The sequence below is a fragment of the Nuphar pumila genome, chromosome 11 (assembly GCF_984573655.1).
Source record: "Nuphar pumila chromosome 11, dmNupPumi1.hap1.1, whole genome shotgun sequence".
Taxonomy (NCBI): Eukaryota; Viridiplantae; Streptophyta; class Magnoliopsida; order Nymphaeales; family Nymphaeaceae; genus Nuphar; species Nuphar pumila.
This window is the reverse complement of record NC_143259.1, coordinates 105,169,118-105,220,945: the sequence shown is the minus strand read 5'-3', so window position 1 is coordinate 105,220,945 and position 51,828 is coordinate 105,169,118. Positions and strand designations below refer to the sequence as shown.

General features: G+C 38.3%; 1 protein-coding gene across 2 annotated transcripts; it reads left to right on the top strand.

The window, feature by feature from the left end:
• The first annotated feature begins 3,935 nt into the window (after nt 1–3,935).
• On the top strand, nt 3,936–28,176 carry LOC149822682 (uncharacterized). 2 transcript variants are annotated; one of them, XM_089979986.1, is made up of 6 exons: nt 3,936–4,022; nt 15,703–15,878; nt 15,987–16,121; nt 18,269–18,376; nt 25,093–25,164; nt 27,728–28,176. In XM_089979986.1, exons 2-6 carry the CDS (start codon nt 15,735–15,737, stop codon nt 27,890–27,892), a joined length of 624 nt encoding a protein of 207 aa, XP_089836112.1. In that variant the 5' UTR covers nt 3,936–4,022; nt 15,703–15,734; the 3' UTR covers nt 27,893–28,176. The 2 variants fall into 2 exon arrangements, with proteins under 2 accessions (XP_089836112.1, XP_089836111.1); XM_089979985.1 differs by lacking the exon at nt 3,936–4,022 and having other exon boundaries at nt 14,832–15,878.
• The last annotated feature ends 23,652 nt before the right edge of the window (nt 28,177–51,828 follow it).

The following is a 51,828-nucleotide window of genomic DNA, read 5'->3' as shown; positions in this document are numbered from 1 at the left end:
GATAATTTTGAAACAAGAAAATATTGGTTAATCAATTATATGATGCATTCCAATAGAAACCATATGTTTTTTTCCACAATTTCTTATTTTTTTTTAGATTAAGACCATAGGCATGGTATACATATTTTTTTTTGGACAAAAACATGTTTTGAATTGTCTAACTGTTGTATAAGCAGGTTTTCTTAACAGCTTAAAAAATCAATGGCCTATAATGCCTAAAATTTTATAATTAAAATAAATTATGTTTTTTATATTATAACCAGGCCACGTTGAATGTATTTATGCAGTCAGATTTGTCATGTGAAAGTCACACTTGTGAGTCTCTGCTAGAGTACGAAGCGGTCAAGCAAAGCCAGTATTTTTCTTTGCTAAATATTACATATTTTGGATATATTTGCAATTTCATTGTGCTATTAATGTGATACAAGCACTTTTTTATTTTATATATATATATATATATATATATTTAGCATATTTCTAAATTTTACGTGTGCTAATATTTTTGGAGTTTTTTCAAAAGCAAATTTTTTTATTTAACGTAAAATTTTTGCTTGCCAAGAAAATCTCGAAACTGAGGTTTGCAACATTGATTTAAGCAAGTCTGAGTTCATAACCTAGATTTATTTTGGAAAAAACACACACACACATTAGACCTTAATTGGATATCGAGTTGGATCTGGCTCGAGCAAGGTAAATCCAGGTCTGACTAATGTTTGGATACTCTAACCCCGACCCGATTTGCTTATCTCATTCGCACCTGCTTTCTGAGTACAAGCCCCCACCCCCACTAATACTGGGTAAAGCCCGACCCATTGACCGCCCTTGTTTGGTTCAGATATGGGATGCATGACTCCATGGGACTTGGACCGTGCTTGAGACCAATGGGTCTACGGATTTGGTTGATCCGAGAAAGACTAAATGGGGATATTTGCTCTCAAATTGGATCCTTGATAGGTGGCAGGCCGGGCTAGAGTAGGGCCAGTTAAGGGAGAATTGAGTGTCACTACTCTATGGGTTTGGGTCAAACCAAAATCTGTTTGGTCGGATTTGCTATGTCCATCTTGACAGGTTACCGGTTTGATCTGCTAAGTGATTCTCAAATCCATATCCAATTAAAATCCAAAACAGATCCTATTCCATTGGAGCAGCATGACTCTTGATTATCAGATCTAGTTTAGATTAGTATCTGAAAATTATATATAGTCAATTGTAGCTAATCGACCTAGGATCTCATAGGTGCAAGTTTTCTTGACTCACCGTAAATATGTTCAGAATGGTCGATTTGCTAGGCATCCACCTAGGGCTGCAAACTGATTGGATATTGTCAGATATCTGATCCGAGTCTGACATGTTAATTCTAGATTTGGGTCCTTTAAGTAAAGTCCAAATGTGCATTTGGATTGAATTCAAATTTGTTTAATCTGATTGATTTTGGATTTGGGTCAGATTCAGATCGGTATTTTAATTCGGATCTGATTGATCTGATACAGAATCCAATTTAGATGCATTTTTTTACATGTAAATAGCTTGTTTTGTTCTATTTTTCCCGAATCCAGTATTACCACATGCATTTTGGATTCATATTCAACCTTACAATATCATATCTAATTTGGATCCAGGTCCATATTCAGATCTACCATTTGCATTTTGGATTCAGATTTGGATCTGGAAAGATCCAGCCCAAATCTGACCTGTTTTCGCACCTACATCCACCCCTGGATTTTGAGTTGTCAGAAAAACTTGCTCACACGTTGAATTCTGATAATCCAGAGGCTGATTCCCACTAAGTAGATGATATAGAACACATTAGGGTTAATTTATCAAAGAAATAAAAAACAAAAAAATATAAATTGTACTTACAATCAATCATAGTGTGTGTGTGGGCATTATGTGAGGAACAAAATAGAACTTGGGACTAAGCACATAAAGGTCATGGCTAGGGGTGGGCATCCTTATAAAGCTCGGCCATTCAGGCTTTATGCGGCCTGGCCCAGCCGGCCCATTTACTACCGGGCTGGACTTTGGTTCGGTTCTTAACAGGCTCGGGTTTGAAGAGCAGCCCATGACCTGGCTCATTAGCCCAATGAGCTAATGTGAAGCGGGTCGGGTTGGGATCAAACCCAACTAATTAGTGCAACTAATTAGGTAATTAATAGATAATTAACAAGTTCCCATGTACCAAACTAATTATCTTTCTAGTTTTCATAAAATTAATGCAACAAGTTAGGTAAATACTAATAGTTACCAAGTTATTATGTAATTAATTAATTAAATAAATAAATTATTAAAAATTAATAAATAGAAAGTCATATTTATTAAAAATTAATAAATATGACTTTCTATTCTTTATAGAATATTAACGTCATATTCGTGTGTACCTTTATTTTAAGATTGAAGGTTTTGCTGGTATGGTCTCCTAGCTAAAAAAAATCCAAAAGGTGAATAAAAATTTAATTCAGCGTCAACCGTTCCTTATTTTTTTTTTACATAGATTTATTTCACATTTTTCTCCCTAAATGGTCTCTTTTGATCCTGCTTTTTATTCTATCATACTTTCTTTTTTATAGAGTTATAAAAAGAAAGCCTTGATTTGCCAATAAGGGGCCTGTTCATTTGGTAGGGGAGACTTGTGAATGTTACCAAGTTGACGAAACATCACAAGGTCGAAACCTACTGGTGGTGTCCCTTGCTGCAAGGTCAAAGCTGGGTGTACTCCTCAGTGGGCAGGGGGACCTCAAGAGTTTTACCAACAAGAGGTCATCCAATGTGTGGGTGATGGGGTTTTTCTTTGGACTATCCAAAAAAAGAAAAACCCGGTTCAAATGGTAGAACTTAAGAGAGATTGGTGTTTTGTCATATGACACACCTCAAAGTGATTAAAAGCCCTTGGGTTGCTCCCTTGCCCATTAGAGAGCCTGGTGCCTGCTGCTTAGGCATTAAGGCCAGAGACATGCACCCTAAGCATCGAACTCTTGACATCCTTCAACTTGAACGCCTTAAGTCAACCCACCTACTTAGGTGTACAAAAAGCCCTTGTGGGCCCCCCATAAACATATTGTGTTTGATGTTTTCAAAATAAAATTCAACCGCTTGCAGCTCAATGTTAAGAGTTTTGTCACTTGTTGGTATGGATGGCAGTGGGGCGGGGGACAAGGTTTCCACCCCCGCCCCGCCTCAAAATTTTATCCTCCACCCCCGCCCCGCCTCCGCGGCGGGGATGGATTTTATCCTCCACCCCCGCCTCCATCCCCGTTTCATACCCTTCATCCCCGGTCCAAACGGGGATGAGGCGGGGCAGGGCGGGGATATTGCGGGGAAAAGTGGTCGGGGCGGGGCGGGGAAAAGTGCACATCCACCCCCGCCCCGCCTCCGCCGCGGGGATGGATTTTATCCTCCACCCCCGCCTCCATCGCCGTTTCATACCCTTCATCCCCGGTCCAAACGGGGCGAGGCGGGGCGGGACCCCGCTTTCCCCCGGTCCACTGCCATCCCTACTTGTTGGTTTGATCAAATATACACCACTTCAATTCATGAGTTATTTAAGGTGATAATCACCTCCATCTTTTTTGTTATCATGTAGGGTTAGATTCAAACATGGTGGGCCAGGGATTTGTATTGGTTTGGGAATTTAGAAACTGGGCCTGCCTAGGAGAACAGAACGGGCTACTCGGGTCAATGACTCAATGGATACAGGTGATGGTCGGGATACGGGTCCAGCTGGGGTTAGGGATAAGCGGGTTGGGTCGGTTCATTGGATTGGGTTCAATCATTAGTGGACTAATCTGTAGTTACGCATAGTGACAAATATCGCGATAATATTGAGAGAAATTGCCTGAAAGTTTAAAACGGAAATTTCTCGCAAATTGCTTGAAAGTTTAAAACGGCACTGCGGGTTTCATGTAAAGACGACGCACGGGCGCAACCCCCCTCCAGCCCTCCTTCCGTCTACATCTTCCTCCGGCCACCGGTGGCCTCTTCCGGCATCCTCCGAGCGACGACGACATTTTCCGGCAGCCGTTCAGGTCTCTCTCTCTCTCTCTCTCTGGCCGGAAAAGGGCCTCATGCTGGCAATCTCTCCATCTTCTCTATGCCTCTACTGGGAGAGGGGAAAGCTTTTCGGTTGGCTGTCTCTGGGTATTTTGTTGGCTTGAGTGAAGCAATCAGAATGGAGCCCTTGCTAAGCATTGAGGATAAGAAATGGTTGATTTTGCATACCAACTGCTTGATGAAATGACGGCTCTTCAACAGTTTGTGTTGCTTGGCCTAGAGTTTTGAGTTGGAACGTGCTCACCAACTGTTCAAGAGCTTTTTTGGACTGTTTATACAAGATATGAAGTCTTATGCTTGAGCTGTGTATTTTTTTTGTTGAGATCATTGTTGTGTTCGTTCTTTGGGTATTTTGAAGATTGGTTGGTTGTGGAGATTATTTTGGTGTGGGAACATAATTAAGAACGTGATGTGTGGATTCTACTCTTGTTTATTACTTTAAATATAACGTCGCTTTTATGATCAGCTGATTCACACCTATGACATTTTTTGGGTGTTTTTTTTTTGGCGTTTGAACATGGTTTTTGTTTATTTTTCACATTTTGTAGTTGTAATTAACCAAGTTCCATATTTTGTTTTATTGTAATAGTATGTTGCTACATATCTACTTGTTTCTAATAGATTCATTTTCTCATGCCACGTGTTCCTTTTTTATTTTTCCAGTTTCGTAGTTTTTAACCTCTGAATTTATAAATTTTTCCATATGCATCTTTGATTTATGTTGTTATTTAGAATCTTCATTTATATTTTGTTAATGTCTTCTAGTATTCCGAAGGAATTGTCTTGTTCATTGGAATGTTGATTGTTGTTTCTTATGGTGATTTACGTTTTGAGCAAATGTGTGATGGTGAACTTATGGTCGATCTTTTGTTAAATTTTTATTGCTTGACTACTTTTGTGAGGTACAATTCTGCCATTTCAAAATGCTTTCCAATGTAGGGCATGTGTTTGCATAACTTTGCTCACATTCCCAACCGCAAGGGCAGGAGAAATCCATCATTTTCACCTGCATATTCCATAAACCATCACTTCTCATTAGCAAATCAAAACTGCGAATCATTGTATGTGTGTGTGGAGAGAGAGAGATGCACATGCATTGATCTACATATCTATGTATATTGCGCTACTACTTTCAATTACTTAACTTTATAACATCGAAGACTTAACTTTGTAGCATTGGATCCAAAATTCCTAGGTGCTATGTGCTTGATTTCTAAATTCCAACTGGTTCTTGACCTTAACTAGGCCAACAGTGAAGTAGGGTCCGATGTCTATCAAGCAATCACATTATGGAAACCAAGGTTGTAAGTACCATATCATTACCCGCATTGGTCAAGCTCAAAATAAGACATGTATCTTATCGTAAAAATCATAATTTTAATAAAAAATTTAAAAAAAACATGAACAATCAGAAAAAATAGCAAAAATTCTAAAAAAATCATAACACATGAAATAATGATGAATTATGTAAAATACAACCATAAAATCACATATTAGGCATTTATATCTCTATGAGCTACATAAGACATTATCAAACATCAACTATCTCACAAAAATAATGCAAAATATTAAATATCTTGCAATTAAAAACATGCCACAATGCTCATACTTTCATATTACATAAACAAAAATATTATGGCAATAGTTACACTTGATTTTCAATCAGTTTTCCCTTATTACTTGAGTGCCCCATTGCCATGCCCGATCATCTAATGCCATATTTGTTGAAGAAGTGTAGAGTCTGATTTCTATCTTGATATTAATCTCTAATTTTCACGGTAAGTTGGCAGGGGTTGTAGGTAGGGTAGCGCCCTCTGAGGCAGAAATTTTTTGGAGGGTAGCTTTATAACTTTACTTATAATAAAGATTTTTTACCTTAACCCACTTTCTTAAGTGAAAAATGGTGGAAATACACTTTTACTTTAGCAAATCGCAAAAACCCTCTCTCTTGCGCATGGTTCGCCCCCCAAATTTCTCTCACAAGTCTTAGAGTTCGTTGATACTTCTCTAATAACTTCTATACAAAAGAAGGAGCCGGCTCTGAAGAGGTCTTTAAAATCCAAAACTGAAAAATTACGATTCAGCCATTTTTTAAGTGTGTCCATCCTGTATCATACTATACGCACTCGTATCGCGATACGAGTGTGTATCGTATCGATATTCCTCGTAGTAACCATGTGTATCGTACGATACATACAACATTGATGGAAATACAAGATGCTCGTTAAATCCATAAGGATATGGCTAGACGTCACTCATATATCGTATCAATATTCCTCATAGTAATGACATGTATCTACTGTGTTGTACGATACATACAACATTCATGGAAATACAAGATGCTCGCTAAGTCCATAGGGATATGGCTAGACGTCATGCCAAAATGTGACCAAGTTCATGAACTATAGGGCTGTGCCACATGACCAAGTTTATGTGTAGTTTCTCGGCAGTAAATTGAATTATTGAACTGTTCTTGCTACATGTTTGTAGGTGCTCATAGTAGTAGCTAGCAAAGTGGAAGGCATCATGACCAAACTACAAGAAAAACTAGATCTCAAGAACTCAATTATGTGTTGTGTGACGATTCTTAATGTATCTCATAGTTCATTCAGTTTCCAATCTAGCAAATTATTAGAAATCTCTAGCTTTGCATAGAGTTCCATTCCACTCATCCCAAAAGTCAGCTCTTTTCTCATACCCCTACGTGGGATCTCATTTTTGAAAACTAATTGCTTAGTGAATGACATGATAAACAAATTGCTTGACAAATCTTGTTCTTCTCTAGAATCATGGTGAGACCTTTTAGCATCAAGTTTTTTCTTTCTTTCTTTTTAAATAATTCTAAATTAGTGCAGATGTGCAATACATGGCTAATTGATTTTCTGATATGTAATTTCATTGTGTTGTTTTAACTTATTGCAATTTTGGTATTGAAGTCAATATTCTAATTATAAGAGGTGTCATTTTCTGTGTGTGATAAAACTTCTATTTTAAAAACCAATTGGATACATGTTCAACAGTTCAGTAGCAGTGCATATGTTCAGGTGAGAGTAGGCATAGGCTATATAGGTTTTGGTTGTGTTCTGTGAGGTTCACAGGGAATTGGGATTCAATATGGGGGTAGATGGAAGTTGGTATGCTTGGCTGGGCAGGCCTCTATTTTGCTAAAAGAGTAAGGGGCAGCATTGGGGATGGAGGTCTGCTTCACATGTGGGCTTCACTAGCTGTTCAAGGGACATTCAAACTTGCAAGAAACGACTTAAGTGATGGGGTGTTGGTTTGGTCACACCTCTGCTTTCATCACAACTTCAAGTTCTGCAAGGGAACATATCAGTCCTCGTCTTCGTCATTTGCTGCGGAGGACCTAAATTTTGGTGTTCAATCACCTTTAAATCGAATAATGGACATGGAGGGAGCGCAACGGCTGCTTTTGCTACTTGCTCTTCAGTATCCATACTTCATGAGTTTACTATGTCTAGATCAGTCACTTGTATCGTTAAAGTTAATTTCTCGTGAGGGTATTTCTCAGAGAGATTTTCAGAAGTTGATAAATCTCAGGTATATCTCTGCAATATATAAAAAATGAATAAAAAGTTTAAAAAATATGTAAAACTATAGAAAATAGAAAAATGAAAGAAATTGTCCCTTCTTCCCTTCCTTCCCTTTCTTCTTTTCTTTTCCTTTCCTTCTTTCCTTTCCTTTCCTTTCCTTTCCTTTCCGTTCTTCCTTCCCTTCTTCTCTTCCTTCCTTTCCTTTCCTTTCTTCTTCCCCTCTCTTCCTTCCTTTCTTCTCTTCCTTCTTTCCTTTCCTTCCTTTCTTTCTTCTTTTTCTTTCTTTCTTTCCTTTCCTTCCTTCCCTCATGCATTCCCTTTATGTAATGATATTTATTACGCTAAATATAATTTGCGGATATATTGAAAATATTGCAATAAATTTCTGATACTATCAGCTATCTTAAAATAGCTAATAATATCGCGATATTTTCAATATATCGGTGACTCTAGTCTAGAGTCACATCAACATTGGGGATGTGACTCCAGACATACTACAATATATTGTTGTTTAACAGTCAAAACCATAGTTTCAACATAGTTTCCTATTTTTTTCATTCATCCATTTGTTAATTTTATATGCAAATTAAAGTTTCGATATGGGTAGATGTTCCCTGATATTGGGTTCTTAAGGATTAAAGTATTAGGTTATGCTTTTGGGTTCATTTAGCATAGAGCAGGTTCATTTTTTCCCCTTTTTATGCATTCATTTGTTAATTTTGTTGCAGCTGTGATTGAAGTGTTGATATGAGCAGATGATCCTTTGTTTTTTGTTCTTAAGGATTGGTGTGTATAATAGTATAGTCCATTTGGGTTGAAATCTTATTGACTTGTGATATGGATCCAACTTTTGTGGTTATGGATCTGTACCCAAATACCCAAAAGAATGAGCTAGTGGGGCCCACTCATGGGATGTCCCCTCCTAATTTTGGAGCCCAAGGCTTAGTGGGACCCATCCAATTGGCGCTCCACCTAAAAATGGAGCTCAAGGAAGGTCATGTTGGGTGGTTTATGACCCCCTAAAGATGGAAGATGGTATACCCAAGGGTTGGTCTATTTCTAAAATGTAAGACTTCATAAATAGATTGGTCCAAGAAGCGCTTAACTAAGAATAGTCCAACTTTTTCTAGATTTGCTTTTAAGACTTGTATAGGCTTAATGAGCCCTCCTTAGCCTATATACAAGCCTTGTATCCCCTCTTGCAAAACATGAAATGAAAATTTAGAATCTCTCTCTCTCTCTCTCTAGCTCTAGCTCATGCCCCTCTCTCTCTAAGGACTTCTCTCTCTTGGGATCGCTCTGCCCCGCTTCTCTCTCTTTCTCTCTCAAGGGCTCGTGTCTCTCTTACCTTGGTGTGCTAACCTCTAGTAGGTCTAGTTCACTAGGTGGACCAAGGTTGCTGCCAAGGCCTACTCAACCAATGTGGTCAAAACTGAGTCCTCGTTGGTCTACCTTCCCCAAGCCAATCTCGTGGTGCATCTGACCTCCACCAACTGACCCAACTACTGCAGAAGACCCCACCCGTGTCAGCCTAATCCCAGTAAGTCCACCAAGCCTTTCCCTTAACCCAAACCTAGGTTAGAACTTACCCAACCCAAGTCAGCCCAACCTAAATTTTGATGAACCCAAAAAGTTGTCAGACTTCTAAAATTCACCCAGCCCAAACTGTCAGGAATATGAGTCTGCAATTTGGACTTAGTATTCTTTAGGGTATCTAGTTTTAACCCTCTGAATTTCATGATTCGTAGAGCTCTTTGTACATTGAACTCTATTTTTCAATTCAGGTCTGTCAGTCCCCAAATCCAGTCTACCCTGCAGAACCCTAAAAAATCCACCACATCCTAAAATCATATCTTATTGTTCCTGTATCGTCGACTTCTAAAATTTGAACCGAACCTAGTTCAAGGTGTCTAGAATAATCCCTCCAAATTTGGGATTTTTCTGTAGCACAGTTTGGGAGTACTTAATTTTCTCCCTGAACTTGTCAGTAACCCAGACCTTGTCTACCTGAGATAGCCTAATTAACCTAACCGAGCCTACCCCTTCCCAAAAATTTGTACCCCAGGCCCAGGCATTCATCAACTTGTGGTTAGAGTATTAGCCCAGGGTTAATGTTCTGAGATTGAATGGGTGATTGTGATAACAGTTTGGGACTTATCTGTGTTCTATGCATGGTTATGGACATCCCTTTTGAAGATGGACAGTTTTTTGTTGTGTTGATGTGCAGTCTTTGTGAGCGTTGGAGAAGATTTCACATGAACATCCAATGACCTGTTACTAAAAAATATTTGTTATGTGAAAACCAAGTTTATTGTCATCCAAACAATGCTTTCCGATAACTAGATTTAAAACCAAGTTAGCTGTTGTCATCCAAACACAAAACCAGGATTTCAAGGGTGATTTACAACCTAGGTTTTAAACCATGTTTTAAAAAAAACAGGTTTTCAATAAACCTGGTCTTCTCAGCCTGTCATCCAAACAAGGCCTTACTCATCTTCATTCAATCACTTATTAATGATGATAGTCGTCCAGGGGTATTTATGTCACTTTACTGTTGTATTTCTGTATTATGCTTGTATCTCTGTGTTATATTATTGGGTCGGGTGTTTGAGTCTGGAGCAGACCCGATATCTATCGTTATGTTGGACCCGAACAAACAGAGTAATATAAAGATGGATTAGGGCACATTCTCACAATGAGAATGAAGTGAGCCCATCTTTGCTGCAGACGTCTCCAAAACCTCTCTCTCTCTCTTGTGCCACTGCGTGAACGCAACCTCGGTGATAAAAACTTTCATGGTATCAGAGCAGGTTTGCCTGTGACTTCCATACAAAGTATGCAGGACGAATTCCAGCGAGAGTGCCCTGCGAGATTCAGATTTTCTGTCATAAACAGGTTAGGTGATTCATCTCTTCTTCTATTAACCTTCATCCTTCTTTTCTTCCTCTCTATTCCTTCTTATTCGTCATCTGTGTCGTCAGACTTGGTTGTCGTTAGATCTAGTATCGAGTTCTTCAACCCTAGGTCTGATCGACAAACCCAAATTTGGTTGTCGTCAGATCTGCCACCTCTTCTCTCTCTTTGTTTCTGTTTTTCAATCCTTTAAAGGAATCCTATCTTGATAAGTCCGTCTATTTTCAATACCCTGTGGCATATCTAAACTATTTCATATTCACCCCAAACTGCATCAGATTTGGAATTTGCGTCAGATTTGAATTCTGTGTTAAATATGAATTGTTTTGATTTTTTGATTTTAATCTTGCCTCTGCGTCAGATCAGATTATAACAAATCAGATTTTATATCTGACTGTTTAGTGTGCTTGTCGTTATCTAAAAAAAAAGGAATAGAGAACAACAAGCATGTTTCCTGCATTTTTGGACAGTTTTCACACATCTATTCACAACTTTTCAGTCTTATCTTCACCCATTGTCCTCTCTTCTTTCATCATTATGGATTCCGCCTCTTTGTCGCCTAGTTTTCTCGGACAACTCATTTCTGAAAGGCCCAACAATTCAAATTACTTGACCTGGAAAAGACAGATCTTGGCATTTATCAGGAGTCTAGATCTCTCTGGGCACCTTGATGGGACAGTCCGCGCTTCGTCACGTAGGAACAACAAGGTGACAAAGGAGATGCCTCCAACATGATAATTCGCAATCCAGATTTCACATCATGAAGGAAGAGAGACCAAGCAGTCGTAACATACATTACCTCTACTCTCTCTCAAGAGGTATTGGTGAGTATTCCAGATGACTGCTCTGCTATGGAGCTGTGGCAGAAGTTAGCTAAGACATATTCATAGATTTCGGAGGCCAGAATTCTTCATTTGAAAAGAGAGTTTCAATTGTTAAAGAAGGAAAGTCTGACTGTGACAGAGTACATGAATCGAGTTAAGACTATCACAAACCAGTTAGCTATGGTGGGCGGTGAGATCCCTGACAGAGAAAAGGTGCAACAAGCGTTGAATGGTCTTGGGCCCGAATATCACATGTTGGTTACATCGTTGCTATGTCTGCCATCACTACCAAACCTTGAAGATCTTTGTGCAAAGCTGCTACAGTATGAAGTCACCATTAAAGGGGAGACCTTTTCAAATCAGAGCAGTCACGAGGTAATGATCACAGGGATGGGATCAAAAAGGGGGCGCAACTCCTTCCGTGGAGGACGTGGGCAAGGAAAAGCTAATTTTGGAGGACGTGGATTGTTGCCTACTCCAAATAATCAGTTCAACTCATTTTCCAACAATCAAAACTCCAGAAATGTACCAACATGCTATTTATGTAATAAGAGAGGACACATTAAGGCAAATTGCTGGCATAATCCTCAAAACAAAGGAAAAACGAATGGGGCAACACTTTCCAGCAAAGGAAAAGAAATGGGGGGACCTAAGGATGAGGATACGGATAACGTGAAGAATCTCTTGATTTCTGCACTTTCAGGGCTGAGTTTCAAACATAATGAGCAAGGAACATGGTATATTGACTCTGGGGCGACAACACATGTTACAGGTGATGTTGGTAAGATCTTAAAACCGATTCCTTATTTTGAAAAATTCAGCATTAAGACTGGCGATGGTACTCTTCACCCTATATCACATGTTGGAACCGTTGACCTTCATCTTTCTAATTTTTCCCTAACTTTGTCTAATGTTTATCATTCCCCAGGCATAGTTAAGAATATTGTTTTTGTGTCTAAACTTGTTGACGATACTAACTCTTCTGTTGAATTTACTCCTTCTGTATGGGTTAAGGATCTTCTTACGAAGAAGACGCTAGTTGAAGGAGAGCGACAAGGGAATATGTATGTCCTTAAGGAGTCTCTCTCTTCAGTTCATGTTGCTTCACCAATCTCGTCAATTATTCAGTCAAAGTTGTCTCAAGATTGTTTTAGTTTGTCTAAATGTAATAAGCCAAAAGTTTTGCATCGTCGATTGGGTCATTGTGGTCGTTCGTTTATTGAAAAGCTTGTGTCAAATGGGCTTGTTCTAGAGTCTAGTTTTAATAAAAGGTCAGAAGAACCTCTTTGTTCCAATTGTCAGTTATGTAAGAGTCATGTACTCTCCTTTCATTCAATAAATCAAAGAGCTTCAATTTCTTTTGAAATCATATACTCCGATGTTTGGGGTCCTGCTCCCCAAACCTCTTTATCTGGCAACCACTATTATGTCATCTTCATTGATAGTTATTCTAGATTCATTTGGATATATTTTATGAAACATAAATCTGAAGTGTTCAAAATCTTTTGTTCGTTCCATGCCCTTGTTTGTAATCAATTTTCATCCAAAATCCAACATTTCTAATGTGATGGAGGAGGAGAGTACTTATCACATGAATTTACTGAATTTCTTCAAAAGAATGGCATCAATCATCATATATCTTGCCCACATACACCACAACAAAATGGTCTTGCAGAAAGAAAACACAGGCACATCGTGGAAAGTGCCTTAAGTATGCTCCACGACTTCTGTGTTTCCTTGAGCTTATGGACCGAAGCTTTCCACACAACGACATATGTCATAAATCGTCTGTCTATGAAATTGCTCGAAGATAGATCTCCATATTTTACTCTTTTTCAAAGACATCCTGATTATAACAAAATGCGAGCATTTGGTTGTGTCTACTATGTTCACATTGACAGTTCTCAACGTGACAAGTTTCAAGACAAGGCGTGCAGATGCTACTTTGTTGGATATGCTGACCACTACAAAGGGTATCAGTGTTTTGATTCAATCTCTCGTCGGATTAAAGTCTCGCAGAATGTTGTGTTTGATGAAATCATTGCTGGAGAATCAGAAAGAGCAGCAAAGCAGAGTCAAGGAGAGAAGCAAGCAGAGCAGAACAAAAGGGATGAAGTGTATGAACAGTGGATGGCTTCAGAATTTTTTGATCAGATAGAAACACAGGATGACGGTTCGTGTAAGTCATCAACTATTGCGCAAGAAGAGGCCGACAGAAATTCTCAGATGGAGGGAGTCACAGATTCCCAGCCGAGTGTACCATCTACATATGATGATGATATAAGATTTCAGGGACTTGTCTATACAAGAAGAAATGGCTATAATAATGACTCATGCCCTGACGTTCAGCCTTGGAGGTCTGGAAGAGCCCATCATCCCATTGAAAGATGGGTAAGTTATGATAACTTCTCCATGGATTTACAATTGTTTATTTCTCAGGTTGAAAAACAGGAGGAACCGAACAACTTTGTAGATGCATCTAGATTAAAGAGGTGGATAGAGGCCATGAACGAAGAAATGAAAGCGTTGCACAAATGTGGAACTTGGGAAATTGTTTCACGACCCTCGCACAGAAATGTAGTAGGATCCAAGTGGGTCTACAAAATCAAATACAAGCCTGATGGATCTATTGAACACTATAAAGCACGTCTTGTGGCTAAGGGTTTCACTCAAGAATATGGACAAGACTATGATGAGACGTTCAGTCCAGTTATTAAAATGGGTACTATCCGACTAGTTATATGTTTGTCAGTACAGTATGGATGGACTCTTTGTCAGCTTGATGTCAAGAATGCCTTCTTGCATGGCGACCTAAAGGAAGAAGTGTACATGAAACAACCACTCGGATATGCAGAACATGGTCCCAGTTCACATGTCTGCAAATTACGAAGGGCTATTTATGGTTTGAAACAAGCGTCTTGTTCATGGTTTGATAGTTTTTCGCTTGAAATTCAGCGACATGGGTTTCTCAGATCTCAACTTGATCACTCCTTGTTTATCTATCGGCATCAGAAGGTCAACACTCTACTTCTTATCTATGTAGATGATATTATTCTCACCAGCAATTCGGATGAGCATATAGAGATCATCAAGGACTTACTGGGAAGAAAATTTAAAATGAAAGATTTAGGCATGTTGCGCTATTTCTTGGGAGTAGAAGTGGATCAACAAAGTAAAACCTTATCCCTGACTCAACATAAATACACTATGGATTTATTGGATAAAGCAGGGATGAGATATTGTAAGCCGTTGTCTACTCCTAGTGTGTTGAATCATAAGCTTAGTGCCCAAGATGGAGAATCCTATCGTGATCCCAAGCAATGTCGTAGCCTTGTGGGAATGCTTCAGTACCTTACTTTTACTAGGCCTGATATTGTTTATGCAGTGAATTAGGTGTCACAGTTTATGCATGATCCTCGTACCGAACACATGAATTCTGTTAAAAGGATTCTTCGATATTTAAAAGGCACGATTGGAGATGGTTTACTTTATCATCAGTCTCAGGTTGAGGGGGGCAAACATCAAATCATCGTATATTCAGATGCGGATTGGGCTGGAGATCCAGACGACAAAAAATCAGTTTCGGGATATTGTGTGTTTATCGATGGAAATTTGGTGGGGTGGAGTAGCAAGAAGCAACAAGCCGTTGCCCGATCCAGTACAGAGGTAGAGTATCGGTCTATGGCTGCAACCACTGCAGAAATCACTTGGATGAGGCATATCCTGGACGAGATAGGAGAAAAGTTTTTGCCTGCCACACTCCACTGTGATAATCAAAGTGCCATTCAAATTGCTTTTAACCCTATTCATCACGGCCGTACTAAACATATAGAAATTGATCTGCACTTCATTCGACAGAAAGTTGAAAATGGAGAAATCGACCCAGTGTACATCTCCACTAAAGATCAAGTTGCAGATTTGTTTACCAAGGGTCTCACTAGCATACGTTTTTGGTACTTAAAAGTCAAGTTGTCTATGGTTCAAAACCGTGCACAACTTGAGGGCGGGTATTAAGGATGATAGTCGTTCAGGGGTATTTATGTCACTTTACTGTTGTATTTCTATATTATGCTTGTATCTCTGTGTTATATTATTGGGTCGGGTGTTTGGGTCTGGAGCAGACCCGATATCTATTGTTATGTTGGACCCGAACAGACAGAGTAATATAAAGATGGATTAGGGCACGTTCTCACGATGAGAATGAAGTGAGCCCATCTTTGCTGCAGACGTCTCCAAAACCTCTCTCTCTCTCTTGTGCCACTACGTGAACACAACCTCGGTGATAAAAACTTTCTTCACTCATTATCTTTCAAGTGCTTTTGGTTGATCCAGTGAGTTTCACTGATAATGGTAGTTTTTTCCTGCAGAGTTGTAGCCCCCCACTTAGAGGAGTTCCACAATGGGTCATATGCAATGTGGCAGGAATCTCCTCACCCACCTCACCAAATGCTCAGATTTGCACGATTTGGGTCACAGGATCCTCCCATCTTTCTTTGTTGGCCATGGCATCAGATACAGAAAGTTGGAGGTCATTCTCACATCGGTGTGTACTCTCTCTCTCTCTCTCTCTCTATATATATATATATATATATATATATATACATTTTGCAGGATTATTACAGTTTATTCAATGTTTGTTTTGTGAGTTTAGACAATTGACAAGCTTGGGAAAGCAGGGGAGACAGTGAAGGTTGCACCCGGGTTCTTCCGCAACCATTTGATGCCCAAGTTACTTGCTGTTCCCAACATCGAGAAATACGCTTATCTGATTAGGGAACAACGCAAGGTATGCTCCTTTTCCTTCTCTATTGCATTCTGTGGTTCTTGTTGTTAATAATGTGTTTAAGAACAGGTTACCCATTTTGCTTAATTCACTCACTTTGATTGCACGTTCATTGCAATCCTTCTACATACAATCTTAGTTGTCAAAGCAGTGAGTCTAAGTGGTAGGGCCATGTTTTCCTGCCTAGGCACTGCCTAACCCTTTTTTCTTTTTCTTTTTCTTTCTTTTTCTTCTTCTTCCTCCTCTCGCCCCAACCCATTTCTTTTTTCTTTTCTTTTTTTTCTTCTTTTCCTTTTTTTTTCCTCGTTTTCTTCTTCCTCCTCCTCTCACCCCTCCACCTTTTCTTCTTCTTCTTCTTCTTTCTTTTTTCCTTTTTCCTTCTTCCCTTTTCTTTTTTTCCTTGTTTTTTTCTTATTTTTTCTCCTTTTATTCTTTATCCTCCTCTTGCTCTGCAACCTTCCTCTTTTTCTTTTTCCTTCTTACATTTTGTTCTTTCTTTTTTCCTTTTTTTCCTTTTATTTTATTTTTGTTCTTCGCATGTATATCTATGTTTTTCACACACACACACACACATTATATAGGGGTAACATTTGGTAATGCATTATGTACTAACGCCGCTGGATCTCCATGGTGTGGGTTTGTTTTGATCCAATCCGACATCATGAATGAATTCAGCATGTTCAAAATAGTGGGAACTGGCTTTTGGATCATGTTTTTTCAATGAAAAACACGATGTTACAACCCAGGATCCGTTGATTTTTGAAGCCTTATAAAAACCTACCTATGCTACATAATCGGGTGATCTAAGAGCTGATTCCCATTAAGAAAAATGTGTAGATCATATCTGTAAGGTTATTTTCATTAAAAAATGGAAAAATTGGAAAAAAAGAGGCATTTATACCTCATAACACACATATAGATAGACATATAGTTAAAGTTTGCTACAATCATTTGCAAAACTTTTTTATTTTTTATTTCTTGTTTTGTGGTCAAATGACCCCATGGATGTGATCTACATGTTTTTAGTGGGCACCGGCTTTTGAATAGTTGGAATCTGACTTGTGTAAAGGGTTTCCCGGCGATGCAAAAATCAATGGTTGTAAATGCACCAACTTTTTTGGCTCAAAGAAGCATGTTTTTTCATCGAAAAAACATGATCCAATGGTCTTCGCCCACTAAATCAATCTATGAGGTTAAATTGAGTCAAAACAACTTGTATCATGAGATTCCAACTAGATTGTACCTACAATCGACTGTATTAAATATACACCATATATATAAGCCTTTCTAACCTTTTTTTTTCTTGTTAATAATGTGTTTTCACATGTAAATTTAAATAAAATAACAAACAAAATACATTAAAGATGGGTAAACCTGCTTTTAAGGGGTGTTTGTTACACCACCACCAAAGAGAAGCCACTTTCCCTTGAAAGGAATGCCCAAGAGGGAAGGTGCTTTCTCATGGGGGAAGGTGTGAATCTATTTTCATGGGAAAAATGCTTTTTTACATTTATTATATGGGTCTCAATACATATTTCTCATGTAGATTTTTGCTTCACCTCTCTTAGGAAAGAGGCTTTCTTTTATATTGAGGAGGGCCTCTTTCATAGGAGAGGACATGAAAGTATGAAACATATGCCCCCTTAGTGATGGTGACACGTTAATAACGCATTCATTTCCCAAATAAAATTGCTTCTGCAGTCTGCATCATTCTGAGTCTGTTTTTTGGTGTTTCTGCAGAAAGGATGTGACTTGGTTAATTCCTCACTTGCAGTTTTAGCTTTACCATGCATGCTTTGTTTTAGTTTTAGTAAATGCAGGTTGTAGATAAAGTTTTATTTATATACCTACTTGATGTATGGGTTTCTCGTTGCAGTCCTTTTTCTGTGCTCTATACAATAAAATGCATGTGATCTATTGCTTGTCTATCTTTAGTTGTCTACACATTCAATTATGGGTTGAGAAGTTACTTGTGCCTGCCTCTACTTCCAAGTGCAGTTAGCAATATGAAAAGTCTACCATCTGGAATTTTTTGTTTTAATGTTGGCTCTCTGCTTCAGTTTTCATGTCCTTCCCTTTATTCACTGAATCAATACTTGTTAACTTTGCCAATAATTGCATAATAAGGTCTGGTTACATGTTTGAATCAGCTTTATCAACGTGAAGAAGCAGAGACAGTGACAGTTGTTCCACAGACTAAGGAGGATAAAAGGAAGGAGTACCAAGCTGCAGCAAAGCGTTTAGATAATGCTCGCCTGGTGGGTTGCCACTAGCATAAGTTGTGCTATTTAGTATGATTCAAGCAATGAAAGATTTCATGTGTATCAAAATCATTTAAAAAGATTGCATTAGCCTGTAAAAACAGATATAGGATGTCATTCTCATTTTATGTCCTCTGCTCCATTCTTGTTTACACAGATTGATATATTTTATGCAAGTATCTTTGGCTTGCAAAGTGCTTGTGTAAACTTTGTCTCTTAGTTAACCTCAACATCTTTTTTTGTGGAGTACACTTTATACCCATTTCTGTTGTTCATGAGTGATAAGTTTGACCGAGCATTCTTCCTGGAGACTGCTTGTCACCACTCATTTTGTTATACCTTCTTGTTTTGATTATTGATAATTATTTTTTAAATTTTAGAAAACAGAAAAAGACTGATTATTAGTTCATTAGGACAGGAGATAAATAAAAAAATGAGCAACTGTCTGATTTCATTTGTCTCAAATGAAACAATATAGAGTTCAAGTACAACACAGTATAATGAGGACTAAGCAGATGCTAATTCTAGGACCAGAAGACAAGAAAGGGTTTGTATTGCCAAAAGGATACATTGACAAACAAAAGAATACACCAAAAGTATGACGAACTTATGACATGTCAAGAGGGGTCAATTGTATATCTAACAAATCAAACATGGCACTCAAACTCATCTAAGTGATGTGTTATTATGAAGATATCACCTTATTACCGAGTTTGTTAAATGCAGAACTCGAGCAAGTCTTAAAGGCTTTATAAAGAACTCACTGGCTGAATGTCTGTAGGAACACAAGGCAATAAAGCAATCTAGATCCAGAAACTACTCACATGTATAGTACTAGTCCATTTTATATTCGGTGTGCTAGAAGACACACTTTCTGAAAATATAAATAACAGTCAGATGTAAATAAGTGGTCGAAGTACAGCTATATCAATTTGTAGATGTTAAAGACCAACATTTCCATTGTTTTGAAAACCGATATTTTACTTTATTTTAGTGGATGAAAAAAAAAAAAATTGTCTTCAAGGGATTAGAGGCTTTGAAATATACAAGGAATGGCAGTGAAAGCATATCAGTCACATCATCACCCCAACTTGCAATGGAGTAGGAAAACACATGCAAAGGAGGATGACAATAGTAATACTATGAAATAGTGTGTCCAATACATATGAAAATATTCATGTGAGTCGATGTTGGAGCATGTTGAAACTGTGAAAAGGTTGTGGAATTGATTGGGCTACTCCCTGGTTTCTCTTTCCCTAGTGCTGGTGGAAAACCTAAGTTGAACCTATTGCTGGTGATGGATCAGGTCATGATAGAAGTGGATCCATTTGGCTCAGATCTGGATCAGGCTACAACTGGATTAAGTCAATCAAATCCTATGTCACATAGGTGCGGGTATGGGTGCGGATGCGGCACTTTAAAAAAACTTGGGTGTGGGGGTGGAGGGAGGATATATATATATATATATATATATATATATATATATATATATATATATATATATATATATATATATATAATTTTTAACAGTTTTAAGTTAACACTATGTGTATTTGTGTGCATTTATGTATATATATGTATAAATATAATATAGATAAAAATGGACTCAATTAGGGTTAACTGAATCTACTTTTGGATAGAAATTGACCTCTGTGTGGTTGACTTCACCTAACGCAAAGGAAACTGTGTCCAAGTGTTGCACCCGCCTGGGTGCGGGTGTGACGCGGGTGCAGTGCCCTGTTAGAAGAGTCCGTGTGACATAGATCAAATCCAAATCCGAATACGACACTGGGTAGATTCCACCAATCACTGTACATTTCTGTGTTCTAGTCTGGATCTTATCTATGCTGTCTGTATTGGTGCTTTAGCAGCCTCTAAAATAATGGAAATTGATATGCTAAAAGTTATTAAAGGAGCAAACAAAATGGATACCTTAAATGGAAGTTTAAGTGCAAATAGCCTACAGCTTACAGTCAACTAATTTGAAATGCCAATCTCTCCTGAGTGATGCATGATAGATTAATTTAACCAAGGTTTATTTGTTTGATGCAAGCATCCGGTTGAACCTCTGATGACATGAAGGAAATACTCAAGCAATAGTGAATAGTGGCACAAGCAAGCATGCACTTTGTCCACATAAGAAAGATATTTTATGTCATTCCCACCTAATTCCTTATTTACTGTCAAGCTTCGCTATTAATTCTGAGCACATGAATAGTTTCTCCTATCAATAAGATATTCTTTATTTAATTTGGTTTTTGTGTTCCTAATGTTGTTTACCAGCTACACCACACGGATACTCCATTTTGGCTCCCATATCATGTCCACTTGTATACAAATCATATAAAAAACTTCATAAAAATGGCAGTGTCCCCGTATGCAAATCTGTATCCATGTGACATAGTTTTACCAGGTTGGTTTGTTGTTCTTGAATAGGATAAGGTTTCCAAACTCGTCTTTTGGGAAATCTGTTAAGTGTATAATCCCAACACCTTTTGTACTTTCTAACACATCATTGTGAAACTACACAATTTTGAATCTAGCCTCTATCTAATAATATCATTTCTCAAGTTGCATATGAATTTACAAATTTTAAAGGTCGCACTCTAACTTCTTCATGCTTGTTGGCCATGTCAGATTCTCATGTTTGTGTCATGTTTGAGGTTTGGGAAAAGGCATTATCCACCTAAATTCTCTGTTTAGAGTTCCCACCTCCTTCCATGGGAACTATAATTCCCGTTCAAGCCCATGATATAGAACAACCCTCAAATTCTTTGGCGCATGACTCGCCTCTGCATCGCCGCAATTGGCTGAAGCCAATTACCCATCTGCCTCTCCTTCTTCATCTGGGTTATCTCTGATCTCTCTTTATGTAGTTTTGATTGAATCCCTCTTTTTGCCTCTCTCCCTCCTTCCGGTTATCTCTATGCTGACCATGACCTCTCTCCCTCTCTGTGTATTTTTTATTGAACCCCTCCTTTTTGCCTAAAAAACCGGAGACTCTCTCTCTCCATGGGTTTTGCAATGTTTTACCATGTGTCCACAAGCAGTTTTACATGAAGACATGTTTCATGTCTATGGTAACATGGAGAATGACGAAATTGGAAATCACGTTCGGACCTGAAACTGGATCCAAGTTTGGTCCAATATGAACACTCTATTATTGATCCAATTGAAGATCCATTTTGAGTCAATAATGCAATTTCATGGGCATTGTGCATTCATCAAGACACGAAATCCAATCAAACGACATGCAAATCCTGTCTAGATCTAGATGTAGAACCAAATTCTGATCTGAATTCAATCTAATGTGAATGCTCTGAACCATGCACGTCTCGTTAAATTGGGTCCATAATATTCAAACCCAACTATAGATTGTTCAACCAAAATTCAAATCCAACTCTCAGTCTGGATTTTATCTTATATATACACTCCATCTCATGTCTCATTATATTTAGGTCCATTATATTTTGATCCAATTAAGGATCCGCATAACATACTCATGTAGGATTCTTAAATGGTACACAAGACTACACAAGCCTAAGAACAAGAACTCTCACCCAAATCCTATGTTGTAGCCGAAGTTAAACATGAGAATTCTCAAGAAAATCAATGAACACAAAAGTTACCAAACAAGGGAAATTTAGAGATTGAGAACTCATTTTCTTGACATTTCGTGGGATTGACAATTCATCTTTCCATGAGAATTCTCCTCCAAGGTATTCAAATCAAACACACCCTTAATTTCACAATCAATTCCAATTGGGTAAGTTTTCTTCCTTGATGATTGCTTCCAAAGGTTCAAGGAGAATTAAGAGATTATAACTATTTGTTGTTTTTTATGAATCATTTAAACATTTGAAACGTACTACCAGTACTTCAGAATGAAAACCAGACCTAATCCAATTTGTCCAGGATCCACATTTTTTATGTTCACACCCCCCATCAAACTGGTGACAATTAAAGAACAAGTGCTCACTACGAAACCAAAAAAACTGATGACACACGAACAAGCAGGAGCACCTTGTCAAATCACCTGCAGAAGTATACAATATTTGTGCTTACTTCTAGAACAAGCAGGATCTGGTCCTCAAAGATCTACAATGAATAATTTCATATGAAATAAATGCAGCTATGTCACTTTCTGCGAAGACAATCTATTTTGTTTTCCATTTGACAACTAGACATAATTCTTGAATTCATTGAACTATCAAACATATTCTCATGCCAATAGTTTAAATGAGATAAAGTATGAAAAGCGTTGAGGCGTAGCGAGGCACTCCACCAAAACCTGAGGCGTGGCGTAAAGCGTAAGCCTAAAAAAAAATTGAAAACTTTAAAAAAAATTATAAAAAATACCTAAAAATACAAATAAATAAAGAAATGCTTTATTGATGAACTAACAACAAATAAGAAATAGAAAATCTCAAATAAGTACTAAAAAATATCAGATTAACATATAAAAGTAACTAAGAAACTGATTACATAACTAGAGAACTAATTATATAATTGAAAAATATAATGTCCTCAATAAAAAATCTCAAATAAGTACTAAAAATATGAGATTAACCTATAAAAAGTAAAGAAACTAATAAAAGGTAAATAAATAAAGAAACTAATAAATATAACATATAAAAGTAACTAAGAAACTGAAACTGATTAATAAAAGTTAAACATATAAAAGATTAAAACATATAAAACTAAGAAACTGAAACTGATTAATAAAAGTTTAAAACAAATAAAAGATCTTCTTCTTCTTTTTCTTCTTAACATATAAAAGTAGCTAAGAAACTGAAACTGATTAATAAAAGTTAAAACATATAAAAGATCTTCTTTTTCTTCTCAAGGCACGTTTTTGATAACACTGGATAAAGTTTTTAGTCCAATAATTTAAATGAGATAAAGTTTTTAATCCACACTGAAGCTGAAGCCTTTGTTCCTAGCATATCCAACTTTATTTGAAACAGGATAGAGATTTTCCTTACTCTTTCTAGACTTCCCTTGACCCTGTACTTCAAATCCTTGATTTTAGATCCCTATGGAAAAAGTTCAAAGAAATAACCATTATCCTTAATGAACTTGGCCAGATTTAAATTATTTTTAATTTTAGGAGCAATTCATTTTACCCTTGAATTATATTTTGCCTGTAGAAAAAGAGATATACTTCTTATGAGCTAGTGGATACTCTTACCATTGTTGATCGCCACTGCATCTTTACCTTCACAAGCCATGGGAGACTGCATCTTGTTTAGAGTGTTTTCCTCATGTGGTTTGCCCCAGCAGCTGGGTACCAGTCCTCATCAAAACCTGGATCCAAAAGAGTGCAACAAAACTCTGGGAACATTTCTGGCTGAAAGGGATGTTTAAATTGTTTAAAGCAATTAGTAGCGGTGTTGCCTGTCTGTCCACATAACTGACAAATCATGAGCGTTGCTCAATTTTGGCCTCCTCTATCCAATTCACTTCTATAGAATGAACCCAATCCTTTGCAATTAGAGCGACCTTGTCCTCCTTGAACATTGGTAAAAAATGCTGAAGTGCTACTCGAATCACCATGTAGCTGCTCTAAGCAATTTTCAGGATTTAGTAGCAAAGCTCTCATTTCGTCAAAGTCAGGATAACTTCACCAATCGTAAGGCAAATGATAAAAGATTCATACTCATATCCAGGTCCACTAAAAATACGCAAAACCAGAGCATCTATGAGAATCAGATTTGAATCTAGCCAAGATCATCAGCAACACATTTGAATCTCTGAAAATATTCAGCTACAGGGATGCTACCTTTCTTAACTGACTGCAGTTGAAATCTTAATCATGTCGTTCTTTCTTGTGGATATTTGCAAACATCTTCTCCTGAGAAGCCAGATATCTAGATTAAAGTCCAATTACTTGAGCCAAATAGTTTCAGAGAGAGAGTGGCATTTAACCAACATAGCAGCAGATTGTCCTATTTTTTCCATTTAACAAATTCTGGGTTGATAACAGTTGACTGATGGTTATTAAGAGGAATGGAGACGTCAAAATTTTTTTGGTGGTTCACAAGTTCTCATAACAGGAAGAAACTAATTTTTCCACAGAATAGTTGGTTCTGTCAAGCTTAACTGAGATCAGGTATTCAAGTTTGCAATATTGAAAGTTCGCAGGTTTGGAAGACAAAAGCCATGGTTGGTTTCGAATCTTTCGATACAATCTGAGGAACTGGCGAGAGAGCAAGAGTCTAGGAATATTGGGAATGGGAATGACTAGTTCTGTTGACTGCTATGATATATATAATACATGTGGCCTATTTTGGATAATGGCACAGCTCATGTTATAACCGAATTACAAATTTGAAAGCTAAAACTGAAGCTTCCTTCGAGCTCACCCTCTGTTCTAAATTGGGCAAGTTTTCTTTCTTGAGGATAGCCTTCCAAGATTCCAAGAGAATAAAGAGGTTATGCTATTGGGACTTTTTTTATGAATCATGTGAACATTGGAAATATGCTGCCAATTCTTCAGAATGAAAACCAAATCTGATTCAATTTGCTGTGATCCAATTGCTTATGTTAACACTTTTATCAGTGTATTTTTCCCATGATGCTTAGCAACTACTATTCTAGGCTGTGAATACTGTTGACCTCAGAATTCTTTTTGTACTTGGCATTTTTATTAATCCTAGGACAGAATGAAAGTGTGCAGATCTTGTAATTCGTGTAGTACTGATTGCATGCAGGTGTTAAGAAGGCTTATCAGCAAAGACAATGACCTGCGGACTCCTATTGCGAAGGATGAGATTGTGGCTGAGGTGTGTTGCAAATTTCTTGTCAATCTTCACGTTCAGCTTTGTTAAAATATGCTTTTGTTTGTAATGAATACCTATTAGCACTTGATTTGGGGATTCTTATGATGAAAATCAGAATATTGAAAGCCACTGCCTCAAGCAGCAAGACATGCCTTTAAGCCTCTAAGAGGCTAACTGCCTCAAGAATGAATTGCTCAAACGCACATGAGAGATGCACGTCTCATATATTGAGAAGTCCATGTCCATTGATGTGGCTTGCACCTCTTGGTGACCTGTCATATCAGTGAGTTGCTTGCTTTGTTCCTTTTTATCACACGTGTGTGTGTACACAGTACACACACATGAAATGATGATGTGGACGCATAAAGGAATTCTATGCTTTTAATGTGGAAGGGACGAAACATTATACATCACTTGACATTTGAGAAATATATTATTGCATTTTCAGATTTTTTTTCCTCAGGGTTATTCAAGACATGATTAGTAAGGGTTAATAGGGATGAGAACAAAGCCAAAAAGGTTAATCCCTCACTTCACAGATCTAGACTTAAAACAATCTACAGAAAATAGTGGTGCGCAGTAGATACTATTGATCAAGATCATGGATATGAGAGAAAAAGGACTTGGTATGATTGGAGAATTTTTTTTTCCCGTCTAGAAAGGTAACCAGAAAAAAAAAAGAACAGAAGAAAATAGTTTTGTTAAGCTATGTTTGACCTTGCTCTTGTCATAGTTTCATGAAATCTTTCTCATGTATCTGGGCATTATCTGCTAGATGAAGGAAAGCAGGTCCCACGCATGATGCTGGGGCATCGTCATGAAAAGTGAGGAGGATGAGCAGTTTTGGCAACCGATGCTGGTTATGTCATGCTGTCTGCTTCTATAGTTGAGGCATTCTTTTGTGAATGATCTGATCTGGGTCCTAAACAACTTTGGTTCGAACCCTCATTCCTTCTAGATCTCTGTCCTGCCATACCTTCTGCAATATGTCCTTAACGTTTTTCTGAGTGGAAGTGTCAAGGTTCCGTGGATAGTCACACTCTACAACCAACCCTTCCGGGTGAAGCATTTTTCTGACCTTTGTGAACTGTGATAGTTCTTTGATATTTCCAGTTGCATACTGGGACTTCCCACCCCCGTTTAATTAGATCCAGGCTTTGCTAATTGTTGTTTTATTACAGAAAAACCACTAATTGGTTAAGCTCATCCCCATTCTTTGCAGGCAGCTTTACTGCTGTGTCCTCTGTATGACCTCACTAATTTGTCGAGGAATTATCATGTACCGTGAGCACACACCACCACCTGAATCCTTCCTAGCTGGTATTTACTCCTCTAAAGATCATCTAACCGATTCAGCATCTCTATGAATCATTCTAAGTCCATCAGTACATTCAATACAGAGACAAATTCCCATAAACGAGTGATGATAGACAATTTTGGAAGTTATTTTTAAAGGGAAATGAGATTTGGATTGCTCATGCATGGCAAGATATGGAAGTCCAGCTCCACCCACATGCCTGTACTGGAGGAACATTTGCAAACCAGAGGATAGCTGGTATTAATATATGGTTACTTCCACTGAATTTATGAACCTAAGTGGTGGCATTGGGTTCACTTGGTGTTTATGTTCCATTCACAAGCATGAGGTTATATGCACCTCTTTCCCACAGGTTCTGTACCACAGCCCACCCCAGGTTGCTCATGTGGTTAGGGCGGTTCTTGAGCAGGTGGCGGAACCCTCCAGTGGCTTACCTGGTGGGGTGTTCTTTGCAGGATAGATCCCTCATCTGGGTTTTACTATCTAGGAGGGGAGGCCCATTATGTGACCTCTGTTCCTAAACAGGTTCCTCGTCATCAGAAAAAATAAAAAAAAAGGGGTTCTGTACTACTCCCCATATGTTTTCGCAAGTGGTATTAAGAGTCTCATCAAATTGTCCTCTTAGGTGAGCTTACCTTAGCTCTTTCTAAGAGTTTGGATTGAATGAGATTGTATGCTTGAAGACATAATTAAAGGTAACTGCCATTTTCCATGCAGAGTAAACTGCAAACTGGAATATGTGAACATTTGTTTGAACCAAGATTTTCATGTTTTTTTTTTATTTGGCCTGATTTACATTCTTAGTTTCATAGGAACCAGCTCTGGGATTGTCTAATTATGACAAGCAGGACTTTTTAAGGCTTGAAAACCAATGGCCCAAAATTTTTTGTATATATTCAAGCATCAAAAAGTCGTATTTTCACGTTCCTAACAAATGGACCATGCTGAACGCATATAGAGGGTTGGATTCGTGAAAGAAGCCTTGGAAATGCTCAGTTCACCCTGAGTTTACACCGTTTGTAGTTCACATAGTGACAGTTTTCCTTTCTTTGTAAGCTTACTCTTATGGTTTGACAACGTAAATATCTGCTTGCTGGTTTGCAGACGCCCACTCTTGTTTGTTCCCTTTGCAAACGCCAGATTTAAATAATTATTTTATTATTTGTTTGTATGTTGTGTTTTACTTTGCAGATCCGTATTTCCTGATTGTTGTGTCTAATTATTGAGGCTCATGCTGATTGATAACAGGCAGCAAGGCAGCTGTGTGTGAACATTCAGCCTGAGAACCTTCACCTGCCATCCGACATCACGACGTTGGGGGAGTTTGAGATACCTCTCCGGTTGCCCAAATCCATCCCATTGCCGGAGGGCAAACTGCAGTGGTCCCTCAAGCTCAAAATCCGAAGAAAGTGATGAGACATAAAATATGGTCTCTCATATCTTGACAATCAAGCACATCGTGGTTCAATTCCTGGGGCCGCTCAGCATAGATCTTGGGGTGAGGGTTTTAGCCATAGTGACAATTATGGGCGATATTTTGAAAATATCGCGAAAAAAACATGATATGTTATCTTTATGGTTTGAAACTTTAAAATCTCACGATATTTTCTACAAAACCTAAATATTGTGTTTTTATCGCGATATTTACGTTTTTATCTCAAGATTTAAAAAAAAAAGAGACCCTTGCTTGCTTTAAATTCATTTAAAATACATTGAACAACATTATTTTCAAGTGAATAAATTCTCATTGAACTTTTTTTAATTCATCCATTTAATTGTAATAAAACTTCCTGTCATCCACCAAAAACTTTAAACTAGTTTCTCAACAAGGCAGCTTTGCAAATGTCTACAATAGAAAACGGTTTCTTAAAATCTACCTTGAAAATTAAAAGCTTTAAATGTGTTATGAATAAGAAAGAGCTCCTGAAGTCCAACGTGTAAATTAAACCTATATTTTGAAGTTTTAAATGATTTATTTAGAAGTTTCAGTTTTGGACAAGACCTTAAACACATACCAGCGGTGGTCCTGCTTGTCTGGTAGGGTCAGCTAGTGCACGTCACCTTGTGTTGGGACGCTGCAGGTTCAAAACCCAATGGTATAGTTGTATAATTGGTAGGGGCCTGCCTAACCCCAGCTTGCCTTTCAAAAACAAGTCCTTGAACCCATATAATTTAAAAGAAAATTTATTTTGCCTTATGTTTATTAAATATTAATTAATTTATTTTTAGCTGATATTTTCTTGAAAACACTCACGATAAATAAAAAATTTCAAATTCTCACGAGAAAAATCCTGTCTATAACTTGCTGCTTTAAATGGTTCTAGCCTCAGTTTTATTCAACTGGGGCAATTTTGAGCCAGCGCGATCAGGTCTTTGATCCTAGGTGCAGTTTTTTTTAGTAATAAATCAAAAAAGAAAAAAGTGCATTCATTTCTTGTTAAACACTAACCAAACCAAAATGTTGTATGCATCTCCAATCATAATGTTGGCCTTTGAGAGAACATTCACCATTCAACATTACTAAAATACATCCAACAGAATATTGGATAAGAGAGGAACATAAGAGTAAGACAGTCACAATCTAGATGGTGACTGTGCACAGTTCAGAGTACAAGCAGATCCAAAGCCCCTCCCCCTGCATCTCTACTGTGTAATTTAAGACCCAGATACACATCAGCGAAGCCTTCCAAAATTGAATTTAATGCCCTTAAAAAAGATGTCACCAACCATACCCGTCACAATAATCTCCATTTTTTTTGTGTCGTAAAATCATTGGCCTTTGAGAGAGAGAGGAAGAGAGAGAGAGAGAGAGATTTGTATAATTGGTAATCACTCCGCAGCAACTGCTTCTAAAAAAGAAATGGTAGAAGCCAAATCAACAAATTCTCAGAACAAACCATCGTCATAAAAAGAAGAATTAAACATGGTGATGCCCGTGTGCACACACACAAGGTCTGGCCTGACATAAAGTTGAGCCAGTGATGGTTCATGGTCTTAAAAGCTCAAGCAATTGCCTACAAATCACTGAGTCCGGATCAGGTCCCATCATATGGCACAATTTTTTGTGCCTTATGCACCTGATCACCCTTCATCTTGGGGGATAGGGCCTGTCAGGTGTGGGGCTCATGACCTGGAGGGCGATCAGGTACCAAGGCACCAAAAATGTGCCATGTGAAGGCACCTGATTGGGACTCCAAATCACTACCAACGGGAGCTCTGAGTGGTTGGTAGGAGCTGTCAGGGCACGTCTCCTTGTGGTGGGAAGTTGCAGATTCAAACCCCAGCAACGTTCAAACCCCAGTGGTAAATTGAATAATAACTGGTTGGGGACCCAGCTTGCCTTTAAAAAACAGAGCCTACAAATCACTTCCACCGTAAACCGTTTTCACCTGCAGCTCACAAGGTCTCTGCACTCCTTGCTAGGAGGGTCAATTTAATGCATTAAAATTGGATGACATTGCTAACGTGATACCTAGGTGTACGTCCCTTACAGTGTAAGATCAAAGCTAACAGGAAACTATCCCCAAGAAACAGGGGCGAGCACTTGTGGAGTTTTACACTATGAATACCGAAACAGGGCACCTCTCAGCCCATATCAGGATGCCTGAATAATAATGGTGGCGCTCCTTGTTATATATAAAAAAAAAATTTAAATGGCATTCATCTATAGACCATTTACTTCAATCACGATTATACAGGTGTATTCAGATGTACATGCTTTCATTTGTATTCCCAACCTAAAATGACTTTGGTGAAGAAGTATAAATTTATGAATCATATAGTGATTTTGTGTAAATACCTCAATTTTGATCGGGTCATTATAAAGTTTTCTTATCTTGAACTTTTAAACTCTAAAACAATATTTTTTTTACTTTTGTTCAAAATATCAATTAAACTATAAGATTACCTTTTCAACAAGTTAAAAACCAGAGTAAAAAGTTATGACAAAAATAATATAACTTATTCAATAAAAATCTTGTTTTTCAGATGGTTTTGCACTTAAAAAATGAATTAAAGTTGAGGATGTTAATTTTCCAACGCATCAAATGGTGTCTCGATCTGACATCTGGACAGAAAGTTATCGCTAAAACAAGTTACCTTGTCATAACAAATCTGAATTACGATCTGATTTAAGCTTGGAGATTTGAAATCTCATTATTCAATTCATAAGAAACCTCTAGAAACCTCATTCACATGTGTCATTTGGATAAAAATCACCCAAAAGCTTATCTTTGTCTCCTTAAAACCTTTCCCAAAAAAATAGAATCTTATCATACATAAAGTCCTATCTCAAATAGAACTCTTATTGGATGAGTCTTATCCTCCATAAAAATAATAACATATTCATTTGGGTTGGATTCAAATCCAGTGATTTTTAAATCTACATCTTATGCAAATTTTCTATAAATAAAGGCAACTCAGATAATCTGAAAATCTCATACCTAAGTGATGGCCTTGCAGAACAAGCATACTCAAGTTCTACTTGTACTCTGTCCTGATGTCATTGAGGAACCCTCGTACCTATGCGGAGGTGTTGGCGGTCGAAAAGGAGCATAAAAGTTAAACGGACCTTCGAGTCCAAAAAAAGTAATTTTTTCAATCATTTAATTAAGTTTGTTATTTCATTTCAGTTTTCAATATTCTGGAACAGATACTTAGACACAGTTGGTTTTTATTACATATTTGGGTTTCTCGAAGGTATGATTCAAGCTACAAAAATCAAAAAACTTGTATGAGTTTTACCTTTCCCTTGAGCAAAGGATGGTCAAGACTTGCATATGACATTCTCATATTTTTCAAAAAGATTTTGTGAATCTGTGTAAGTCCCATCTTTCCCTATTCAAAAAATTTGTGTTGATACTTGGATTCCTAAATTAGCATCATTGTCTGCTTGTAATTTATTTGTCAACCGGGTTGTCCGCGTGGCCAGTGGGGTGGTTGTGAAGGTGCTGAGATGAAGGCACCGGATCAAACTCCATTGGCGCACAGGTGTGTTCGTAGCTTTCAAAGGTGCGTCACGTAAGGTAGGGTGGTCGTGGAGCCCCACTCTCGCTTATGCTAGTTTTGTTAATTAGCAACTTCGTCGTGGGGCCCCACTCGGCTAGTTATGTTATAAGTGAGTGGAGACTTGCTAATTAGCAACTTCAGAATGTACAGTGCCTGGGTAAATGCATGTGTATTCTGTACACAAGTGAGCTGCCGTATTTCTATATCTTCTAAAATATCAGCCATTTGCATGAGATCTCCTTTCCATATGGCTAGCCCAGTAGACTATCAACAAGATAGATAAATATTGTTAATGTCCAACAAATGCCTTGGAAATGAACAACTCCATGAACATACCAAAAACGTACATTCATAAACACATTTACAATATTTATCTATCTTGGATACATGTCAAATCGGGGTGTTCTTGGGCATTCTGGAAAGCTCCGACAGAGATCTACAACTTTGAAGTTGGTCATTTTGTCTGAGTCGAACTATAGAGCTGATGGAAATCACCATTTATTGGCAGATACCTTGTTTCATCAGCAGTCTGGAAATGCTCCGAGTGATGTCCGGCGTTTCCGACGTATCTCCCACACCTTTTCGCGGAATGCTCACTTTCTAGACTTTGTGGAAAGCTATCGAATAGCTCCACAAGTTTTACGTTTGGCATGTTTGTCGAAACGGGGTGTAGACTGCCGGAAAATGGCAACCTTTCGACTGCAGTTCAGAATATATATATATATATATATATGTTTGGTTTTTGTTCTTTATGTCCTCCGTTTGTGTTGTAGGACAGTGTTACCTATATGATCTGTACTCGTCTCTGCTGCTGATACTGATCTAGTGGCAATTCTATAAGGGAAGCAAATTTGAGAGCGGGCTTTTGGATATGGAGAGGCAACACTACTTCAGTTTCGTAAACAAGTTCTGAAGGAGTGGCGTTAATCGGAGTCCAAATAGTGGTTCGGTATGCCCAAAGTGTATCATGAATTTTCTCATGCCAATCTCGACCTATTCTCACAGTCCTTTCCAAAATACGAATCAGAATCTTATTGGTAGCCTCTGCTTGGCCATTCCCTTGAGGATAGTAGAGAGCTGAGAAATTATGGCAAATCTTGAATTTAGAACAGAAGGTTTTCATCCTCTCATTTTTGAAATGGCTTTCATTGTCTGATACAATGTCATGTGGTATGCCAAAGCGGCAAAGAATATTCTTGTGAATGAAAGAAACCACATGGCGGCCTTCTACTGTGCGTAGAGTATCAGCTTCAACCCATTTGGTGAAATACTCTGTCGCAGCCAGGAAGTATTTGTGGCCGTTGAAAGCAGAAGGAGTAATCGGACCTACGACGTCGAAAGCCCACATAGAAAATGGCCAAGGAGAAACAACTTATTGTAGATACGTGGCCGACGCATGAATGAAAGGTGTGTGCATTTGGCACTTGACGCACTTCTTCACAAATCTATGACAGTCTTGTTGCATGGTATTCCAATAGTACCCTGCTCGGACGATCTGCTTGACGAGAGTTTGATAGCCAACATGGCTACCACAAATCCCTTCATGTGCTTCTTGGATAATTTTCATAGCTTCTTCTCTGTCTAAGCATCTTGAATACTCAGAACAGAACCCACGACGGTAGAGGACATTGGCCAGAATGAAATAACGGGTAGACATGCGCTAAATTGCACGTTGCTCCCTTTTAGGCATTTCTGGTGGAAATTCACCAGTCTTAATGAAATTTTTGATATTTTGGTACCAAGGCTTCTCCTTCTGATTAACCTGGTTTACTCGCATGGTTGAAATGAAAGCAGGTTGCTCAAGTTTGCCAACTTCGACAGAACGACATGATTCACTGCCTTTAAAAGATAAAATGGAGCCCAGACTGGCTAAGCCATCGGCTATCTGATTGTGCTCTCTTCTGATGTGATTGAGCTGAAATTCTTCGAAGCTGTCCACAAGAGCTAGGACGATCTTCTGATATGGGATCAATTTGGAATCTTTCACTTGCCATTCAGTGTTAACTTGACTGACAACAAGTAATGAATCGCCAAAGGCATGTACTCTCTTAACTTTGAAATGTTGCAGAATTTTGAGGCCTTGTATTAGAGCTTCATACTCGACCATATTGTGAGTGCATTGGAAACCAAGCTTGAGAAAATAAGGGATCATTTCTTTTTCTGGAGTGATCAACAAGACTCCAATCCCTATGCCAGACATGTTTTTAGAGCCATCGAAGAACAAGTTCCAAACTGGGGGCTGTTGGACATTGCAGATGTGCTTATCAGGAAAATCATCCTCTGCTTTAATTTCTTCCGTCAAAGGAAAATCTGCCAACTGATCTGCGATCGCTTGACCTTTAATTGACTTTTGAGAAACATACTCTAAGTCATATTGCATTAGAAGGACCTGCCACTTCGCAATCCGTCCAGTGAGAAACGGTTGCTCAAGAATGTATCTAAGAGGATTAAGCTTTGATAGAAATTTGATTTCAGATGTCAACAAGTAATGTCTCAATTTCTGGCACATCCAAACCAGAGCTAGACAAGTTTTCTCCATCTGAGAATACTTCTTTTCATAATCAATGAAGGTTTGCTTACATAGTAGATGACGTGTTCTATCAGGCTGCCTTCTTCGTACTGTGCGACGAATCCACCACAGGCATTCTGATTGACGGAAATATATAGTAAGAGAGGCTTCCCCAATTTTGGCGGCTTCAAAACTGATAGATTAAGGAGATACTGCTTGATGTGCTCAAACGAGAGCTGGCATTCTGATCCCCATTCAAATTTAACTCCTTTTCTTAGCAAATGATTGAAATGTTCACATCTTATAGCCAAATTAGAGATGAATCTACGAATAAACTGAATACGCCCTTGAAGGATTCGCAGTTCTCTAAGATTAGTTGGAGGTGGCATATCAATAATGGCTTTTGCTTTGGCCGGGTCCACCTCTATTCCTTTCTTGCTGATAATGAAGTCGAACAATTTGCCGGACTCAACTCCGAAAATACATTTTTGAGGATTAAGTCTTAATTTGTAAAGAATGAGCCTTTCAAAAACTTGTCGAAGAGCATCGAGGTGATCTTCTTCTTCTTTAAACTTAACCAGAATGCCATCCACATATGCATCCATATTTTTGTGCATTTGATAGTGGAAAATAACGACCATTGCCCTTTGATAAGTTGCTCCTGCATTTTTGAGTCCGAACGACATGACTGTATAGCAGAAGGTTCCCCATGGTGTGGTAAAGGAAGTCTTTGACTGATCACGAACGGCCAGCTTAATCTGATTGTAGCCTGTGTATCCATCCATTAAAGAAAACATGGCATGACCTGTTATGCTAACAATCAACAGATCAATGTTGGGAAGTGGATAATCATCTTTCGGGGTAGCTTTGTTGAGATCCCAAAAATCAATGCAGATCCGAACTTTTCCGTTCTTTTTAGAAAATGCCACGATATTTGCCAACCAATTTGGATAATCAATGGCTCGGATGAAGCCTGCTTTCAACAAATCTTCAAGTCCTTCTTTGACCTGCTGCTCAATTCGAGGGTCTAATTTCCTTAGTTTCTGCTTGATTGGTTTGGAATCTGGTTTCAACTTGAGTCGATACTCAACCAGCTTGGGATCTAATCCTGGCATATCCTCATAAGTCCAGGCAAACACTTCTTGATGTTGCTTAAGGAATTGGACGAGTCTTGCTTTTTCATTCGCATTTAGACCTGAACCAATTTTGAGAACTTTCGAATCATCTTCCGAACCAATGTTGATATCCTCAGTTGGATCTTGAACCAAGGACGAGGGTTCATCCTGCTTCTGAATGTGAGCAAATTCTGGCAATTCTTGGATAGTGGAATCCAATTTTGCTAGCTCTTCGGTCTGCTTTGCTGCTTGGCTGACCTCTGCTCTGTCTTTAGGAATCCTTGCTGATTTTAAATATTTGGGATTGATAATGAATTTATTCATTGGTTCAGAAGTCATGATTATGAAAATGTAAGAAAGGGTTTTGAGAGAAGATACAAGCCAAAACAAACTTTTTGTACGAAACAAAGAATAATGGCACAGACAAAATATAAAAAAAAAAGAATGATAGATGCCCAAATATGAAGAGAAAGTTGATCTTTTTATTGATTGGAAGTGTAATATTTACAAAACTGACAAAATATGAGACTCTGTTGTCCCTACAAGATTTAAACAGAGAAATGACAACAGAAAAAGCAGAAAAACTGAGGCATTATCTTTTCACTGGCTTCCTTTGACAAAAACTGTTTTATTGGTGGAATCTTGGTCGGTGAACCCCAAACCTAAATTGTCTGAATGTTGAGTAGGAATGATTGGCTCCACTATACCATATTCATTTTTCCCTGTGCCCCGGAACGGCTAGTATCCATGCTTTATTAGAAGATCAAATCCCTTTCTGGCTTTGGAAAACCGAGGAAATAAGGGATGATTTTTTAAGGAGGTGTAATTGATGCGTCCTCCTAACTTGAAAAAACAAGGTCTCTGCCATTGGACCGTGGCTGCCATATTTTCTTCTTCCATGACATCTTTCAGCTTCAGCATCTCTAGACTCTCGCTAAGGTCGATTTCATCTGCTTCCCGGATGCTTGGAATATCTGCCGTAAATGTTGGACGGGGAATCATAGGCCGTGGCAGCCTATCTTCAGGATCTTCGCCCAGGATGGTAGTAATCATTCCTCCCTTGGACCACTTTATGCACTGGTGGAGGGTTGATGGAACGACATTGGCATTATGGATCCATGTTCGTCCTAACAAGAGATTATAAGTTGGCGGCACGTTGACAACATGGAATAAGACTGTGTGCACTGAGTAATTAATAAAGATTTCCAGAAAGATTTTGCCCTTTGCAGTCTGCCCGTGATTATCGAAGTCGTAGATGGTAATGGGATCAGGCACATATTATTCTTCTTTCAATCTCAAGGCCTTCGCTGTCATCTCTGGGCAAATGTTTAGACTGCTGCGTGCGGGACAGTCATGCCCCTGGTCCTTACCACGATGTAAAATGCATTGTTATGAAATGAATAAGGTTTTGGCAGGTCCTCATCTGAGAAGGTGATAGGCGCGTTAGTCATCGCCTGATTCACGATTTTTGCCATATCTTCGGGCGTAGTGCCCGGCTTCACCTTAATCTTTCTCAGTAAATCATCTAACTTTTCTCGATGCTTGGGAGAATCATGAGTCAATTCAAAAATAAAAATGTTGGAGAGCGCTATAATCGGCTTCTGTAAATTATCGGCCTGCTCTTCTGCTGCCTTAGAGGTTTCTGCTTCCTCTGCACAGGCTTCTTTCTTAAGGAATCTTTTTGGAAAAACTTGAGTTTTTCCACTCTCAACTGATGTATTCCTTTGGTTAAAAAATGAGAGGATGTTCATCCTATGAGACGTAGGCTGATCCTGATGTAGATCCATTACCTGATGCTAGAGACTTAATTCTTTAAAGGAGCATGGATATATATGGCTTTGCGGAAGGAATGCATGCTCTGAAATGGTTGATGCTGAATGTTTTGGGAATGGGGAGGAAAGGATTTCCATTTTGCCTTCCTCTTCATCTTCGATGAGGATGCTCTTATCAATGCAGTCCTATATCAAGTTTTTCAGGACGAAGCAATATTCTGTATCGTGCCCAGTTGCCCTGTGGAACTTGCAATACTGTTCCTTGAACCTTCCCATGATCACCGGCGGATCTGCAACTTTGGGAAGTTTAATCATTCCGTGGGTTAGTAAATATTCCAGAACTTTTTCTAGAGGCTGGTCCAAGGGAGTAAATTTCCGATCTTTGCTCCAGTTTATATGCTTGGGCTTTTCCTGAAGATCCCCTATTTGTTGAGGACCGCTTGGGAGAGGCTTGTCATTGTTCTTGAAGAACTGTCTTTTTTTACCTCTGCTCTGCTCAGGCTTCGTGCCACTGCCATTCTTGCTGCCACTGCTCTGATTATCCCCGGGAGCGTTGGCTGAGTAAGTAAAGTGTGTCTTCTTCTTTGGATCTTGGACACTCTTGGCCAAAGTGACACCTTCATACATTCTATTCTCTACTCCCATTTCGAGTCATTCTGCTCATTCCGTCAATTCAATGAATGACTTGGATGGATATGAGAAAATAAGGCTTTTCAGGGGCTGAGAGAAGTTGTTGAGAATGATTTGGAGGGCATGTTCCTCAGAAATAGGATTCCTCATCTTATTACAAATGTTCCTCCACTTATGGATGAAATTCCTGGCCTTTTCATTCGGCTCCTGTTTGAGGTTACACAGATGGTTGAGCGTAAGCAGAGCTTCTGTATTGAACAGAAAGCGCTCAACGAACATGTTAACAACTTTGTCAAAATCCCTCAATTCAATGGAATTGACGTGCTCAGCATACCACTTGGCAGTTATCCCCTCCAAACTGCGGGGGAAACAAAGAAAAAGGGCACGGTTATCCTCGCTGAACCGGGCGCATTCTGCGAAGAACATGGCAAGATGGGCTTTAGGATCACCGGATCCATCAAACTTAATGAATTTCCGGGGGAGGTTCTCCAGATTGTTATCCCCTTCCAAGCCGAGATAGAAGTCCTGCCTGGTATATAATCTTTTCCCTTTCTCTCGGATTTGCAGATCCTTGACTATCTTTGTTAATGCCTGAATGGGATCTTCTGCAGGGGCCCCGTACTTGGGTTTGCTTACTGGTACAGGCCCTTCCACTGTTCTCTTAGGTTGTCGCAGATGCTTGGGAATATAGATCAGTTGTTCTTCTTCTTTAGAGACTTTTTCTGCTGATTCTGAATCTTCAGAAGTACTGTCATGATGTATTTTCTGCTTACTGTATCGTGACATGTTTTTTAATGGGTTTCTTCTTGGTTTTGCTTTTAGCAGTTGCTTTCTTTGGACCAGCCTTAGCCTGCTCAGCCATCATTTTGGACATCATCTTTTGAAAGACTCTGTACATGGCCGGATCAACATCGCTCTCGTCCCCTGAGTCGTGCTTCTTAGATAATCTGGGAGAGTTCATCTCTTCTTGCTCGCTGTCACTGTGCTGTTGAACAGTCTGCTTACCGGCTCTTGTCTGAACCATCTTGGGATGCCAAAGTTTTCATGCAGAATACGGGAATGATTAGAGTATGGAGAAGTTTTTTTTTTTTTTAAAACATAATTTTTGAGGAAAAAAGAATGAAGGATTTTGGTAGACAATTTCAAGAGATTATCCCGATACCCGAGATTGGGTCATCACAAGATTTGTGACAATTGTGTTACCATTTTGATGATAACGGAGAAAATGTGTCCTGTTACCTAGGCGAGGTCTTCAACCATGATAAAATATATTAAAGAGAAGTAGGAAAAAATGTCCCATTTACCCGAGATGAGGTTGTCACCAAAATTGTGACCATTTGTGTTATAAACAAAATACAAGAAATAAAACTTGGTCAAAAATTAATTTTTCATTGATAGTTAACATTCAAAGACAAGGAGAGGGTGGGCAAACAGTTTGCCACCACTCTTGATATTCAGACGATACATTTGGTCCAAGAAATACAGATAGAGAAACAAAGGAGTCCCAAGTATATTTGGTGATATGGTATGCCCCAGACCACTGATCCGACTGTAGGTTGAATTCTGGCATATTGCCTGTCGGGAGGCGGATGTTGGCGCGAACCTGCCGCTGCAAAAACTGTCTAAGACATCGTTCTGACTGATAATCAACACAGAAGAAGGGGCCAAGCAATCTGTAGCGCTTGTTGCGAGCATAAGTGTAACGAGGAACTGTCTCTTTTCTGTCGAAGAAATCCTAGACAATCTTCTCCTGATGCAATTTCTCGATCAAGGCTCGATATTGAATGGCCGACTTCGGCTGCTTACTGCTGAATCTGAAAGAACTGGCTTTTGATGGCACATGTCACAGGAACCATGACTGTAGGGCATAAGTGCATCCTTCCACCAGAATAGTCTCTTCAAGGGGGAAACGAGCCAAGCCACGATAAAGAAAGGCTAAAGCGGCCATAGAGACTGAAAGTTGACGGGTCTGCTTGCTTCCCCATCTTCAAAAGAGTTGAGCAACTCTAACATCTATGAAATTCTGACCATCTTGTAAGAAAGCTAATCCCACTGTGCATAGGATCAAGGCGTGTTGAATTCTGTCTTTTGTTGCTCAAGACACAGTGTCAACCTCTTCGTAAGCTTCGTACTTGCGATAGAGTCCGAACAGGTCAATGAACTGATTCCCATCAATCTTAGTGAGAGGCCAAGATCTGCTCCCTGTAGCTCGAGCCAAAGCTTCTCGAACATCTACCCCTTTGATGTTGATTAGGAATTGCTGCTCGACGGGATCATCTGGCTGACCAACTGGTTCGGGCAATCCCATGATATCACTGAATTCGTCCATTAGTAGAGTCATTTCTTCTCATGGAAACCAAAATGTGCAGGTACGTGGATTACATCGTTCTGCTATAGCCTGAATCAAAGCTCCATTGATGGTTCGCTTGCCCACTGTCGATGCCATCTCCAACCCACAGTCATCCAAATGGTCTGGGAACATACGCGAGAAGGTGGCAAACCAAGAATGATACCACCGAGGGAAGAAAGGATGAGACTGGATGAACCGATGATCCGGGGATCCATCTTGTATCTGATAGAAGACATGATCTCTGAGAAAGACAACATCGAGGGAATCAGACGCCATCGAAATGATACTGGGGCAAAGAAGAATGAGGAGGATCAGATAGAATGGAGGACTTACGGATAGACTCTTGAAGAATCAAACCTGAAATTTTTTGAAAGATCGACGAATTTTTAAAGGAAATTTTCTAGGGTTTTTGAAGAAAATTTGATCTAAAAAGAGAACAAAAATGTAGGTAGAGGAAGATATACACCTGGGTTTTTGAAAGTAAGGAGGAATTTTGAATAATACACCCAGGGTTTTGAAAGGTTTTGATATATATATATGAGAGAATAAGGGAAATATCACACAACCAAAAGCTGCACAAACAAGGATGCGCACACAACACTTCCTAAAGGCTGACTCTAAATCCAATATTTGAAATGGCTTGTGGGACCTTTATCCTAACTCTAGGGTTCAGATCATCTTATTCCAATCAAGATACGCCGATATACTCAAGCCGAAGCTCGAAGTACGTGGCATAGAAATATTTCTCCAGTTCTAAGGTATTGGCTTCCCAACATCCTTGAGCACCTACCGATATACCTCGGACTATGGCCCTTAGGTATGTGGTAGGGGGCGCGAACCCAAATAAGTGGTCCAGTAGTGAGGCTCTCTCCCGAACTATGGTTCAGTGAGACAGCCCAGCAACGTGAAGACCGGGACAATATAGGAAGGGAGGTTTTCAAAAACATGCTCAACATGCAATAAAATTAGATGTCTCTAATGCAAGTCCTAAAGAGATAGATTTAAAATGAAAAGAAGTATACACTTGCATACATTGTTTGCATTCAATCCCTAAAATTGAGAAGAGTTGTATTTCAGACGTAAGTCTAATGTGAACATGGAATAATCTCCTCAATATGGTCCTACCAAACCATACTTAGATCCTATATGCAACGATGTCAGCTTAGGACAGAGTCTAGGCTCCTAAGGTTTGTATGGAAAATGAAGCTGACATTTATAGAATGAAGACTTAGATATTATCAAAGCAAAGCGAAAGGCATAGATCCGACCGGACGGAGACCAATCCCATCACGATCGCCAAAACTGTGATCATCGCAAAATTTTTCCTCTCTTGTATCTTTCTCTCTCTTCCTTCACTTTTTCTTTTCCAACCTCTATTTTCCTCTTTTTTGAAGGGAGAAAATAAAAGACAGAAAAGAAAGAGAGAAGAGAAAAGAAAGGAAAGAGAAGAGAGAGGAACTCTTTTGCGGGGTCTCACTTGACCTTGATTTGAAAATATTTAGGAAAATATAACTCGCCTCCATTTTAAAATATTTGCGGGAAAATTGGGAGACAGGATTCGCTCGTCGGTACGAGGTTTGACCGTTCCTGGCGCCTTTACCAGGGGTAATCGAACCAAGGGTCGAATTCATGCCTTTTGCTTTGCTAAGAAATTATCTAAGAATTTATTCTAAGTCTAAATGCACAAAAAATCATGCTTGTGCAATGCAAGGATGTATGCTCTTTTTCAAAATGATTTGGAAATTCCCAAGTGTTTCTGAGATGAATCTGATAATAGAGTGAAGAAATGGTTTCTAACTTGGAACGTAAGATTTAAAGTTCTAGGTTTTTGGAATAATCAGAGCTAGGAAAAATAAATCTGAACTTCGAAAGGAATGGTTTTGAAGTTGAGATAAAATGAGAAGAAAGGAAAATTCAAAGTCATAAATGGACTTTGAATTAGGATTTTGAATCAGGATAGAGATGGAATGTGATTTGAATTTCAATTTTAAAGTTTGAAATCAGAGTAAGATTTGAGCAGTCCAAATAGAATTGAGAGATGGAATTGGTTTTTGGAATTTTGGGAATCTAAACTTGGATTTTGAAATGGAATTGGATTAAAGAATTGGAATTGAGAATAGAAGTTGATTTGAAATATGGAATTCAAGATGGAATTTTGAATCCAAAGTCTGGATTCTAAATAGAGTTGAGATTCAAAATTGAATTCTGGGTTTAGAATCCTAATTGGGAATTGAATCTGAAATCTGAGATCCAAAAGTGGAATTCGGATCTGAAGTCTGAGATCCAAGATGGTATTGGATTCTGGATCCTAAATGAAATTTGGATCTGAAGTCTGAGATCCAAGGTGGAATTGGATTTTGAATCCTAAATGGAATTTGGATCTGAAGTCTTAGATCCAAGTTGGAATTGGAATCCGGATCCTAGACTAGATTTTGGATCTGAAGTCTGAGATCTAAGGTGGAATTGGATTCTGGATCCTAAGATGGTCTTTGGATCAGAAATCTGAGATCCAAAAGTGGAGATTTGTACTTGAAAATCTGGATCCAAGTTGGGATTAGAATCTATCTCTGGATTTGGATTTTGAAAGTCGAAATGGGACTTTTGAAGATGGATCTGGGTTTTGAAAACCCAGATTGAATTTAGGAAGGGTCAAGCTTTTGAGATTTAGAATCCATCTCAAACTTTGATTTTGAATTTTGAAGACAAAAAGGTAAACTTGATTTTGAAACAGAAGATGACTTCAAAATTAATTTGAACTTTTGAAGTTTGGATTTTGATTTGGAAATTGAAATTTGAATACAAGATGATTTAGGAATTTCAAAGTCAAATTGGACTTTGGAATTGAATTTTTGAATCTTGAAATGAGATAGAATTGATTTTGTATCTATAAATGAGATTTGATTTGAGAAATGAAGAAAAAGAATCACTTGGAATTTTGAAAAGGGAATTTTTGAAAATATGATGCAATTCTATCCTAAATGATGAATGAATTTAAAGAATTTGAAATTGGATTTTGAAAATCATATCTCATTCTTTAAGTGAATTTAAGATAAGATTTGAAAATATAATGCATCCTTGACTATGGTCATTGAATGTATTAGATAATAATCATATCTAAATTCAAATGAAGAATAAAATACATTTTGGTGCTTTTATAGAGTTTAGAATGAAATTAATTCTCAATATATCCTGACTATGGTCATTGATATATGTATTGAATCAATTTTAGACTAAATTCTGATAAAAGAGGAAAATATTTAAAGAAAATATGATGAATTTTGAAAAGGATCCAGTGTTATTTTATAAAAGATAAAAATACTAAGTTTTGTTCACATCCTAACTATGGCCATTGATGTAAATCATCAACTTAGGATTAATTTACCTCTTACAAAATGGTGCACGTGCCATTCGTGTTTCACCATTATGAGATTTTGAAAAACGAAGGTAAGAAGCATGAAAATAAGCAATTTATGATATTAACAATGCTCATTCATTCTATCTAAAAGTTGGAAATGTAAATTTTCATTATACTCTATCTATTACATTATTTGAATTGAATCTTAAAATGTCAAGGCTTCTAAGCCAAAGAAGAAGTCCTGCAAAAACAAGAGTTAGCCTAAACAAGAGACAACATATCACAAGAGATATCATAATGGAAGCTTAAGACAGCATGATGGAATGCATATACCTAAACAACATGCATATATACTATTTAACGTAATGCAGTTACACACATTGAACTGATATGCAAGTGAAAGGTGACATTGTGCATATGCAGCAGGTGCCATGTTGATGAAGAAAGTGTGGGTGTTGTGTTGTATGTGGCAGGGTATTTGGTTTGCAGTAGAGGAAAGTTGTTATGGTGATACTACTATGAGTCACAGAGGTCAGGCTGTAGGTAACAACACAGCAATATCGAGCCTTGCCACAAGTGGCTGCAACAACATGAAGTATTGTTGAAATGGTTTACAGCCATGCAAAGCACTTCTGTGAGTGTTTAGGTTGGAATAGTCAGCAGAAAAGTGAAGAATGCACAGTGCTGTGAAGGTCACAGCAGCTGGAGGTGGATGCTGGGTGCAAAGGTTATTGTAACTTGATGCTTTGGCTGTTGTTTAGCAGTAAGGACTATGAGCATGAGGTTGGGCTGACTATCACGGCATGCCTATATGGTAATGATTGATGGGGATGAAGTATAGCAATGGTGAATAATGCTCTTAATGAATATGTGCAACAGAACATAAGTTGTAGAAGCTTGAATTCGGTGAGATGTAGCGAACAGTTGTTGTATGTAAATGAAGACACCTTTCGGAAAATGATGTTTGTGAGATATTGTGGAGGTGGTTGTAGAAAATTACAACAGCTGCCGTGAACATAGATGGTGGTAGAAGCAAATGAACAGGTAAGCGCAGCAGCCAATCGCCCATGTGTATGTATGAAGTATTGGGATTTATGGGACAAGTTCAGAGCTCTCGTGGCATATAGCTGAAACACTCCTTTTTGTCAGGACTCCAGTTTTCTTATGCCCTGTCTCAGTACCTTCAATAGACTTCTTGCTTATTATGCAACATCCTAGGTTGATTCATTGGTTTGGGAACAACAGAATTTGAGCCTTCAGTTGCAGCTACCATACCCTGTCTTGAAGAATTTAAGCTCCTGATTTGACCACAACCTTTCTTGAAAGGAGATAGAATAAGACTAAATGACTGATTTTCCTTAAAGGCAAGAAAAAAAAAACAATTTCTGGAACAGAATCAGGCATATATTGCATACAGTAGATGTATTCAATATTCCTATAAGCTTACAAATTCTCCAGCTTGGCCAACATTACCACACCTATCGCAAGATTTTACTTCCAGCTGTTTGGAAACACACATCAACAAATCGGTACCACCAACATCATGTCTTAGTGCTAAATCAAGATTTTGCTACACGTTCAGGAAGATCATGATAGTTCTGCCCAGACCCATCAATGTCACCAGGGCAAAAATAAAGGGCAATGATACGAGGGAAGATTTTACCTGCAAATGTTCTGGCCATACAACTTGGCAAGACATTAACTTGGATTACAAGTGGGCTGATAACTTCCTAGATGCCTCAAAAATTTTTGTGACACCTGTATTGGAGGATAAGCACATATTCCATCAATCATGTGACAGTGAGAGACGTTGTCAACAATTCCAAAGCACCCTCTGGAGATGCTTTAGCTTCAAACACATTAGCCTGCAATGGTAGATCATTAATTTCCTATCCTAAATTTGTCTTGGCAGTCAGCATTCTACTTATGTTATCGTTAGATGAAGAAAAACATGCTTGTTCATTTGGATGTCTTCATAATCATTCCAGAACTGTCTTCAACATCATTATTGTCCTTTGTTCCAGTATGAATACTCAGCAAACAACTGCCCACCATCTCAAATTCGGGAGGAGGTGTCCTCATTATGAATCTTGCAGGAGGTATGTCACTAGATGCTGGTATAGGAGATTCAGGAGATATGCCTGTAACTTTTTGTGAATCAATTCACTTCCTGATAAATTTCTGTTATATTTAAATCGTTATTTGCAGACATACAGGTCTCCTACTCACTGTTAGCCATTTGGTCCTTGCATACTTAGCCTTGACGTCAGAGGACTATCCTTCAGCCCTTTTAAATCGTACCTTCTAAGATACAAGCCTCAACCAAACTTCTGTGTATAGAAACCTCAATATCTCTCTCAGAAACTAATGAATTGCTATCATTGTTCTTCAAAATCTTGAAAGAGGCTGGGCTTAATGGAATGAACCAAATCTATTGTGAGATTGACAAATAAATTGTTGTGGACATACATGTGAAATTATTCGGTTGAGTTATGAGAGACATACATCTGGAGGAATTGATATGGAGTGAAAAGGTACTGGGTTTAAATGCTGGAAATGGGAGGGGAGTCAGTGGGATAAAAAAAAATATGCACAGATGTGTATGAAAATGATGACCAACAGCTGCTAACAGGTGATGGTAGTTACAAGTTATGAATGCTAGTGTGAAAATCAAGTGCAGATGAGGCAAAAAAAAAAAAGTGAAAGAATATTGAATCTAGGGGTTAATCGTGAATATAGATGACATATAAAGAAAACACAGAAAGATGCTTAACATGAGAGTGACATTCAGAGTCAAATACAGTAAAGAGAGTATTGCGAATTCAAATGATGATGGTTTGTTGTACCAAAACGCGTCGATGATATCATTGTGGGATATCATCGATTATTAAGGTGTAATGCTACCATAGATGTAAGCCCATCTTAACAGAGATTTCTACAATACACCTATTTCTAATGATAATGGGTTTTAGCACTGTGCGTTACCAACAGGAGATTAATTTCTCCAGAAGTAACTATGTGATGCAATGGAAGCCGAATATCACAGTAATAAAAAAAAAAGGAAAAGATTCAACTAATTCAGTAAAACAATTACAAGGACTACAAAAGAAAATGAAAGTGTAATGATGTGCATAAAAAGGGCATATGAGAAGAGCCAATGATAATGCAATATCTTCAGAAAACTTATAAAATATGCCACAGATAATCAGAAATATAGGAAAGTTAAGTGAACTTTGGTACTGAAACAAGATACAGGGTTAGATAAAAAAAAACGATTGTAGCAAAGAGAATGGCATGAACAAAATAAAACGAATCACAGAAAGCAGAAAAAAAAAGAAAAGGAAAATATGTGGGAATACACGTCTCCCATTGCTTTTGCACAGATATGAACTGACGTTGCCATAAGCAACTCAGTATCACAGGAAGTGCCTTTAGACGGGATGATGAACCAAGTAAATTTCCAAAGGAGAATCCGAAATGACAGAGAAGAGAGGAGATATTTACCACTTTTCTGCTGCGGAAATGACTTGCCTCTTTCCGCTAGTTAGGAAAATGATCCGAAACGAAAAGGAATGAAGGAGGAAGGATTGCTCTTCAGCGACTTGCAGAGGAGTGACCTCAATAACCAGGAAGGAAAATGGGAAGGAAGAGAAGACTCGCTGGTGGAAGAAGTCTGGGCTTGGCCGATAATGAATCCTTCAAAAACGTCGAGGAAGGTGGGTGGGATATCAAGTCGAAAAAAAAAATGGATGCTGGATAGGCAGAGAACTCGATCAAAATGGAGTGGAAAATGGATGTCGATCATGGATCGAAAGGGGAAGGTTGAAAATGGATTAGCAGAGAACGCGATGCCCTTAAAGAAGATGGGGTGGCTCTTCTTAAAGAGAGCCTGGATGAATCGAGAATGGAGGCAGTTGCAGATAGAGGGTGAAAGGCCACGATGGCTGTTGAAGATGGGTTTCTTTCCTTCAGGAGAGAGAGATGCTCGAGAGGAATGCACAGGGGGAACGAAGGCCGAATTTCATCGATGCCTGACCCCTTCTCCTGCACCTCTTTTTATTGAGAGAAGAGGAAGGATCGGGAAGGTGGGGAGGCCGTTAGGCATCAATGGTTGAGATCATGGCGCGGGAAGGAGTCCGTCGTAAATTTTCTTCTTTTTCAAAAAAAGGGTCCCTTTTAAGAAAATTTTTATAAAATGGTTTTAAAATGAGGTTTTTAGCAAAATTAACTTTTAGAAAGCTTTAAAACCATTTGTTTTTCCCGTAAATTTTCCATTTTTTTTGGTTTTTGTGTTATTTTCCATTTTTTTGTATTTTTAGAATAAAATCCTAAAGTTTTACGAGAAAACAAAGATTAAAGCTAATTTTTTTGCAAAATATTTACAAAGAAAGTTTTTTTGAGAATTCAAGGCTATTTTGGGAAATTTTCTTCAGAAAAATGAGTTTGGATCCAGATTTTGAGGAAATATTCGAGGTTTAAAACCTCGAATCAAGAAATACAAAGTTGTAGATCCAACAGGCTGCCAGATGGACTGTCTGAGCTTTTCAAAATTTATTTTTGATATTTTAAAATTTTAATTTAAAACTTTGGACAATGAGGCTCAGATTTGGGTTTTGACACTGGGTCCGGATCCGAAAATTGAATTGGATATATCAGTATGTGATTCAATCCAGAAAATCTGAAGAATAACTGAAATTTAACTTTGGTTTTCTCAGAAGATGGAGTCAGGGGCAAAAAGGTCATTTTTACCAAACTTTGAAAATTTTGGGGTGTTCATAGATGCCCCTCTTTGCTACTAAGTCGGTTGAAAGCCGAGCTTAGTGGCAAAGATAACACTCCAAATTTTGAAAATGCCCCAGTCAGCAGATCTGAATTGGGTGTGGAAGAATTATTTTGAAAAATATGGCTTCTCAGGCTTAAAACCTTATCCTGAATGGTTTTGGGGAGACAAAATCCTCGAAAATGATATGATTGAGTAGAAAATGAGAAAATCGTGATGGGACTTTGGGTGAAAATCCTGAAATGGTAAAAAATAAGAATTTTGATCAAGTCTCATGGGTGAGACAAGGTACGCTTTTTGGAATGATTCAGGTTTAGCCCTTAACCTAGATGGGACGAAGATATATCAAAATGAATTGAATGAAGAAAGGAATATATGAGGACCTTGATGGGACATTTTGAAAAATGCCTCGTGAAATGAAGCTCAAGTAGGATCCTATCCTGGATGGACATGCAAAACATGGATTCCTTGATGGGAAGAGCCATGATGGGACTGGAAGAAAACATCTTGTCAAAACAAGGAATCTCTTTGGAACGAGACTCAGGTTTAACCCAAACCTGAAAAAGGAATAAACCTCGTGGGGTGAGGTTCAGGCTTAACCCTTAACCTGAAGGGGACGACCAAATGGAATCCTCAAACGGAGAAACCACGATGGGACCTTCGGAGTTTGGACGAACAAATCCGAAAGAGGTTTGCGAAAAGAGGAAAATGGGATTCCCTAAAGCTTTGAAAAGGGGACGAAATGGGGCGTCTCATTGCTGAGACTGAAATAGCTTTTGAAATCAATGACCTCTCGCAGAAAATTCAGGTTTGACCCTTAACCTGAGTGGGTAACGACCATACGAAATTCTTGACTGAAGAAACCGTGATGGGACAGGAAGAGATACTTCAACTAAATGAGACAACTCTTTCGAGAAATATAAACAACGCTAGGCTGCATCAAAATGAATATTGAATTTTTATTTCATTCTTGGAATAGCTAGAAAATTTTTCCAATAAGATAAAATTATAGTTGACTCAAACGTTTGAAAATTGTGCACGTATGTGTAAAAAAATATTCCCTCTTTTACCTAAAGTATTCCCTCCATCGAGGTTAACTCCTCGGTTTCAAGAGTCAAATTCAAAATTTTAGCACTGATGATTTTCTCCAAGGAAGCTATCCATTTCCCTGATATGAGAAGAAAAAAAATATTCTTAATTTCATAAAGACAAGTAGTAAAAATATATTGATAAAAGAATTTTGCATGAGAAAAGATGACTTCTGGCAATTTCGGCAGTTTGATATCTGGGTGTTTTCCCCATGATGATCTTTTTGCCCTCTTTTTGAGTCACTGCACTTTTCTCGGGTTTTTAACATCATCCTTCATTTGGATGTGTCCTGACTTTTCTCTCTTTTTGGGTAAGGGTACGTCACAAACTCCGTCATCTTGGAGATGTTCTGATCCTTCTTTTATCTCAGGGATTCTATTGGAGGTATTGGCTCAAAAGGTCTTTTAATGATAGCAGAAATCAAATATCCTTTAGGGTTTGTCGGTAGGTTTATCACACTCGCCTTCATCTCGACGGTGATCTGAACGTTCCTTGGAAAGATCCTTCATAAACCCCTTCATCTCGGAGATGATTCAAATCTTCTTTGGCGCCGAGGGTCTAACTCATCTATTCGTCTTCATCTTGACGACAGTTGAGAGATCCATTTTGCAGATATTTGATTGCTGCTTAAATGGTTGAGAAGACAAGGGTTAAGTGGATTCTCTTTATCGCTCAGGATATTTCCACTGCCTGATTCTCAGATAGTCGTCTTTAAACACGCGTCATAGCCATGATCAATATCGATTCACTTCCGGCTTTTCAACACCATTGAGTATTTCTTTCACAAATCATATCAAGGATATTTCTTTCATCCTTTTGGTTGATCAACAGGAAATGATTTAAATTTTACCTCTTTTCGAAAAAAGTTTCACCCTTTTGGAAAGAAATACTAGAGGTAATTTGAGGTAATTCTTTTTGTGTAGTAAGAATATTGGGAATCAACAACTGTTTTTAGCAAATTGGCATAATGTTCCAAAATTCTTTTGTGAAATAATCACTCAATATGAATTTTGATGAGACCTTTAACTGTATTTTAAAGGAATGTTATAGAAATCAGACCATGGAAAACTTTGATTGATGAGAGATATTAGATTTTAGAAATTCCGACCAGTTATGAGAAACTGGATTTGAAAATCCCGACCAGTGAAAACACTGGATTTTAAATCCTGACCAGTTATGAGAAATTGGATTTGAAAATCCCGACCAGTGAAGACACTGGATTTGAAAATCCCGACCAGTGAAAACACTGGATTTTAAATCTCGACCAGTTATGAGAAGCTGGATTTGAAAATCCCGACCAGTGAAGACACTGGATTTTAAATCTCGACCAGTTATGAGAAACTGGATTTGAAAATTCCGACCAGTGAAGACACTGGATTTTAAATCTCGACCAGTTATGGAAAACTGGATTTTGAAAATCCCGACCAGTGAAAACACTGGATTTTAAACCCCGACCAGTTATGAAAAACTGGATTTTGAAAATACCGACCAGTTATAACACTGGATTTTAAATCCCGACCAGTTATGAAAAACTGGATTTTGAAAATCCCGACCAGTTATAAGAAACTGAATATTGAAAATCCCGACCAGTGAAAACACTGGATTTGAAAATCCCGACCAGTGAAAAACACTGGATTTTGAAATGAAAGATTTAATCTCATGGATAAAAAAGTGATTGAATTTTGAGAGATTATAATCCGAGGGTTGAGAAATTGATGAGATTTTGAAGATATTATAGCCCAGAGGTTGGGAACTGATAGATCTCAGAGATTAAAGATTTTGAAGGTTTGAAATGATAGATTTGAGAAGATTGAAAACCCGAAGGTTCAGAAATGAGAAAATGGAGAAATTGCACCTTGAAGGTTTGATTTGTGGGATAGATTGATTTGGGAGCTCAACTAGCATGAGATGGGACTTTTGAAATATATGACTAGTGGGAGCTGGGTCTTTTGGAAGACATGACCAACGAGTGTTGGATCCTTTTGGAAATACATGACCAACGAGAGTTGGATCCTTTTGAAAATACATGACCAGCGAGATGTTGGATCTTTTGGAAATATATGATCAGCGAGATGCTGGATCTTTTGGAAGACATGACCAACGAGTGTTGGATCCTTTTAAAAATACATGACCAGCGAGATGTTGGATCTTTTGGAAATATATGACCAGCGAGATGTTGGGTCTTTTGGAAGACATGACGAACGAGTGTTGGATCCATTTGAAAATACATGACCAGCGAGATGCTGGATCTTTTGGAAATATATGACCAGCGAGATGTTGAATCTTTTGGAAGACATGACCAACGAGTGTTGAATCCTTTTGAAAATACATGACCAGCGAGATGTTGGATCCTTTGGAAATATATGACCAGCGAGATGCTGGATCTTTTGGAAGACATGACCAACGAGTGTTGGATCCTTTTGGGAAAATACATGACCAGCGAGATGCTGGATCCTTTGGAAGTACATGACCAGCGAGATGCTGGATCTTTTGGAAATATATCAAATTTTGGGAAGTTCAAGTCAAAACTTGATTTTTTGCAAAAGGAAGGTCTTTGATCAGAAGACTAAATTTAGAAATTTACCTGTGTGAGAACCGGATTTTCCAAATGAGCTCAATATATGATTGAAAAAGTTTGAGAAATAACCAGTGCGAGGACTGGTTTTTGAAGATGAGCTAGGTTTTCAAAATGAGTTTTTAGAAGATAAAGGTTCTTGGTGAGAATAAATGGACCATCATAGT

Coding starts and splice junctions, on each gene's coding strand:
- LOC149822682 (XM_089979986.1), top strand. CDS start 15,735: ATGGGTCATATGCAATGTGGCAGGAATCTCCTCACCCACCTCACCAAA. Junction 15,879..15,986: donor TGGAGGTCATTCTCACATCG/GTGTGTACTCTC, acceptor TTGTGAGTTTAG/ACAATTGACAAGCTTGGGAA. Junction 16,122..18,268: donor TGATTAGGGAACAACGCAAG/GTATGCTCCTTT, acceptor TGTTTGAATCAG/CTTTATCAACGTGAAGAAGC.